Source organism: Canis lupus, unplaced genomic scaffold (assembly GCF_011100685.1).
Source record: "Canis lupus familiaris isolate Mischka breed German Shepherd unplaced genomic scaffold, alternate assembly UU_Cfam_GSD_1.0 chrUn_S1965H2164, whole genome shotgun sequence".
NCBI lineage: Eukaryota > Metazoa > Chordata > Mammalia > Carnivora > Canidae > Canis > Canis lupus.
In genome coordinates, this window is record NW_023330834.1 from 1 (window position 1) to 59799 (window position 59799).

General features: G+C 54.8%; 1 protein-coding gene, 1 long non-coding RNA gene and 2 pseudogenes across 2 annotated transcripts; 1 reads left to right on the top strand and 3 right to left on the bottom strand.

Moving 5' to 3' along the window:
• Positions 1-16847: 16847 nt before the first annotated feature.
• On the bottom strand, positions 16848-19910 carry LOC119878840 (rab11 family-interacting protein 3-like). Its single transcript, XM_038589395.1, has 2 exons — positions 19368-19910; positions 16848-17276 (listed from the first exon to the last, which is right to left on the bottom strand). The coding sequence occupies exons 1-2, from the start codon at positions 19908-19910 to the stop codon at positions 17112-17114; spliced, it is 708 nt and encodes a 235-aa protein (XP_038445323.1). The 3' UTR covers positions 16848-17111.
• A 713-nt stretch (positions 19911-20623) lies between these two features.
• On the top strand, positions 20624-21685 carry LOC119878838. Its single transcript, XR_005387187.1, has 2 exons — positions 20624-20778; positions 21174-21685. It is a non-coding gene; the product is annotated as an uncharacterized LOC119878838 (long non-coding RNA).
• Positions 21686-30355: 8670 nt separating this feature from the next.
• LOC119878837 lies at positions 30356-38013 on the bottom strand (annotated as a pseudogene).
• A 1347-nt stretch (positions 38014-39360) lies between these two features.
• On the bottom strand, positions 39361-42211 carry LOC119878839 (annotated as a pseudogene).
• Positions 42212-59799: the final 17588 nt, after the last annotated feature.

Here is a 59799-nt window from a genome sequence, read left to right on the forward strand (position 1 = left end):
CGGGAATAAGGGATTATTTTTATTACTACTACAGGATATTTCACACATGTAATTTATTCTGTCTCCTGTCTACATACGGGCCTTTAATCAGCAGCGCTTGACTGGGCGGTGGACATGCAGAGAGCTAGATCCGTCCCAAGGGAGAACACATCCTCGCTGCCCACTGAGACTGGGGAAGGCGTCCTGTCCTGCGATAAACATTTCTGAAACATTTGTTTTCTTAATAATGGACAAATAAATATGACGTTAGCTATGAGGAGTACTGACCCAAGATAATCTTTCTCTGTTCTAAAGGAGGTTGGGTGAGGAAGAGGCGACGGGTGTGGATAGAGTGCCTGCCTCGCCTTTCACCCTCCAGCTGTGCCACCAAGGAACCCAGGGAGCCTCCTCTCCATCAACAGACGGCCTCTCCTGATGTGGCTGCTCTCAGGCCCTGACATCCCCAGATTCAGCACTCCATCTTTTTTCAGAAGACAGGCTTTCCTCCCCTAGAAGAAAAAAAAGGTGTGTCTTTTGTGTCTTCTGAAAGTCTTTAAGAGGAAGGCTCACTTCCATCCCGAGAGACAACAGGCAGGATGCTGGAGGCAGAGCAAGATGCTCTCTTTCAGCAGAAAACATTCTCTGGAATAAAGACATGGCTGGGCCTACAGAGAAGAGCCACATTATGTGGTCCTCGGGGAGGAAGGAGGGAGGAGGAGGGAGGAAGGAGGGAGGAGGGAGGGAGGGAGGGGGAAGGAAGGAAGGAAGGAAGAGGAAGGAAGGAAGGAAGGAAGGAAGGAAGGAAGGGGAAGGGAGGGAGAAGGGAGAGGGAAGGAAGGGGCAGAAGGAAGGAGGAGAGATAGAAGGAAGGAAAGAGAGGAGGGAGGGAGGAAAGAGGGAGGAAGAAGGGAAGAAAGGGAGGAGAAGGAAGGGGGAGGTGGCGAAGGGAGGAGAAAGAAGAAGGGAAGAGGAGGAAGGAGGGAAAAGGAAAGGAGGGAGGAAGGAGAAAAACTACAAGCTCACCGTGTCATGTAATACGTACGAGTAACACAACATAATGATACAACACAACACACAACAGAGCAAATGCACCATGTTTTACAGCTTGTCTATTTAGCAATGAGAGGATAACACTGAAAATCCTACTCACACCTACAGAAACAGGTATACGAGATTCCTAGGAGGAAGAATAAATGTTTTTCACACAATAAAAATTAAATAGAATCAACAAAAGGAAAATGGGGTCTGATCATTTCAGAGGGCCCAGCAGACACAGCAAAAACAAACACGCAGACAAGAAACAGAGCCCCCCACACACACACTTTTAAAACTTAGAAGTTGGGCATCTGGTGGCTCAGCAGTTGAGCATCTGCCTTTAACCTCAGGAAATAAATTAATTAATTAAGTCTTTTAAAAATAAAATCTTTAAATCTTTAAAAAAAAAATGTTAGAAGTATTTACTACTCCTATCTCAATTCAAACAGCCTCTAAGCCATTAACTCCTAGGAGGTGAGAAATGCATTTTCCTACTTTCTTTTGGCAACTCCCATAAAAGCCAATGCAGAGCTTAGTACACAGTGGGCCACTGGCAGTACACACGGCTTCAGGTAACCCCACAACACCCTAGGGTCAAGTTCTTGAGTCATGAGCCACAAATATACATGCAGTTGATTCTAAAATTCCCCTCAGATGTCCCAAAGGGAATTAAAGTTCAAAGAACATGGTTTTGCACACTGAGCCGCATTGACTTATCCTTTTTTTTTAAGATTTTACTTTATTCAGGGGGAATCCCTGAATAAACCGCGTGGCTCAGCGGTTGGCACCTTGGCCTTGGCCTGGGGCGTGATCCTGGAGTCCCAGGATAGAGTTTCTGCACCGGGCTCCTTGGGTGGATGCCTGCTTCTTCCTCTGCCTGTGTCTCTGCCTCTCTCTCTCTCTCTCATGAATAAATAGATAAATCTTAAAAAAAAAAAAAAAAAAAAAAGATTTTATTTTATTCACGAGAGACGCAGAGACACAGGCAGAAGAGGGAGAATCAGGCTCTCTGCAGGAGCACGATGCAGGACTCAATCCCAGGACCCCGGGGTCACGCCCTGAGCCCAGGGCAATCAACCACTGAGCCACCCAGGCATTCCCATGCTGACTTATTCTTTGAAAAGCACCCCCTGAAGGGGTGCCTGGCTGGCCCAGGGGGAAGAGTATAGGACTCTTTTTTTTTTTTTTTTTTTTTCATTTAATTTCTTTTTTTAAAGAATTTTATTTATTTATTCATGAGAGACACAGAGAGAGAGAGAGGAGGAAGAGACCACAGGCAGAGGGAGAAGCTGCTCCACGCAGGGAGGCCCGACGTGGGACTTGATCCCGGGATCCAGGATCACGACGACCTGAGCTGAAGCAGCGCCAAACCACTGAGCCACCCGGGCTGCCCGAGTACAGGACTCCTGATCTTGGGGGTTATGAACTTCAAGCCCCATGTTGGGTGTAGAGATATTGTAGATAGTGTATGAATACAGTAAGTAATGCACAGCACTCTCCAGATGTCAGCAAGAGTCTAAAGTGCTTTACCTGCCTGTTCATTGCTCAAAACCTCCTGGGAATTAGGTCTCATTTAGAGAGAGGCCTAGAGCAGCAGACACCTGCCAGGGCCCTCGCCTACCTTAAAATAACTGGTACCCTCTGTCACTCAGCCTCCCCCTCGTTCTCCTCCGCAATATCCCGCACCTCTCACCTGGACCACTGTCACTGGTTTTCCCAAGGTCTCCACTGGTGTCCTGCATGGGCAGCACTGGTCACTGCGGGGCTGGTTCCCCGACACCCACTCTCCACTTTTTCCTTGCCGGCAGACCTCAATCCTTCCTTTAATCGTTTAATTCAGCCGACCTCTAGGAGCGCTGCTCAGGCCCGGCCTGCTGGGCGCCTTCATGGCACATGGTAGGAATGGACACAACAGAGATGACAAATAAGAGATTAAGTACAATATGGGAATCTCCTACATGGTGTTAAGTGCTAAGGAAAACAGTAAATCGGGGAGAAAGGGGAACTGAGAGCGCTGGAATCGAGGGGAGGCTGGCGCAGGGAAGGGCGCCTGTCCTCACCCACAGGCGAATGCTCATCCTAACAGCCCCTGGGCGATGTTGCTGCAGGTCCAAGGCTGAAGCACGCTCACCCCCCGGCCCCCCCACACACACACGGAGGGACCTGCCTGGAGAGCCTCTGTGAACCAAACACGCTACTAATGGGCCTGGAAACTATAGAGGGGTTTCTTCAACAGAGACACAGGGGAAAGGGTCCTCTTTCTGCCTGGGGACACAGCTGGCCACCACCACGAACCACGATGACAACGGGCAGCATGCTTAGTGGATCAGACGGGGCCAGACCTGAACAATGCTATCAGGAGCCAGCCCTGGGGCTCGTCCTGTGTGGGATGATACACGTCCTTCATTCCTGGAGCAGGGACTGTCAGCTTTCTGCTCCCTGTCACTGAACTCAGACGGTACCCCGAGCCCCAGGCCCAGAAGTTACTCTGCCCTTCCCGTGGTCCAGAAACAGGGCTCACACCTGCCCACTGCCTCCTGTCCCCACACACCCCTCCCACACCCACAGACAGCCCAGGAGGAGTCACCCCAGAGCTTGCATCTTCCTCCCATAGCCCCTACTCCAAGCAGAGCCCCTGCCAAAGCCTGCGCTGGCCCCCATGCTGGCCCCCTCCTCTCTCTCCCCTATCCGCTCCTGCCCACTCCAAGCTGAGCCTGCTTTCTAAACAAATGATCCTGTCACCTACCCCTCTCTACTTAACCCCTTTAATACCCTTCCAGAGACTCTGGGATTGCAGGCCTGTGCCCTCCAACTCCGTGCCCTCCTTCTTCACTCCAGACTCTTCCACTGCACCTCCACCTGCCTTCCCTCCTCTCCCAACCTTCTGCTTCACTAATTCTACTCAGCTTCAGAATGTCAGCTTAAAAGTTCCCTTAAAAAAAAAAAAAAAAAAAAGTGACTTCCCCAAGGGAAACTTTCTAACTAGGTCGGATTCTTCCACTACACAACCTCAAATAATCTCTGCTTTTCTTGCACAGCATTTATATCAGCTTGCAGTGCTGGCAATTACCCTCTTTAATATCTTACGAAAGGGCAGGAAATGTGTCACTCTTGCTTATCATTCGTCCCCAGCACCTATGACACCGGCCAGTACGGGGAAGATACTCAATAAAAGCCGCCACACACATTCGCCATGGGAATAGAGGGACAAGTGCTGAGCCAGAAATGAAGGCCAGGCACGTCTGACTCCAAGGCTCCCCCTCGGCTGTTACCTTGGACGTAGGCAGCATCCCGCTGAGGGGTGGCCACAGAGCCCCAACATGACTGACCATGAAGAGCACTGGTGACAGCTAACCCGGCCAGCATGCCCACAGCACCTTGCCCTCAAGAGCAGCACCGCGCGTGGCCCCTGCAGGTCACAGGGGCAGGACATGCAGGGGGCCCTGCAGCCTCTCAAGTTACTGTCTCAGGAGCTCTATTCTACAGGAGGAGCAGGAAGCCTCTGCTCAAACAGGTGAGGGATCTCCAGAAGCACTACCCTTGTCCCTCTATTATCTACTTCGGATGCCAGAGAAAAGCTCCAAAATGCTAAGAAAGTCTGACTAAACCCCTTCCAGATACCTACAATTCCAAAGCCCAAGACAATAATCCCCAATTTTCCCAGCACAAAATGAAGTCTCACTTTAAGTCAGGTATGTGAAAAGTAATCTGTATGACTGGAGATGTAGTGGCACTACTCCGAGAGAAAAACAAAAATAAATGCCTAGTCCATCAACATTATGGAATATTCTAGGGTCACAAAAACCTAATTTCATGTATGTGGACTTTGTGAAAATATGAAAACTTACACAGAATGCAAGATAGGACAAGCTAAACCCAATTGTTTCCCACAGACAACATTCAGGGGAGAAGGGGAGGGGGCACCGGTCTGTGTCCCAGAGCTGTCTCCAGCTGTGTGATGCCAACAAGTCCTGCTGTCCTCATAACACAGGACAATGGAGAGGCCAGTGAGAGAAGCACTAGGTCTGTTCTGAAGGATGCAGGCTGTGGAGGACAGAGAGGGGCTTAGCCAGAGTTCAACGGGCTGAAGACAGAACCTTCTCCCCACGCTCTCCTCCAAGTCCATTGGAAAAACACTGCTCTGCTCCAGGGGAGAGGCCCTGAGCTTCCAGAAGATGCACACAGGTGGTCATCTAAGTTCCCATTTAGAAGAACACAGTAATGGAATGGCCACAGACGGAATGCCAGATGACCAAGCAAAGCACAGGAAGTGAAGAGGGCATCAGGGGTCGTACCTGAAAAGAAAAGCCTGGGTGAGTATCTGACATGGAACCTCATGTAGGAGGCCGAGTCAGGACAGCAGAGCAGAGGTGCTCCAAAAGCAGGACACCAGCCCGGCTGTGGGGAAGTGAGCCTCAGCGTGAGAACAGGGGCCAGGACACTACGGTGGAAGGCCAGGAGCTCATACTCAATGGTGAGATCCTCAGCAGACACCGCAGAAGGCTGAACAAGTGAAAATGTATAGTGATTCTAGGAAAAGCCAGAGGTCGCATTAGAGAGGAAAGGTCATCGCTGCATCCTCCACGGGTTTGCAATCAAGACAAACATAAAATGCCTACTTAACCCACATCAGGGTTAATTATACCGAAGAACAGAAGAAACGAAAGGAAATTATGTGGGTTTACTTTCCATAAGGGAAGGTCCGTAGAAACCATCTAAAACTGGGGAAAAGAACAGGACAAGGAAAGAGCCAGGGTGCCGAGGGGCCTGCAGACCTCCTGTTCTGCAGCGTGAAGTACACTACTTGACTATTTCAACTACACACATGTTAAAAAGTTAAGATTAAGCTGAAATATAAAATTAAAATAAGTACCAAAAAACAGGGTAGCACGCTGAGGCTACAGAGTAGCAGGGATGTGTCAGGAGGAAGAGGCCACTGTACGCAGACCCCTCAGGCTGGGTTCTGGCTTCTGGGCTTCTCTACCAGACAACAGCAGTGAGGGCAGAGGGCAGCCCCGAGGCCACCTGCGGGGCCAGCAGGGGGGCCCCAAGTAAGCCTGTGCAAAGTTAAGGTCAGCATAAATACAGCAGGGGGAGGGAGGGTGATGCTGAGACGTGAGATGCAAACATTTTCAAAACTCTCAAGAATAGCAGCTCCTCACCACGACCCAAGACCAGGAACAGCAGCATCACCAGGAACCAGCTACAAACACACTTCTAAGCAGACCCCACTCAGACAACACACACCCTCTGGGGCGGGTCCCACAGTCAGCCTTAGTTAGCAGGGTCTCAGTGACTCTCACGTGTGCAAGCAGCTGAGAGCAGTCAACAACCCAGTCCCCTCGGCAGGTAAGGTAGCTGTCCTCAACCAGTGGTCAGGGGCGCCGGGGACCCTGACGCCCGAGTGCTCCGCGAGACCACGTGAGGTTCATGACGTTCCCAGGATCCTCTGCTTCCCTTCCTCTCTCATGGATGCACGGTGGACTCTGCACAGGCTGCAGGACACAGTAATAGATGGCTCACAGCACAGATGTAAGAATCCAGTTTTCCTCCCTTAAGTCAGACACCTAAGAGACTTGCCGCTCTTCTCACTATTTCAGAAAGTAGTATTTTTCATTTAAAAATGTCATTAGGGGGATCCCTGGGTGGCACAGCGGTTTGGCGCCTGCCTTTGGCCCAGGACACGATCCTAGAGACCCGGGATCGAATCCCATGTCGGGCTCCCGGTGCATGGAGCCTGCTTCTCCCTCTACCTATGTCTGCCTCTCTCTCTGTGTGTGACTATCATAAATAAATAAAAATTAAAAAAAAAATGTCATTAGGGATCCCTGGGTGGTTGCAGCGGTTTGGCGCCTGCCTTTGGCCCAGGGCGCGATCCTGGGGACCCGGGATCAAATCCCACATCGGGCTCCCGGTGCATGGAGCCTGCTTCTCCCTCTGCCTGTGTCTCTGCCTCTCTCTCTCTCTCTCTCTCTCTCTGTGACTATCATAAAAAAAATAAAAAAAAAAAAATAAACTGTTAAAAATGTCATTAATGTCAACATGTAAGGGATTACTTTTTTTTTTAAGATTTTATTTATTTATTCATAGAGACATAGAGAGGCAGAGGGAGAAGCAGGCTCCATGCAAGGAGCCCAACGTGGGACTCGATCCGGGGTCTCCAGGATCACACCCTGGGCTTCAGGGGGCGCTAAACCGCTGCACCACGGGGGCTGCCCAAAGGGATTACTTTTTAGTCAATAAAAACATGTTTCAGATTTTTTTAACTTCATTTCCTAAAAGAATCAAGATCGACAGACAGAACTCACATTAACACAAGCTCTGTATGTGTCCCAAGAACATTTAAGCATGGGTAGCGTCTAAGGCAGAGTTTACGAATCAGTAGTCTGGGGCTTCAACACGCTCAGCAAGGACTGACCTACCACTGGAGGGTCAAAGTCCATATGTAACCATATGTAAATGCTTCCTACTTCAGTGGCAGTGAAAACAGGCCCAATCACAGATGGGAAATTAATTTTTAGGCACCCTAAGTATTCCTAAGCTTTACATATTTATTCAAATATTTATCCGTTTGAATACACTCAATAGAGAAGGGAAAAGAGAGTTCTTTCCCAATTTCCTTTTGAGGGAATCTGTACACTGAACAAGACACTTACATCCCTTAGGGGAGTACCACCCCCTGATAAATAAGAAGATGGTTTCAGCATACAGCTATTCTTTTTTTTTTTTAAAGATTTTATTTATTTATTCATGAGAGACAGAGAGAGAGGCAGAAACACAGACAGAGGGAGAAGCAGCCTCCACGCAGGGAGTCCGACGTGGGACTCGATCCCGGGTCTCCAGGCTCACACCCTGGGCTGAAAGCGGCACTAAACCGCTGAGCCATCCGGGCTGCCCCCATCTTAGAGCTATTCTTAACTTCACATTTCAACCCCTTTGTCAACAGGAAGGGTAGTTTCATACCCTGTGCAATCTATGAATCAACAAATGCTACCATGGGTGCTGAGATATTAACCAGCACCTGTGTCCATGTGTAACATTCCTTTTATTTAAGAACAAAGGGTTTGGGGTTTTTGTTGGTTATTTTTAAGACCCATAAAAGCCACAAAATGTAACATTTAAGACAAAATATAGATTACCGTCAATAAACTTCCCGTATCATATTATCCCTTTTTATTCTGAAACATGTTAAACGCACTGTAAAGTTTAAATAATACAAAGAACACCTGATAACCCTCCTCTACATCCACCAATTACTAATGTCCTTCAACATTTGCTTCATATTTCTTCCAAATACCAGTACTTTTGTTGTGGAACTATTTAAGCTGCAGAGGGGCGCCTGGCTGGCTCAGTCAGTAGAGCATGCAACTCTCAATCTCTGGGTCATGAGTTCAAGCCCCACGCTGTGTATAGAGATCACTTAAAAATACAATCTTTTGGGATCCCTGGGTGGCGCAGCGGTTTGGCGCCTGCCTTTGGCCCAGGGCGCAATCCTGGAGACCCGGGATCGAATCCCACATCGGGCTCCCTGCATGGAGCCTGCTTCTCCCTCTGCCTGTGTCTATGCCTCTCTCTCTCTGTGTGTGTGTGACTATCATGAATAAATAAATAAAATCTTTAAAAAAAAAAAAATACAATCTTTAAAAAAAAAATCAATAAGCTTTGGACATCATGATGCCTCCCTAAACTTCCAGCATATATTTATTTCCTAGGAACAAGGACCGTCCTACTACACAATACCATTATGACACCACTGATATCAAGTATTCCTCTGTATTCAATTTTTCCCAATCATCCCAATAATGGCCTTCACGGTTGTTTTGTTTCCTTTTAATCCAGTTTCTAACCCAGAACCAGGCCTTACTTGTCACAGTTCTTTCAGCTCTTCAGTCTGGAAGGGTGCCCAACCCTTTCTACAGCACCTATTTTCAAGTGTCCAGGCAACTGTAGAATGCCCTACAGTCTAGGCTGTCTGGTTATTTCTCATTATTTCACTCAGGTTAAACATTTTTGGCAAGAATGTTAACCATCCCACGACATCCCATCAAGGGGCACATCATCTCCATTGGTGGGAAGTCGGAGCTTTATCACCTAGTCAAGGTGGAGTCGGACAGGTTTCTCCAATGTAAAGTTCTCTCCCTCCGGATCAACCATCTGTGGAATGACACTTCAGGACATGGGGCTCCTGCATCCCCTCCCCCTCAGATGTTTACACCATGGTTTGTTTCATTTTTTAAAGATTTTATTTATTTATTCATGAGATACCCAGAGAGAGAGGCAGAGACACAGGCAGAGGGAGAAGCAGGCTCCATGCAGGGAGCCCAACGTGGGACTCGATCCCGGGACCCCAGGAGCACCCCGAGCTGAAGGCGGCGCTAAACCGCTGAGCCACATGGGCTGCCCTACACCATGATTTTTGACAACCACTGATGACCTGACTTGAATCAATTATTACGTTGGTTGTCACAAAACACTGATTCACAAAAAAACGGTAACACAGGGATCTCTCAATCTGTCATTTCTACTTTGAAGGGCATCTGTCTATGAGGAACCCTGCGCCTCCTTTGGGGTGTCACTAGGACTGGCTCTTACTGTGTGCCACAGACTTTTTAAATTTAATATAGCCTTTATCATCATTACTCTTTTTTGACACTCCAAATGTCCCAGATTTGCCCACTGGGAACCCATTCAAGCTGCTCCATTTTTGACTTGTCCTCATCAATTTTTGAACACCTCTTTGCTTTCCGGTCCAAGATAATCCAGGCTCGCAGTGAATTTTGCCCACCTCAAGCCTGAAATAAGGTACTTCTCCGAGGATCCCTGGTTCCTTTACGGGAAATGCGGTTTCCAACCTCGATCTGGGGCCAGGTGTGCTCGCTACTCTTAGACTCTCTCCGAGGACACTGCAAGATATCATTTTTTAAGTCATGTCTTCATACTTCAGTTTGAGTCTCAAGACAACAGGGCTCTCCCTGACCTTCTACCATGGTTTCCTCTCCTTGCTCCCAGAGAATCCTGGTTCCCAGCACCAGAATTCCCATTTGCTCTGCTCGACATACACCCCAAGTGATCTCAGACCTGCCACGTTGATCGACAATGAACCTACTCTGTAGTGAGTTTCTTTGCAGCTCTATTTTTCTTTTGAATATAACCCACTAACGGTACAGAGTACTGTGTTTATGGTACTTGAATCAATCTCTCCTATGTGGTTATATTATTAATTCCATATACTTCTAGGTTCATTCATTTCTATTTGAATTCAATTTGGTTTTCTATCATTGCTATTTTGTTTGTACTTATGTAGAATATCTGGATGGTTCAGAAGTCAAAGATATAAAAGGCAGGCTCAGGGGATCCCTGGGTGGCGCAGCAGTTTAGCGCCTGCCTTTGGCCCAGGGTGCGGTCCTGGAGTCCCGGGATCGAATGCCACATCGGGCTCCCGGCATGGAGCCTGCTTCTCCCTCCTCCTGTGTCTCTGCCTCTCTCTCTCTATCATAAATAAATAAATAAATAAATAAATAAATAAATAAATAAATAAATAAATCTATCTTTAAAAATAAATAAAAGGCAGGCTCAGACCAGTTTCACTCCCACCCCTATACCTTACACCTTGTCCCCACCCACTTCAGTAAATCATTTTAGTTCCTTGTCTATCCTTCTTGTGTTTCTTTTTGCAAAAAGAAACAAATTATATACATATTATTTCCTCTCCTTTCTAGTTTTGCATTCTTTCTTTCCTCTCCGGGTAACTCTCACCTCCTTACAGCAGGATCCTACTGGCCCCGGCCTGTTCTGGAGCCCGTGAATATAAAAACCCCAGATGGGCTGAGGATCCTCAATACCAAACCAGGACAGTAAGGAGAAAAGGCCTGGTTTGGGGGTCATAAGGTGTGGTTTCTTTCTTTTCTTTTTTAAAGTTTATGTATTTTTAGTAATCTTTACATCCAACATGGGACTCAAACACGACCCAGAGATCAAGAGTTGCACACTCTTCTGAACGGAGCCAGCTGGTGTGGTTTCTACTATATTTTTTTTTTTTTAGATTTTATTTATTTATTTATTCATGAGACAGAAGCAGAGACATAAGCAGATGGAGAAGCAGGCTCCCCATGGGGAGCCTGATGTGGGACTTGATCCCAGGACCCCAGGATCACCACCTGAGCCGAAGGTAGACACTCAACCACTGAGCCACCCAGGCGCCCCAAGGTGTGGTTTCTTATTACTACCTGTCAATTCCTCTTCCTTTGTCTATCGTTCACGGCTCTGCACCTCACATCCCTCATCTTTTCTCCTCTTTAAAAAAAATCGTGATAAATTAAGAATACAACTGTAGGAGCACTTGGGTGCTCCATCCTCCCCAACTCAAACTCTCCCCATTAAACACTACTCCCCTCCAGCCTTCCCCTTGCCTCCCTTCTTCTTCCTAACTCTATGGTGTGACTCCAGTAGAAGCCTCCCAGCAGAGGGATCACACAACACCCAGTCTTTCTTAACACAAACTTTGCACACTATTTTGTACTTTCTTTCCACTTACTGCATCTTGGAAATCACTCCCCACCAGAGCATATGAATCTTCCGCCTTTATCTCTGATTATTTTTTTATATCTCTGATTTTAATTTGCATTTATCTTTCTCATCATGAGTGAGGGTGAGAATTTTCACACAGTGGCCATTTGTGATCTTCCTGTGGGATGTCTTCCTTTTATCCATTTTTCTACTTTTGTCTTTTTCCCTTTGATTTTTAAGAGTTTTTACATCAGTCTTTTATCTGTGACTTAAGGGTTTTTTTTTTTTTTTACAGATATTTATTTGAGAAAGAGAGATCGAGAAAGCATGAGCATGTGGAGGCACAGAGGGAGAGGGAGAAGCAGACTCCTCACTAAGCCAGGGAGCCCGACTCAGGGCTCGAACCCAGGACCCTGAGATCATGACCTGAGCCAAAGGCAGATGCATAACCGACTGAGCCACCCGGGCACCCCTTATATGCTTTTTAAAAATCTTACTGAGGAGTGCCTGGGTGGCTCAGTTACGTGTCCAACTCTTGGTTTTGACTGGGGTCATGATCTCAGGGTAGAGAGATTAAGCCCCATGTCAAGCTCTACGCTCAGTGGAGTCTTCTTGAGATTTTCTCTCCCTCTACCTACTTATGCTCTTTTACCCTCAAATAAAATCTTTTAAGTAAATAAACAGATAGTTCATTAGAAAACCTGAGTTTTGGGGATCCCTGGTGGCTCAGCGGTTTGGTACCTGCCTTCGGCCCAGGATGTGATCCTGGAGTCCAGGGATCGAGTCCCGTGTCGGGCTCCCCACATGGAGTCTGCTTTTCCCTCTTCCTGTGTCCCTGCCCGCCAACCGCCCCCCCGCTTCTCAAGAATAAATAAAACCTAAAAAAAAAAAAAAAAAAGATTTTATTTATTTGAGAGAGAGAGAAAGAGAGTGATAGAGAGCACAAGTGGGGAGGAGAGGGAGAAACGGGCTCCCTGCTGAGCAGGGAGCCCAAGGTGGGAGGCCTGATCCCACGACTCGGGGATCATGACCGGAGCTGAAGGCAGGGGCTTCCCTAACTGAGCCATCCAGGTGCTCCAGTATCTTATCTTTAGATAAAGATTAGATAATCTTTAGATAAAGATTTTATTTATTTATTCATAAGAGACACAAAGAGAGAGGCAGAGGCACAGGCAGAGGGAGAAGCAGGCTCCCTGCGCGAAGCCTGATGTGGGACTCAATCCTGGGACTCCGGAATCACACCCTGAGTCAAAGGCAGATGCTAAACCATAGAATTTTTAGTAGAATTTTTTTACTAGATTTCCTTTATATACTGTTCGAAATTTGTGATACATGTACAGGCACTACTTTCCAAAACAAAATCAGTAACATCACAGAAAATTTGACCAGTACTTCAAATGAAACCAACTCCATTGCCATCATACACCACCCTATAAATGTACCTTCTTTTTTTTTTTTTTTAAGATTTATTTATTTATTTATTTGTTCATGATAGACACAGAGAGAGAGAGAGAGACAGAGACACAGGAGGAGGGAAAAGCAGGCTCCATGCTGGGAGCCCGACGTGGGACTTGATCCCGGGACTCCAGGATAGCACCCTGGGCCAAAGGCAGGCGCCAAACCACTGAGCCACCCAGGGATCCCCTATAAATGTGCCTTCTTAATACACACATACATACACAGCTAAAACTAATTTTTAGTATATCCCTCAAGACTCTTCCACATGGATAATTCTTACATAGCTATAATCAAAGTATAGGCACTACTCTATTCACTTGTATCAGAAGCACTAACCTAAAGTACTTCTGACACCTTATAATTATCACCTCTAAGGGCCACATAATACTCTTCAATGGATGCCTTTTTTTTTTTTTTTTTAGATTTTATTTATTTATTCATGAGAGAGAGAGAGAGGCAGAGACACAGGCAGAGGGAGAAGCAGGCTCCATGCAGGGAGCCTGACGTGGGACTCGATCCTGGGTCTCCAGAATCACACCCTGGGCCGAAGGCAGGCACCAAACTGCTGAGCCACCTAGGGATCCCCGGATGCCTAACTCTTGTCTGATATTTCAATCATTACTAATGTTTAGACCCGTTTCCCAATTTTTTTTTTAATTTTTATTTATTTATGATAGTCATACACACAGAGAGAGAGGCAGAGACACAGGCAGAGGGAGAAGCAGGCTCCATGCACCGGGAGCCCGACGCGGGATTCGATCCCGGGTCTCCAGGATCGCACCCTGGGCCAAAGGCAGGCGCCAAACCGCTGCGCCACCCAGGGATCCCCGGTTTCCCAAATTTAAACAAAGTTAAATGTTTGTAAGATAAGCACTTCATCAGCTTGGTGCCTTTCACAACCTCATCTGTGTGGTCTACACAGAATTAAATTCTTCCTGTATGTCAGATCCTATGCTTGAATAATCCCTAATAATTCTGAATTTTCCTGGAAACCAGTAAACCTTAGGCTTCCATTAGATAACGGGTATCAGAGATCTTTAATTTCAAAATACAGATCAAAAAGTGGGTTCAGAACAAGAAACATGGGAATTGTACCATTGCTGTGTAATGGAAGCATTTATTACATATATCTTAATTTACACTTTAAATATTTAGTAGTTATACCTGGGAGGTGATTTTTATTTTTCTCATTTTGCTGACTCATATTATTCAGTTTCATTTTTTTGAACAATGAACTTTTTTTTTTTTTTTTTTTTTAGATTTTATTTATTTATTCATGAGAGACACAGGCAAAGGGAGAAGAAGCAGGCTCCATGCAGGGAGCCCAACGTGGGAGTCAATCCCAGGACCCTGGGATCATGCCCTGGGCTGAAGGCAAGTGCTAAACTGCTGAGCCACCCAGGGATCCCCAAAACAATGAACATCTATAAAAATAATTTAGCTTCTATCCAGTATGATCTCAATTGTATACAAAACTGTGTGTATGTGTACAATAAAGTCTGGAAGAAGATGCACTAAAATGCTAATGGTGTTTTTCTCAGCATAGTGGGATTATTGGTTTTTCTTTTTTTTAAATATTTCTTTTATTCATTCATGAGAGACACAGGCAGAGGGAGAAGCAGGCTCCACACAGGGAGCCTGACGTGGGACTCGATCCTGGGTCTCCAGGATCACGCCCCGGGGCCAAAGGCGGCGCTAAACCACTGAGCTACCTGGGCTGCCCTGGTCAGTTTTTTGTTTTGTTTTATATCACTCTGTATTTTCAAATTTTTTAATAAGCATGTGTTACTTTTATAACATGAAAAAAAGCACTTTTAAGACACTAACAAAGTTGCTTGTGAGCCAAGCCCAGGAAGGAACTTCATTGGCCTTTTAGCGATTCACCCAACACACACACCCAGAGGTGTGTGTGTAGACACCCCACACCAGCTCACACATGCACCTGCTCACACAGCTGAGTTCATTCTCTCTCACACTCAAATGTAAGGTCAGGAAAGAAGACAGGGAGGACCCTGAAACAACTGAAAGGTATAGCCACAGGGCTTCCAACTCCTCAGCAGGAGGGATCCCAGATGAGGAGCAGGGAGACCTGAGCACCAACAGTTCCCTCAGCAGCCTCCTCACACAAGCACTGAAGAGGACAGTGCCTACAAGGTCACTGAAGGGCACTCAGTGTTTCAATGTGCAGGTTTTCTCTAGAAAGGAAACGCTTAAGCGTGTGTATAATCATAAAATGTGGAGATAAGCTTGATAATTATAATGAAAGGCCAAAAAAAACCCCAGTCTTTTCTTACAATACTCTTAGAATTTATTTTTGCAAATTCCATTTTAGGATGAGTTGGTAATGGTTACAAAAGCATCAGCCCTCTCAGTATGAGGAGTCACGTTGATGAAGAATCTTCAGCAGTGGTCAAAGCCTTAAAAAATAACCTATTCCAGGGGCAGCCCTGCTGGCTCAGCGGTTTAGTGCTGCCCTCAGCCCAGGGCCTGATCCTGGAGACCTGGAATCGAGTCCCACGTCGGGCTCCCTGCATAGAGCCTGCTTCTCCCTCTGCCTGTGTCTCTGCCTCTCTCTGTGTGTCTCTCATGAATAAATAAATAAAATCTTCAAAATAAAAAAATTAAAAAATAAAAACCTATTCCAACTTGACAAGTAGCACCTGGATGGACAGGACTATCAATTCCTGTTTCAATAATATACAAGCAGAAAACTCCACCGCAGTCCTTTTTCTCCTTCCCTTTGCTCATTGATTACTGCCAGCACTGTGTTAGCTTACACCACACCTGATCTAGCACCAGATGATGTAAGGAGACCCAAACACACCATGACATTGCTAAAGAAAGAGGGACACAAAAGCCATCTGTATTATAAATAGGAGCTGTTTCCATGAAAGATTCAGATAATCAGCTTAAATAATTTAAAATGCTTCCTTCATAAACAGATTACTCAACATGCTACTTTTCACAACTTGACAATCATTAAGATAATCTAGTTGCTATCATCAAAGACAGCTATGTGACTAGCCTAAGAGTCTCATACACTCAGTATTTTGAAATCTCAAGGTGGAAAGTACACAAACTTGTGGTCATTATCACTGTTATCCACCTTATCTCTTCCTAGGGTTTTTTAAAAATCACAAATGTTTAAAGAAGAATGCTTATCTTTTAGAGATACATACTGATACATATGATGAGAGGTTATGTCTGCATGCGCTTCCTACACAGCATGAAAGGGGGATCTACAGGGCGCCTAGGGGACTCCATGGGTAAAGCGGCTGCCTTTGGCTCAGGTCATCATCATCCCAGGGTCCTGTGCCTGGGGCTCCTGCTAAGTGAGGAGTCAGCTTCTGCCTTCCTGTGCTCCTCCCCCTCCAATCATGCTCTAGCTCTTGCCTTCTCCCTCTCAAATAAATAAAATATTGAAGAAAAAAATAAAAACACAGTGGGGATCTACAGACAAACCAAGACTGCTGAAACTGAGCAGCAGTTTGGGAGGTCTCACTAAGCGATTCTCTCTACTTTTGTGTATGTTCGGACTTTTCATCTTAAAAGTTTAAAAATACTCATCATGGGGTGGAATTCCTTGGTTTTCTTTACTTGCCTATCAGGGTGCCTAGGTGGCTCAGCTGGTTAAGCCTCTAACTTTGGCTCAGGTCATGATCTCAGCAGTCCTGGGACTGAGCCCTGCAGGGAGCCTGTTTCTCTCTCTCCCTCTGCCACTACCCCCCTTGTTATGTTCTCATCTCTCTCTCTCAAATAAATAACTAAAATCTTTGAATATAAACTACTTCACTATCAAAATATTTTTTCTTTGTTCCTCTATAATGCATTCTGACATCAAACTTGGAAAAAACAATCCTGAGTCACAATAAAGTCTAGCAAAGTTTATACGGACACAAGTATCAACCTTTCATTAGTCTGTAAATCATCCGCTCCAACACAAGAGCTCTCCTCCACCATCCCAGGAAACTTGTCCAAGTCCAGGTACTAAGATGACCACACTCAGCACTGCTTCTTTCCAGTGCAGTCTCAGCCAGCAGACAGAAGGAGCAACGTCACAGTAGATCTCACTACACTCATCTATTCCACTAAACTCAAGTCATCTGGGCTTTGCCCCCAAACTTAAAATTCCATCAGAAGAGGGCACCTGGGTGGCTCAGTTGGTTGAGCATCCAACTCTTGGTTTTGTCTCGGGTCATGATCTCAGGGTCTCGGGATGGAGGGACATTGGGTTCTGCGCCCTCCCTCTGCTTCTCCCCCTCATCGTATCCGTGCTTGCTCTTGTGCGTGCTCTCTCTCTACAAAAAATTAATAAATAATATCTTAAAGTTCCATCAGGAGCTATTAAAGAATTTTTTTAATACTTTATGTATTTATTCATAAGAGAGAGAGAGAGAGAGAGGCAGAGACACAGGCAGAAGAAGAAGCAGGCTCCATACAGGGAGCCTGATGTGGGACTAGATTCTGGGACTCCAAGATCACGCCCTAGGCCGAAGGCAGGTGCTCAACTGCTGAGCCACCCAGGGATCCCCAAAGAATTTTTTTAGAAAAAAGATTTTATTCACTTGACAACGCACAAGCGCACAAGCAGGGGGAGCTGCAGGCAGACTGAGAGGGAGAAGCAGACTCCCCGCTGAGCAAGGAACCCTAAGCAGGGTTGGATCACAGAACCCTGAGATCATGACCTGAACTGAGGGCAGACGCTTCACTGACGGAGCCACCCAAGTGCCCCCAAAGCAAAGAATTTTGGCTCATTTCTACTTTTTGACTACAAGAAAGCTCTGCCCCAAATATCCAAAGTTTTTTCCACTATGATCCATAAGGACAGTTACCAAAGGTGTTTCCCAAGTGAAAAACATTTAATGGAAGTCATAAAATCTTACATTTATGGAAATATTTTGAGCGACCAAATCTAGTAAGTTGAGAGCCCAAAGACCTGGTGCTCCCCCCTGCTCAAGCACCAACAACTCTGCGAGGTCTCGGGAAAGTTATTCAGCCTTCCTGGCCTTCCAGTTCCTTACCTGTAAAGTGAGAAGGAAAACACCTGCGCACCACTGCCTCAGAAAAAGATGGTCCAGTGAAAGCGTACAAGAGCCTCCCGGGAGGCAGAGCCAGGGCACGATACAGAACCCCCTCGCAGTGTTCCCCTCACACCTCTGATGGGACCCAGGAAGGGCACGCAGGAGGGGAGACACACGGCACTCGTAGAAAACAAGGCGCTCTCCAGCCCAGCGGCATGAAGGAAAAGCAGGAAAAATCGCATCCACACTGTCCACGTAGGACAGGGTCAGTCACATACGTCTGTGTGCCTGTTAGACTAGAAGGGGAGCCGGGCTGCAGCAGCGCCTTCCTACACTGCTCAGTAAGAGCAGCACGCGGACCCCGACCGTCAGGATGGCCGCAGAGACACCACACCTTCCCAGGCTGAAAGCTCCGCGCAGGGAGCCCTGATTCAGGAGGACCCAGAGCTTTACATGGACGCTCCAGGGACACGGCGGGTCCTGCAGCCCTTACGAGGCTGTGGATAACCCACGTTATAACCCTAACCCACACCCTAAACAGCAAGGCATCGATTTTACCCCTTTTCTTAAAGACCTCTAGGCTTAAACACACTGTGCACTTCAACACCCACCTAACAAATGTCTGCAAATACCAGAAGCCCGTAAAACACAAAAACCAGGAATTCAGCGTGTTTTGGACTTCCTACTATTTGGTAAGAGGTTGGAGAGCGAACAGCAGGAGCCGACTTGCCGCTGGCCCGTGTCTCTGTCCAGATAAACCTGCCCGAGTGCCAGGCGCAGAGTGCCAGGCACAGAGTCGGAAGCCCAGGACAGAGCCCGAAGCGCCTTGCGCCGTCACCTGTCTACGCGGAGCGGGCCCTGACCGAGCCCTCCCTCCCTCTGGGCTGCTGCACCACCAGCTGATGGTCTCCCAAACGGCCACACGACCCAAGGCAGAGTGCCCGCCAACCACACACAGAAAGTGCCCATAACAGGTGTGAGCAGAGCCCTTGCGGGAAGGCCAGGCTGGACCAGCCCGCGGGGAGGTGAGGGCCCACAGTGGGAGCGCACCGTGGAGGGTCCGCTGTACACCCCTCCAGGCCGGGAACACGGGAGGGCAGGGGGAAGGAGTCCGATGGACACCCCTCCAGGCCCGAGGGAGGGGGCAGTCTCTGGGACACCCCTCCAGGCCCGGGAACACGGAGGGGCGGTGCAGTCCCCGGACACCCCTCCAGGCCTAGGGACACGGGGAGGGGTGAGCAGTCCCCGGACATCCCTCCAGGCGGGGACACAGGAGGCGAGCAGTCCCCAGACACCCCTCCAGGCCGGGACACGGGGCGGGGGATGCAGTCCCCAGACACCCCTCCAGGCCCGCGGGCTGGGACTCACCTGGTCCGCGCCGTACACCGTTGCGAACTGGACGAAATCCTCGATGCGGACCAAGCCGTCCCCGTCGCCGTCCAGGGCGTCGAACACGGCGCGGAGGCGGGGGCCGTCCTCCGGACACGCGGCGGGCTCGGTCGCGAGCGGGCAGGGGTGGCCGAAGTCCGGGGGCCGCCCCGGGGCCTCGGGGCCCACGTCCAGGGCCAGCTCGCCCCCCGCGGGCGCCGGGAAGCCGGGGGAACAAGCCACGTCGCCGCCCGCGAGCGGACCGTGGCCGAGAGCCCGTCCGCGGAGAGGAGCGGCGTCGGGGCAAGGCGGGGGGCAGACGCCGTCGGGCTCCGCGGCGCAGGGCGGGCGCGGGCCGGGGCCGGGGGTTGGCGGCCCCGCGGGCGTCCGCGCAGGCTCCGGGCTCCGGGGCGCCGAGTGTCCGGCGCGGGGCGGGCGCGGCTGCCGGCCGGTGGGGCCCGCCGGTTCGGGCTCGGGGTCGGGTTCGGGGTCGGGGCGCGCGCCGCCCGCGGGGGAGGCCGGCCGGCCCGGCTCCATCTTCATGGGCGCGCCCCCGGCCGCGGCGCAGGCCCGCGAGGCCAGTGGTGCGGCGGGCGGCGCGGGCGGCAGACAAAGGCGCTCAGGGCGCGGCGGCGGGCGCGGGCATCCCCGCGGCGGCGCGGGCGGGTGCGCGCGGGGCGCCCGGGCTGGTCGGGGCTGGCGCTCTGGTGCCCTGCTCCGCCCTCTCCCATCTTCCGCTTCTTCCCTCAGCGCCTCTCCCGTCTTCTCTTCGTTCTCGCTCTTCCCATTTCTGTCTCTTTCTTTTCTTATTTCTCTTTTTCTTCTTCTTCTTCTTCTTCTGCTTCTTTTTCCCTCTTTTCTCCCGACGTAGGCGGACGAGGGGGCCGCGGCGCGGGAGGCTGAGGAGCCCGCGGCTGCCGAGCGAGCGAACAACGCCGCCGCCGCCACCGCCGCGCGGGCCCCGCCTTCCGTTCTCCGTCGGGCCTGACGTCAGCGCGTCGTGGCGGCGCCGGCCCCGCCCCCGCCGGCCCCGGCCAGGCCCCGCCCCCGCCGGCCTTCCTTAAAAGGCGGGCGCCGCGGCCGCCGAGTGTGGGGGGTGGTCTGTCCGCGCGCGGGCGGTTCGGGCCCTGGAGTCGCGGCCGCTGCCGGGGCGGGGTGAGCGGCGCCGAGGCGCGTGACATGCCGCCCCGGGGCGCGGGGCGCGGAGGGCCGACCGCCCTCCCGCGGGGACGCCGAGAAGTGCCCGCGCACCGAGGCCCCGGGGACGCGCCCGAGCCTCCCGCACCCGCACGACGGAGGAGAGCCGCTGTCGCCGGGAGGGCCCGGCCTCCCCAGCCGCGTGTGCGACACCGACCGCTGGCCCTGCGGTCACCACCGTCACGGGGACACGTGGAGACAGGCTGGCGGGCAGGTGACGCGGGCCCGGGCCGGGTGCGAGATGCAGCGCACAGGGAAAGGGATGGGGGCCGTGGGCACCAGCAACAGATAGGTTTCATAAGCAGCTTTGGGCAAGAACCAGGGGAACCTGAAGCTCTGTTTCCAAGTGTACAGTGAGGAGCAGTGTGGGAATTAACTGAGTCATCCGTGTGACAAAACCCCAGGGCGTTGGGAAGAGGGAGGCAAGGGATCCTCCTCCCCAAACCTGTCACTTCATTATGGGAGCTGTATGCTTTCACGAGGAAGATCTTCTGTTCAAAGAGAAAAAAAAAACTACAGTTTTGGCAAGAATCTGAAACAGAGCCGATGCATCTGGCCAGACGTGATTTTGAGAGGTACTTAGAGTGATGTGTCAACCCCGCTAAATAGGACTGTTCGTGTGGGCACAGTGAAGACAACAGGAGTCCAGAGGAAGCAGGAAAACTCCGCCTCCCCTAGTCGGCTGATGTAGCCAAATGGAACGCCGGCATGGAAAGCGCACCCCCTTCCTGCTTGGAGCCCTTCCAGACTCTGCTCGGGAGACGTTGAAAGTGACAAGTTCCCCGGGTGCCGGGGTGGCCCCCATCCATAGAGCATCTGAGTCTTGATCTTGAGGACGCAAGTTGGAGCCCTGTGGTGTGTGCAGAGATTACTTAAATGCACACACACACACACGCACACACACACAAAACTGGCGAGTCCGTGGCCAGTCAATCCAGTGTCTTCTAGCATCCCCTCTGTGGCCTGTGGACATTTTTGGTGAGTAGCATTCCAGATGAAATGGGTTAGCTGGTTAGAAGCAGCCCCTGCTGCCACTTCCATGTGCTCCTCCACACCTACCCTATCCGTATTTTTTAAAGATTTATTTGCAATAAATAAATAAATAAATAAATAAATAAAGATTTATTTGCTTATCTGATGCGGGGGATGGGGGAGGAGGGGCAGAGGGAGAGAGAATCTTTAAGCAGACTCAGCACTGATCCTGGAGCCCCACACAGGACCTGATCCCACCACCCTGAGATCACAACCTGAGCCAAAGCCAAGAGCCAGATGCTTAACCAACTGCCACCCAGCTGCCTCACTTTACGCATTTCAACTTGTTAACAGTTACACAAGAGGAAGGGAGGGTGGGGTTCAGCTCACATCTGTCGGATCTGGGGTCTGGGTGAATGTGAACACCTCCCCCTGACTCTCCTTTTCTTTCTTTTTTTAAGATTTTTATTTATTTATTCATGATAGACATAGAGAAAGAGAGAGAGAGAGAGAGAGAGGCAGAGACAGAGGAAGAAGCAGGCTCCATGCCGGGAGCCCGATGCGGGACTCGATCCCAGGACTCCAGGATCACGACCTAGGCCAAAGGCAGGCGCTGAACCACTGAGCCACCCAGGGATCCCCTGACTCTCCTTTTCAAAAGTACTCAAATAACCACGTAACTTTGGAATTCTTCAAGTAGGTGAATTTCATTCACCTGTCTTCCCTGGTGACCTTTGGCTTGTAGGGAGAGATGTGAAGACAAAGACCAGCAAGGTGACTCAGCACAGCCCTGGCATGGCCCTGTTGCACCTGCCAGGGGAGCTGAGGGAAAGAGGTTAAGAAACCTCACGTGGAAGGTAAGCTTGTCTTTCCTGGGGTAAGGCTCCTCCATCATCTGGATGAGATCTGGCCGTTGACATCCAATGTTCAATTTGATCACAAACCTACTTAAAAAAAAAAGATTTTATTAAGTAATCTCTACACCCAAAAGGGGGATCGAACTCATAACAAGAGTCACATACTCCTCTGACTGAATCACCTGGGCGCCCCACAAATCTACTTTTTTCATGCATGTTTTTAAAAAAACCTTGAGGAAATACACCAAAATCATAGTAGACAGTACATATGATTTCCCCTATCCATGCTAGTCCTTCGAATTTAAAATGACATCTTGGATGCCTGGGTGGCTCCGTCAGTTAAGCATCCCACTCTTGATCTTGGCTCAGGTCATGACCTCCACTTAGGTAATGATCTCAGGGTGGTGGGATCAAACCCTACATTGGGCTCCACACTCAGTGGCGAGTCTGTTGAGATTCTCTCTCTCCTCTCCCTCTGCGCCCCTACCTGCTCATGTGCTCACTCGCTCTCTCTTAAATAAATGAATAAAATGGTGTCGTGTCTTGTTTGAATTTAACTGTCATGGCGGTAGAGTGAGGTTTTTTTTAAGATCTGACTTATTTATTTGAGAGAGAGAGCACAAGCACGGGGAGTGAAGGAGGGAGGGGGAGAAGCAGGCTCCCCACTGAGCCGGGAGCCTGATGTGGGACTCGACCCCAGAACCCTGGGATCATGACCTGAGCTGAAGGTAGATGCTCAACAGAGCCCCCACGCGCCCCTGGTTGAGGGTTTCTTGCTCTGTCTACTGACCAGCTGGAATCCCAAATATGTGAACTGTCCAGTCATAGCACTTGCTTATTTTTCCATTGGATTATCTGACTTGTTCTGTAGACAAAATTAGTTTTTGTTTTGTTTTGTTTTGTTTTACAAAATTAGTTTTTAACATTGCAGATATCTTCTCCCCTGCCTGGGGGTGACGGCCTTAAATCATGAATGGGCCGGGGGCACAGTTTACTCCATAGCAACTTGAAAGAAACACAACAGCTGTAACTGATGGGATTCATTTCCAGAAAACTCCCTAAAAAACCAGAACAGGGAAGCCCGGTGGCTCAGTGCCTTAGCGCCACCTTCAGCCCAGAGTCTGATCCTGGAGACCTGGGATCGAGTCCCATGTAGGGCTCCCTGCATGGGGCCTGCTTCTCCCTCTGCCTGTGTCTCTGCCTCTCTCTCTCTCTCTCTCTGTCTCTCATGAATAAATAAATAAAATCTTAAAAAAAAAAAAACCCTGGAACTCAGCTTGTCAGATTTTAAAAAAACAACGGAAGAACAGAAACCTAGGAGGAAAGTGAGCAATGAGAGTAAGCGGTTCCAGAAGAAGAAACTCAAAGTAGCCCTATGCACGTACAAAAGATGCTTGACCCCGTTGGTGATCAAGGGACTGAGTGAAGATACCATTTGACACCACTGGAGTCCACGTCAGGCATGAGGCCAGCAGGACGGGGACTCAGCGGACTGCACAGCTGAGGGCCTGGTACCTTCAGGCGGGCGCTCGCCCAGGTCAGTGCCTGCCGGACAGATGCTGGCCCGGGCCCGCAGAGGCAGGGACGGGGTGTTTGGTGCAGCCCTGCCAGTGCAGTTCCCCGGAGGGACTGCGGAGCGGCGAGGAGCGGTCTCGCTACGTGTGCAGCAGGTGCAGCAGGTGCAGCAGGTGCAGCAGAGGCCTGTGACCCCCCCACTTGCAAAGGCTGGACACGTGGTCAGTGACGTATGTTGCTTCAACCCTGTTCGTGTGTAGTGAAAACAACAAATGAGAGTGGGAATTACATCAAGGGACCAGAAGAGGGAGGGCAGCGGCGAAGCTTAGCTACAGCGCACCACGTGGGTCTCAGCGAGCCCACGCAGAGCAGTGTCAGCGCCTGGCACGTGTAGGGCAGGCATACCTGCGTGTCTCTGGCTACTTTCCAGGCTCGCCCACGTGTTTTCAGAATTTCATGAACACTTTTAAAATTAAGGAAATAAGGAAATAAGTCTTGTACCCAAGGTCTCAAAGATTTCTGCCTCTAGGGGCGGCTGGCCGGCCCAGCTGATAGAGCACGCACCTCTTGATCTCAGGATGACGACTCTGAGCTCTGTGATGGGTGTAGAGATTACTTTAAGGGCAGCCCGGGTGGCTAAAAACAAAACAAAACAAAGACTTTTATTTTTTAAAATCTTTAAAAGATTTTCTTTACTTATTTGAGAGAGAGAGCATGAGCAGAGCAGGGGAAGGGCCGAGGCAGAGGGAGAAGCAGACCCGCCGCGGAGCAGGGAGCCCGCCGTCGTCGTGGGGCTCAATCCCAGGACCCTGAGATCACGATCTGAGCCAAAATCAAGAGTCAGACGCTTGGCCCACTGAGCCACCCAGGCGCCCCAGGCCAAATGTTTTTAATCTACAATTTTGGAAACAAGATGAACATTCTGTATTTAGGAAGCATACTTAGAGGAAGCCAATTTTAAGACAGGTCACACTCTCGCCAGCAGCCCCCAGCAGTCAAGAGCACACAGCCAGCCACACTCGTGTTTACTGATACTTTATTCAGTGGGGAAGGATTTTTTGTCACCTTCAAATTTAGTAAAGTACATTTCTTAAGAGTAAAAATAGAGTATGAGTTTGTAAAGCACAATGTAATTCCTCCTGACTCAGCTGAGGTTTGGATGAATTTATTGAAACATTTCACTCTGAGTTGCTCCTGTGTGGACAGGCCTCTCCAGCCCCCAGTGCCCGGAGCACTTTGTGGCCTACAGTCTGCACCCACCCCGTCTCCCCCGAGGCCGAGATCCTGGCCGGGGAATGGGTGTGAGGAGCCAGCACGGAGAGGTTAGTACGGGATCCGGGATTCGTTGTATTTGTATTTTGGCCTCTGGTCGTGCTTTCCAAAAATGTAAACATCTGATTCCCCTCATGCTGTTCCCATAGCCTAAAAATTGTCCAAGTTATAAATTGTGGTGGAAGAGTTAATTCTGTGTGTTTCTGATGAACGTTTCTCAACCTTCAAAAGACACCTGTCAGGGGGCGTCTGGGTGGCTCAGCTGGTTGAGTGTCCAACTCTTGGTTTTCCGCTTAGGTTGTGATCTCAGGGTTCTGGAATCAAACCCAGTACATTAGGCTCCGCATTCAGTGGGGAGTCCGCTTGTCCCTCTCCCTCTATCCCTCCCCTCACTCATGCATGATCTCTCTCTCTCTCAAATAAATAAATAAATAAAATCTTAAAAACACACACACACAAAAGACACCTGTCAGGTCCTGTCTCCTTGAGATGCTCTGAAATAGGGATATGATGAGGTGCCCCTACAACCCCAAGTCAATAAAGTCATCGTAAAAAAATAAATAAATAAATAAAGTCATCGTCTGAGAGTTTCAGGTAGTGAGGTCCATACCGGTTACATTTGTTACTTGAAGAAATAACACTAGACATAATCAAAATAAGTGAGTGAAGAGTTTATAGAATCCTCTCTCAATGGACAGGGTTACGTGGGCCTCCTCCCAGAGACCTGCACCAGAATTCAGGGACCAACATGAAATCCATCGATTCCCTGTGGGTGTAGGACTGTTTCACCAAAGGGCCAAGTCAGAATGAGCAAGAAAAGGGGAGTCCACAGACAGATTGAGTCTCCACTACAGTCCCCAGGACACAGCCCTGGTCCTGAGATATGAGCGGGGATTGTAGACAGAGTATCAGATTAAGCAGCCTCCGCCATCTTCCAGCTGGCCTTTGGGTTTCACCAAAGAGGGGACCGAAGACTCAGCTGGTCACTGGAAAAGAGTATGTGTACACACACACATTACCAGCCTGGTGGGCTACACATTGGACTTTAGTGAGTTTCTTTGCTGTGAGTTGGGATCCACATGTGATGGTCTCCTAACACCCGCTTACTAGAAGCAGCTCCTCCTCAAGGCCACGGCTGTAACGGGGGTTGTCATGTTCACAGGATGTGATCAACCCCTGGCCACGATTTACCAAATAAGAGCTGGACTCTGGATCCAGATGGAGTGGACGTGCACCTTTCCTCAGGACTTTGGATGTGAGCTCTGTGCACAGGTGCCGGCCACGGCTGTACACGAGTGGCTGGGACCTGGTCATATGGAGAGCTCCGTGCAGCAAGGGGAAGGTGGGCTCCCAGGGACAGGGAGAGGTGAGAGAAGGAAGGGATGCTCGGTCCTGGGCCCTGGGCCCCCAAGCTCCAGTGCGCCCTGCCCCTGGCGCATCCTCTTGCATTCCCCGCCTTCGGATCTGAACGGCAGGTTGGGTTCTGCTGTGTGCGTCCAACACAAACCAGCCTCGGTGTCCCGAGGGAGAAGCCTGAAGGGGCCGTGAGCCCTTCTGGGAGGCCCTGAGCCCGGCCAGCCCGTGTGCCCACATGGACGGATGCCAAGGGGAAGACCGGAAGTTCGGGGGGCCGTTGTGCTCACGCCTTGGGCCTTGGCCAGTGGCTTGCTGTCCACTCGGCGGCGGGACGGCGTCTGAGCGATGAGGTCGCCCTCGGCCTCTCACAACCTTTGTGCCCCAGAACGGAAAAGGGAGAGGAAGATGGGGGGACGAGGCGAACGACCCAGGGCGACCAGAGGTGGACACAGGGAGAGCATGGGCACCCGGGCACCCGGCGAATGGTGCAGCTTGAGCTGGCACGTGGGAAACCAGCGTTACCTGTGCTCGGGCCTGATGCAGGGGACCGAACGGGTGCAGGCCAACCACGGTCCAAGTCTAGAGGTTACTATGGCAACAGAAGGAGTAAGCACAGACAAGCTCCCCCAAACTAGCACCTAAATTAACACTCTTATTCCAGACAACTGGGGACTCCCTTTGCTCTCTGTCTGCGAGGGAAATGCCCAGATGTGCACCGCGTCACAGCGACGGCCCAGGAGTGGCCCCGAGGCCTACTAGTGGGGTTTGCTCCACGTTCACTCCCCGGGACCCCGTGAGGATGGGGAGCCCCAGCCACCCACTCCCCGGGCCCCCGTGGGGATGGGGGTCCCCAGCCACCCACTCCCCGGGCCCCCGTGGGGATGGGGGTCCCCAGCCACCAGCTCCCCGGGCCCCCGTGGGGATGGGGGCCCCCAACCACCAGCTCCCTGGGCCCCCGTGGGGATGGGGAGCCCCAGCCGCCTGCCCGCGGCCTCCTGTGCCCACAGCCCTCTGCTCTGGCGGTCGGACGTCTCCCCATGGCCTGGAAGGGCTGAGAGCAGAGCAGCCTTGGCCGTGGGAGGGGAGCCCGGGGTTGGGCTGCGGGTCAGCCTCCACAGCTGGGGGTTCGTGGAACTGACTGGGGGTCACAGGTCGTCGGCCCTTCCGGGGACCCAGCACTTCCTATGGGAACTCAGAGATGGTTACGGTGAAGGCACCTGCTGCACCAGCCCGACCCGGGGCCCGTGAGTCCGTCCGGCGTCGGGGGCCCCCCACGTGCTGTCGCAGATGAGCCCTCGACAGCGGCCCGGCCCTGAGTCACAGCCTGGGCACCTCACAGCCCCAGCTGATCAACGTCATGTGCAGCTGATCAATGACAGACGCCGTGTGTCTGGGAGGGACTGGCATGTGACCTGCTAGACCGCGCGAAGGCCACCTGCCATTCCCAACGCGGGCAGCGGCATGGCGCCATCCACCCGGGGCCGCAGGGCAATGCAGGCGGAGGGGACTCTGCTCAGGCCACAGCGTCCTCCTCTTGCCAGAGCACCCGTCCTCACACGGCCACCGGCTTTCCCAGGTCCCCACTTGCCGACGGAGGTCATGGGACTTCTTAGCCTCCATGGTCCCGAGAGCCAGCCCCTATAACCTCCGGGTGTCACTGTCTGTACCCCGTTGCGGCCAGTTCTCGGGAGAACCGCAGTTGAAGTGACAGGTGACCGTTCCAGAGGCGTCCCGCCAGGTGGGACTCGAGCCCGCTCACCACCCTACCGCTGGCCACCTCCAGGGCCTTCCTCAGGGAAAGACGGTGGCCCAGCCTGGTGGTGGCAGAGGGGCCCCAATGACCGCCTCGGCCCAGCTTGGCCAGCCTCCCCCGGAACCCTTCCCCCCTGCTTGTTCTCCCACCCAGGAGCATGAGGAGCACCCACATGTCTGCCTTGCTGCTGGACTCAAGGCCACCAAATCCTGGTCTCTGTGACAACAAGCACCTCTATCTTAATTTTTATTAATTTCAGTAAGCTCCAAGCCTAGCACAGAGTCCATGCGGAACTTGAACTCATGACCCTGAGATCAAGACCTGAGCTGAGATCAAGAGTGGGACCCGTCAGTGGCTAAGCCGCCCAGGCGCCCCAAGGAGCACCCTGATATTCCATGTGGAGGGGCTCCCCCTGCCCAGTGGCCTCTCAGCTGGCGTGGCTCCTCCCCCGAACTCTTTTCACACGATGAAGGGACTGGGACACGGTCCCATCAGGTGGCATCCGCGGCACAGGCTCAAGCTCCGTCCTGTAGCGGTGACCAGAACTGCCCAGGAGCAGGCCCGGGCCTCGCAGGGTAAGGAAGCTCCCTGGGCGCTTGGCTGCGGTGAGCCCCCCACCCAGGAAGCGCGCCGCCTCCCCCTGCCTCGGGGTGGGCTCCACCTGCCCGAGGACAGCACTGAAGTATGAGGTGCGACGCGGTTCTCGACTCACAGAAAAGAGACAGGAAGGAAACGTCCCCATCTCAGAATGACTGGGTCACTGGTGATTCTTTTCCAGTGTCTTCCTTACCTTCTACAAACACTTGCAAGCTCTATTTTATAGTAAAAACTGTTTTTTAGGAAAATGCATTTGTTGGCAAAATGCTAGGATCCCTGCTTATGCCAACAGGCGGTTACAGACAGGAGAGAGCCCGACAGCAGCTCAGGGGCCTCACCTGTAAGGGCAGCTCAGAGTTTCCAACAAACCACACAGAAAACAAGTCCGAGGATCTGAGTGGTCCTGGCATGAATGTCAAGGGAACAGATGAGAGGCCTGTGGGATCATGCCGGTGGCAGTGATGGCCAGAGGAGGGCCTAGAACGTCCAGCTGTGAGTGGCACAGGACCAAGTCCCCTGGGATGTCCCAGCAAAGGACGACTCCAGGGCAGGTGGGGACAACCCAGCCCATGTCACCAAAGGCTGAGAGGGGATCCGTCTGTGGCCCAAGACCCTGGTGAGGTGACCCAGGACCCCGCCACAGGGGCCTGGATCAAACACACTTCTCTCGCCTCCCTGGCCTGGCTTCCCTTTGTGGAGGAAGATTCCCATGTAGGAGAGCAAGGACGGAAGACGGGGCCTGAGATGCCCTGCGGCTGCACTCAGGGACCCCGGGACCCAGCCGAGAAGGGAACCAAGGCCCCCTGGCTGGGCAGGCAGGGCAGGGGGGGCGACAGCCGTACAGCCCAGGTCACCCTCCCAGGGAGCTCCAGAATGCCAAAGTGCCCCCAGCGGACATCCGTGCAGGGCGGGCAGCTGAGCAGGTGGAGATGGATCCGTGGGGAGCACATGTGGGACGCGGCACCGCTGCCGGACCAGGCCCGCCTCTGGTTTCGATGCTGTGGACGAGGGTGCAGCGTGGTGGCGGGTCCTGGAGGAGCACCGCAGGAGGTGTCCAGGCCCTGCGAGCGCCGCCGCTGCGTCAGCCATCCAGCACCCGTCAGCGACGGCCAGATGCCGAGGACATGGGGAAGGGAAGACCGCAGCAGCACCCCAGCTTTGCCGCCCGCGGCCCGGGCAGCACCCAAGAGTGGCTGGCCCAGGGTAGAAGCTGCAGGTGCACACCAGCGCCCTAGAGGGTGGCAGGCGGGGCAGGGCGGGTGGGGCAAGCGGGGGGGCCGCCTCAGGGCTCCTCATCCCGGGCACTGGGGGCCAGCCTGGGGCGCACGGGCCATGGGTGCTGGGAACGTGTCACCCGAACCAAAGCCCAGAGCGCTTCTCGGCCGCATGGCATCCACCACAAGCCCAGCTCAGGGAGCAGGGGGTGCGGTTGCAAGCCTGCCCCCCTCCCGAGTTTCCACAGGCCCACCCCCCCACCACCCAGGGCAGGACGAAGTCAGCAGCGGCCCTACAGTGAGGAGGCACTCTGAGAGGAATCTGCTCAAGGAGGGTGAGCAGGCCTCCCAGGCCGGGGGCATCGGGCACTAGGGGGACAAGGGGAAGGCAGAGAGCAGTGGGGCTGTCCGTGACCCACACGGCCCCACGGGCCCTCAGGCCTCCGGGGTGGGGGGGGCACCCGGCGGAGCTCCCAGAGAGATGGCTTCCCACCTGCTGCAGGCCCGACGTCTGTCCTGATCTGCAGGGAGGCACTGAGGCTTGGCGGGGCCCCCTCCCAGCACCCCCCACCCGTTCAGAACACCCCTCTCAGCCTTGCCTGACGTGGCCTTTTGGGGTAGCCCAACCCCAAACGAACCCAAGAACATGTCTAGAAATACACCCAAGGGACTCGGGAAACCCATCAGGACCATATGTGGTGACGTCAGCCCACGGGGCAGGGGTTTCAGGAAGAGGGCCACGGCCAGAGGTGACCCGCGGGAGGCAGGAGCGGCATCACCTAGAGCTTAGCAGAGGCAGTGAAATCTGCCAGCAGCTTGAGGTCATTAGGGAAGGTCAGCCATGCCCCGCCGTCAACCACCAGCACAGCGCCTGTCATATAGGATGTCAAGGGGCTGGCCAGGTACAGCGCGCCGTGGGCCACCTCGGTCTTGTTGCCCAGCCTCTGCAGGGGGATGTCCAGAACCTTGGTGCTGACACTGGCCTGGTGGCCACCTGCAAAAACATAAGGCTCAGCCCCATGATAGGGGACCCAGGGCCCCCCGCCCCCCACCCTGGGCTTGGAGACGGCCTCTTCCTGGGAGCCCAAGGAACCGGTCCTTCTCCTGGGTGTGTCCCAGCCAGCTGGGAGGGGAACCCGCGGAGGCACTGTGGGGCGTGGGGTCCCAAGGGCTTACCCAGCCGCCGGAACCCCTCCGTGCCACTGATGGGGCCAGGGGCGAGGCTGTTGATGCGGATGTTCTGGGGACCCCACTCCACAGGCCAAGTGCCGTGTCATCGCATCTGCACAGAGGAAGGCAGGCATGAGGGGAGGCAGGGCCCGTGCCAGGCCTCTCCACTGCTGGTTCCAGGGACAGGTGGGAGAAGGACCCAACAGGAGCCCAGGCCAGCCGACCCGGGGGGTGCCCGTACCCACAGCTGCCTTGGCAGAGCCCGCATGCACTTGAAGCACCTGCCCCGGGTACCCAGAGTCGCAGTGATGTTCACGATCAGCCCCTCCGTGGTCCTGTAACACACGGGGGAGGGCAGTGAGTGGGTGGCCGGAAGAGGCGACTCCCAGGAAGAAAGCACAGCACCCTGAAAAACTTTTCGTAGAGCACGCGAGACATGTTGAAGGTGCCCAAGCTGTCGATGTCCATCACGGTCTTAAAGGCGTTGAAGGACAGTGCACTGGCAGGGCACAGGAAGTTTCCCGCTGCACCTGCAAGAAAAACCACAGCGTGCTGGAGCCCCGGCAAACCAGGACACCGGCCCTCGGGTGGTCCAGGCGCCACAGGGCAGAGCCCGAGCACTTGGGGGCCCCTTTCTTCTTGGGAGACTAAGCAGGACAGATCTCATGGGCTGAATTACGTCCCTCAAAGAGATATGCTGAAGGGGAATCTGTGGCGCTCAGAGATCTTGATTTCAGCTCAGGTCATCATCTCAGGGTGGGGAGAGCGACCCCACGTCCTCTGCGCTCACTGTGGAGCCTGCTTAAGACTTTCTCTCCTGCTCCTCCCCCACATCTAAAAAAATAATTAATAGGGGTCCCGGAATGGCTCAGCTGGTAAGCATCTGCCTTCAGCTCGGGTCATGCTCCTGGGGCCCTGGGATCAAGTCCCGTGGGGACTCTACTCAGCTGGGTCCTGCAGCTCCCTCTCCCTCAGCTCCTCCCCCTGCTGTGCACGCGCTGTCTCTCTCTAATAAATAAAATCTTTAAATAATAATAAAAAGTTAAAATGTCCACCAAGGTTCTGGACATCCCCCTGCAGAGGCTGGGCAACAAGACAGAGGTCGCCCACGGCGCGCTATACCTGGTCAGCCCCTTGGCATATGCTAAAGTCCTAATCCCTGGTATCAGTGAACGTGACCTTATTTGGAAACATAACCTTTGTGGATGCAATCAAGTTAAGCTGAGGTCACCTGGGGCTAGGCAGGCCCAGACCCAGGGACTGCTGTCCTCCGAAGAAGAGGAGAGACAGACACATGTGGGGGAGGCCGCGGCCAGCAGGCGGAGACGCGCTGGGGAGCAGCCGGGATCGCCGGCCACCCCAGGGCGGGCAGAAAGGCCTGGAACAGAGCTTCCCTGGGCCTGAGGAGGGCGGCCTACCCACACCTTGGTTTTGGATTTGTGACCTCTACAAGTATGAGAGAACACATTTCTGCTGTTTTGGGCTATTCAGCCCGCGATACCTTGTTAGCTGCAGGAGATTGGGACATGCCATGTATTTTTTTTTTTTTTAAATATTTTATTTATTTATGATAGTCACAGAGAGAGAGAGGCAGAGACACAGGCAGAGGGAGAAGCAGGCTCCATGCACCGGGAGCCCGACGTGGGATTCGATCCCGGGTCTCCAGGATCGCGCCCTGGGCCAAAGGCAGGCGCCAAACCGCTGCGCCACCCAGGGATCCCCATGCCATGTTTTTAAAAGGGAATTTCAGCAGAGTGAGTCTTGACGTACCGTGCAGACTCTGGTGAGCAGAACGGGTCATACGGGCTCACCAACTGTAGGAAACACAGGATGTGAACACGGGGGCTGCGGTGGGTACGCGGGATTCTATCTACGAGCTGCTCAGTTAGTCTGTAAATCTAAACCTCTACAGGTTTAGATTAATTTTTTAGAAAAAATTATGGGTTTTTTTTTTTTTTTTTTTAAAGGGAGAGTTTTGGGACATGAGAGTGCCCTGACTCTGTGTGTAGGCCGAATTCTCAGGATGTCCACTTGAGCCTTGGCCAGGACAGGACCCCTGAGGCCCCTGAACCCACCAGAAGGCCCTGGCCTCACCCATCAGCCACTCACAGTTAACCAGAATGTCGATCTTCCCAAACTCCTTCAGTGCCTGGTCCACGGCAGCTGTGATGGCTGGAAAAGCTCGAACGTCCAGAGATAAGGGGAGGCACCGCTGGCCAGTGGCAGCAGCCAGCTTCCTGGCAGCCTAGGAGCCAGAAGGAAAGAGGTGGGCAGCAGCCCAGTGGCCTTGTGGGGGAGTCTGACAAGGGGGATGTGTCCAGGGGATGCTGGGAGGCTGCCGCTTGCTGCTGGACCCCACTCCCGGAGGCACAGCGGCCAGGCAGCCACTCCATGCAGCCACAACCCCCGGTGGACAGTTCTAAGATATCCCTCTCTCCCCGTCTCCCTAGGACCCTCCTTCGACATTGCCCTTCAGGCCACTGGCCATGGGTCAACGGCAGCCCCAGCTGACTTCTAGTCCCTGCCACAGAGACCAGCTGTGGCAGTGGTGACAGTCTCCTCCCAGGTGGATGCAACATGCGAACCACCCTCAAGATCCGAATGAGCTGAGATCTCTCTTGGGGCCACAGTACCACCCAACACGAGAGTCTCCTCAGAAGAGATGTTGTAAAAAACCAGGGGGTACCCTTGGGAGGCCACTCGTACTGAAGGTCCATGTTTGGGAGAGAAGCAGGATTTGGTGTTGCCATCTTCTGGGCCTCAGGACCCTCCAGGCACAGGCTCTGGGCCCCACAGCCACCCATGGTGGGATGGACCAGGAAAGACCCCCCTCACCTTAGACACTCTTGGAAAGCTTCTGCTGGCGATGACTGTGTGGCAGCCGTGCCTGCGAAGCCAGAGGGCAGGTGTGAGGGCAGCAAGGCACAGGGGACACACCAGGTCCCTGGTGCCTGCCTGGTGCTCTAGGCACAGCTCCTCTTCCCCAAGGCTCTCTTGGGCTGAAGCACCAGCCCAGGGCCGAAAGGCACAGCTTGCAGAAAACACAGGGGCCTGAGCAAAGCCGAGTGGCACCAAAGGTACCACCCTGGGGGCCCCAGTCTGGGTCTCTCTGGCATGCGGTACCCAGCCACACAGAGATATGGTTCCCCCCAAACACCATGTACTCAGCAGTGACACAGCCGGGAGCCTCAAATGCACAGCCCGGCAGCTGCATGGGCCTGCTGGGTGCCCGGGCTTCTCCCTCCGAGGCTGGGGTGAAGGACAGGTAGGGCCCATGCTGAGGCCAGGGTGTCTGCCTTGCCTCACTGCTGACACACTCAGCCTCACAGTAACAGTAGTAGCTACACTGCTAAGCAGCCCCACCTAATCCTCAAAATGACCCTCAGCACAGCTGGCCACGCTCTACTCAGAGAAGCAACACGCACAAGCCGCCAGCTTGGAAAATGGGATTCACCTGCAATGGATGAATCCCCAAATCTCATCCAGTGAGACCCATTCTCTATGAAAAGTGGAGGCTGGAGAAAACCGGGGAGGGGTCCATATCAACAGGCTTCCTCTTCCCCCCAACCCCAGCCTAACTTTGGCTCTTTCCTCTGGGACTCACAAGTGGTCAGCCTGGGCCTAAGGTCACAGATCTTGTGTTCCAAGAGACACTGTGCTCCGCACACTGCTGGAGTCAACTCGGCTCACCTACTCTGGGTTGGCAAGGCCCCAGGGAGCTTGGCAGCAGAGTTAGCTCAACCTATTGCACCCTTCCTCTGGTACAAATGGGGGTGCTGGGGCCAGAGTCTTAGTCTCAATGAACCTCTAGGAGACGATAGAGTCCTGCCTCCTCCAGGAAAGCACCTGACCCCTTTCAGATGCCCTCTGATGGCTTGTTGCCTAGAGGGGTTCCTACCACCCACCAGCATCTTGCCCAGGGATACAGCAGGGGTCCATGCAAGGTGGAGTGAGTTTCGGGGGTGGGAGGGAGTGCAAGAGTGCATAGAGCAGTGCTCACCGCATAAAAATCTCAGCAATCCGGAACCCGATGCCAGAACCACACCGGTGATGAATGCCACTTTGTCCCTAAGAAAACAGGAGGCATTTTAAGAGATAGATCCCTAGTTTTTTTTTTTTTTTTTTGAAGATTTATTTATTCATGAGAGACACACAGAGATAGGCAGAGACACAGGCAGAGGGAGAAGCAGGCTCCACGCAGGGAGCCCGACGCTGGACTCAACCCTGGGTCTCCTGGATCACACTGTGGGCTGAAGGCAGGCGCTAAACGCTGAGCCACCCAGGGATCCCCCAATCCCTAGTTTCTAACAGACCAAAATACAGCATCCAGTGTATTGCTCTGTTCTGCTCACCTGATTATATTCTCTTTCTTAAAAAAAAGTTGGTTTTTTGGTTTATGGTCTCTTCTGATTTGTTTAGTGTATAGTTCCCCGGGATCGTTGTTGCCATTTTATTGTGTTCTCTCATTCATCTATTCTCTGGACAGAATGGCAAGATGGAAAAACTCACCTCAGAAAAGAGAACAAGAGGCAGTACTGACCAGGGACCTAATCAGTATGGACATAAGTAAGATATTGGAACTGGAGTTCAGAGAGTAACAATTATAAAGATGCAGGTTGAATTGGGGGAAAAAAAAAAAAAAACACATAGAAGAACCAGAAAATCCCTTTCTGGAGAAATAAAAGAAAACTAAAATCTAAAGTTGAAACCAAAAAGGCTATTAATGAGATGCAATAAAAAATGGAGGCTATAACAGCTAGGATAAATGAGCAGAAGAGAGAATTAGTGATCTAGAAGACACAATGATGGAGACTAGAGAAACTGAGAAAAAGCAAGATAAACAGCTACTCACTGAATCACCAGGGGAGGATTTGAGAGAGAAGTGATGCCGTACAGCGAAACAATATTAGAATAATTGGGATCCCAGAAGAAGAGGAAAGAGGGGAGGGACAGAAGGTATATTGTAGCAAACTATAGCTGAGAACTTCCCTAAATCTGGAGAAGGAAACAAGCATCCAAGTCCAGGAGGCATAGAGAAACCCCCTCAAAATCAATAAAAATAGGCCAACACCCCGACATATAATAGTGAAACTTGCAAATCTCAGAGACAAAGAGAAAATCCTGAAAGCAGCTGGAATAGGAGGTCCGTAACCTTCAAGGGTAGAAACATTCTCTAGCAGCAGACCTGTCCACAGAGGCCCGGCAGGCCAGAAAGGGCCGGCATGGTACGTTCAGGTGCTAAATGAGGAAAAAGAGAGAGGTAGGAATTTAGCAAGGCTTGGGAAGAGATCAGAGACATGTTACAGATGAGCATCAAATCTCAAACGTTCAAGACACATGAGTGGGGCACTGGGGGGCTCAGTTGGTTAAGCATCTGCCTTTGGCTCATGTCACAATCTCAGGGTCTTGGGATCGACCCCACATCAGGCTCCCTTGCTCCATGGGGAACCCGCTTCTCCCTCTCCCTATGCTGCTGCTCCCCCTGCTTGTGGTCTCTTTCTGTCAAACACATGAGTTTTTTTCCTAAAGCAAGCCCCATCAATATGCTGCCTGCAAGAGACTCTTTATTTTTTTTTAACATTTTATTTATTCAGAGAGAGAGAGAGAGAGAGAGAGAGGCACAGAGACACAGGCAGAGGGAGAGGGAGAAGCAGGCTCCATGCAGGGAGCCTGACATGGGACTCGATCCCGGGTCTCCAGGATCACGCCCTGGACTGAAGGCAGCGCCAAACAAAGAAACACCTCAAAAGGTGAGCCACCCGGGCCGCCAAGAGGACTCATTTTAGATCCAAAGATACCTCCAACTCATGAAAAGAAAGCTGGGGTAAGGCAGCCCGGGTGGCTCAGCATTTCATTATTTTTTATTTATTTATTTTTATTTTTTATTTTTTGGCTCAGCGGTTTAGCACCTCCTTCAGCCCAGAGTGTGATCCTGGAGACTCGGATGGGGCCCACGTCGGGCTCCCTGCATGGAGCCTGCTTCTCCCTCTGCCTGTGTCTCTCTCTCTCTGTCTCTTATGAAGAAATAAAATCTTTAAAAAAGAAAGAAAGAAGAAAGGAAGGAAGGAAGGAAGGAAGGAAGGAAGGAAGGAAGGAAGGAAGCGAGCTGGGTAGTACTCCTTCATTAAACAAATTAATTTTTTTTTATTTATTATGATAGTCACAGAGAGAGAGAGAGAGAGGCAGAGACACAGGCAGAGGGAGAAGCAGGCTCCATGCACCGGGAGCCCGACGTGGGATTCGATCCTGGGTCTTCAGGATCGCGCCAAACCGCTGCGCCACCCAGGGATCCCTCATTAAACAAATTAAATCAAATTAAATTTTAAATCGGATCCCTGGGTGGCGAAGCGGTTTGGCGCCTGCCTTTGGCCCAGGGCGCGATCCTGGAGACCCGGGATCGAATCCCACGTCAGGCTCCCGGCATGGAGCCTGCTTCTCCCTCTGCCTGTGTCTCTGCCTCTCTCTCTCTGTATGACTATCATAAATAAATTAATTTATTAAAAAAAAAAGACCCACCACCCGGACCAGGGTTAGAACACCACCCCGGACATCTGGATCGCCGGCCGCCAGCACCCGGTCCTCTGCCGTCGCAGTAAAACCACCCGCCCCGAGCCACCTCCGCAGCGCTGCGCCCCGGGGGAGCCCCTGACTCCGTCCTCACCTGAGCAGGTCGGGGCAGAAGAGATGGCGGTACTCGGGGAGACACTCGTCCCTCACTGACGTCGGGCGGTGGCTGGGACCATGGCGCGCGGGGCGGCGGGGTCGCGAGGACAGCAGGGACCCGCGGGGCGGGCAGCAGCGGGGCCCTCAACGGGGCTCAGCGTCCTGGCCCGGGGGTGCGGGAGCAGACGCAGCGGTGGCCTGACCCGGCGCCGACCCCGCGCCAGCCCGCCCACAGAGGCTCCAGTTCCGCCCCGGACGCCCGCCGAGGAGGAGGAAGTGCTAGACAGCCCCGAAGGAGCCCAGCCCGCGTGCTAGCCCGCCACACAGCGGCCAGCCCACGGAAGCAAGCCACGGCCGACGGCCGTGCTAGAACGCCCGCCCGGACGCCACGCCCGCCCGCCCGCCGTGCTAGCCCCGCCCACAGCGGCTCCCAGCCCCGCCGGACGCCCCGCCCGCGGCGCGACGGCCGTGCTAGCCCCGCCCCGCCCCGGACGTCCCGACCGCCGTGCTAGCCCCGCCCACAGCTGGGCCTGGGGGGGCAGGCGCAGTGGTGCGGGCATCGAAGGAGCTGGCTTCGTAACCGCCTCGGCCTTGATGACGGGAGCGGGCATCAGCGCCCTGGCCCGAGCCAGGGGTCACCGCGGACACTAGGTTCCGGGTCAAGAGTCGCTGCTCCTCCGAGCCTTAACAACCTGTTTGGGGGCACTTAGCCCCCCGAGCCCCTCCCTTCACTGCTGCGGTGGACGCCGCAAGAGCCCAGGACCGCCTCCCCCTCGCATGGGCACATGGGCAGCCCGAGCTGCCCTCGTCCTCACAATGGCCTGCCCGGGAGAGGTTAGGGCACTGCATGCGAGCCCGGGGGCGGGGGGGGGGGGGCACGGCAGCCACCGGGGCTATGGGCCGGGGATCAGGCGTCCTTTCTAAAGATGTCACAGGGCAAGCGAGGCCAAGGCGGCCACAGCAGATGCGAGGACGTGCGAAGTCCGGTACCGTGACAAGTGACCAGGGTCACAGCTGAGGACCAGAGCTGGTGTTGATGTGTGCAGCGCCGACACGGAGAACGGGGAGCCCTGGCCAGGCTCCGCCGCAGAGGCCCGGGAACGGAGCTCTGCCCTGGGGGCTTCAGGGGCCCTACACACCTTCTCCGCCGCCATCCGGCCCCTGCCCGAGGCAGGCAGGCCCCGCTGAGCATGACAGGTGGGGGTGCTGGGCCTCGGCGTGGATCCCCGTACATTTCAGGCTGCGGGCCATTTGCACCTCTGCCTGTCTGATCCAGTTTAAAAACAACGGATCCCGACCGGTGCGTGAGCTTAAGGTAAGCTTTATTTCTACTCTCAAACTCGTTACGGCTTTGCATGAAGTCCTCACCCCTAATCTGAAAGATGGCAGGAACTGTAACAAACAACTCCCGCCCGCCACAACACAGTGATGTTTCACCCCCCTTGGGGAAGGGCGCTTACACTACGTAATTTTGGAGACCCCCCCAAAGGTTGTCTGGCACTTTGGCATAGAAAGGATTTGGTCCAATTTCTTACTGGCTCAGGATAGTAAAAGGCACATAGAGTTGGTTGCTCAGCTCCTCAGGGTAGCATGGAGCGGAAGGTAGACGGGGTCTGGGACAGAAGGGCAGACCGCCGGGGTGGGCTCGGGGTCTGCACACAGAGGTAGTTGATCCTGGGTGGCCGCAGGGTGGCTGAGGGCAGCCCGAGTGCTCAGGCTGCGTAGATGCTGCTGTGGTGGTTTTCGTCTGCCCAGTCCACCAGCTCACTGCTCTGAAACCATAGCTGGATCTCCCTCCGGGCCCCCTCCACAGAGTCGCTGGCATGAATGATGGTTCCTGCGCCAACGAGAAGCAGCAAAGGTAAGGCAGGGGACTTCATTGGGAACCTTGGAGGTCCCGGGAGGCATCTGCTAACCCCCTGCTATTGAGAGGGGCAAGCCCGGTGCTGGGCGATGTTTCTCCGTTGCAAGAACAGAGCCGGAAAGACTGGTTCCAGACTGACCTTGGCCTCTCCCCACAACCTCACGCCCAGCCCCGACCCTATCTGGGAGCCTCGTGTTTCCCACCAAGCCATCCCATGCCAGACAACACACAGTGAGTGCTTTATCATCTCCTGTGTGCAAAGGGCTTCAAAAAACCTGTTCTGGCAAACATTAGGTGTGTGTGACATCCCAGCATCGAAAATCTCTGGCTTTCCTTTGGCCCCAGCAAGATGCCCAGTTCCCGTGGACCTGCCTTAGGAGCAGACTGCCACCCCACACTCAGGCCCTCCTCAACCCCTAACGAGCTGGCCTGTCACCTCCAGTCGCTTTGAGTGTATCAGGGCCCCCAGACCTGCTGATGTGGACACTGAAGTCACCCCTGATGTGTGCCGGGGGCGGCCTCAGCCTGAGTCGGTGTGTCCTATCATGGTCCTCGAGGAGCAGACCACATTGGGGCCTTCCCCAGACCTGCAGCACAGAGATAAAGGCCGGTGGGATGGGTGGGGATCGCCAAGGACTCAGCAGCTCTGGGCTCCGCCCAGGGCCCTCTACCCCGCCCACCACCCCTGCCTGCCCTACCATGGCCACCACAGGGCCGGAGGTCATGTAGCTGATGAGCGATGGGTAGAAGGCTTCCTCTGCAGGTCATGGTAGTGCTCAGCAAGGACTCTCTCTGGTGCCTATGGGCAGCATTGGGGCAAGGGTGAGGGGAGCCCCTGGGCACTGGGCCAGGGACCGTGGTATCCTGACACTCAGGCGCTTTATAGATAACACCTACATGGGTTGGCACAGCAGCACGTACCTCCCCACCCCTCCCCTGCTACTGCCAACCCCAGGATACTCCTCATGACCCGGGGCTGAGGTAGCCCCCCCACCCGTCCCCTCAAGGACCACCATGGGCCGAGGGCCCTGGTACCTGCAGCATCTTCATCCCCACCAGCTTGAAGCCCCTCCTCTCAAAGCGCTGGATCACGTCCCCCACAAGCCGCCGCTGCCACCCCATCCGGCTTCACTGCAACCAGGGTCCGCTCTCGAGTCCAGGAGGACCCTCCTTTAGAAAAAGGGGAATCAGGTGCCTCACCCTTCACATCTGCCTGAACCTGGGTTCTGCCGCCACAGCCCAAGTGTCACCTGGCCGTCAGAGGGCCTGCCTCTACTAGAGCAGCTCTGGACCGGAGAAGGGCAGGGCTCACAGCAACGGATGCCCAGCAGGACTCTGCCTTTCAGAGAGCAACAGGGGGTCCCTGGTGCTTGCAGCCCGTCAGGAGGGGCCGTGGCTCTGCCCATGCAGTGGCAGGGGCACCCATGATGGGATCCGGGCTCCCTGAGGAGGCATCTTCGAGAGGTGGGGGGGCAAATCCCAGCTCGGAGGCCACCCAGAGGCTCAGAGATGCCACATGGGAAAGAGGGGGCATGTTGTTGGCCTTGCTTTTGACTGCGGGGCTCCAGAGTGATGGCACGGTCACTGTCCGAACTCCACAGCTGCCGCGTGAGGAAGGACCCAAAGCGCATCCTCTGGGTCTGAGGGGAAGGAGTGGCAGGGAACCAGGCAGTAGTGAAGTGTCCCTTTCCCACCAGGCGGGCCACGCACAGGGGACAAAGGGAGCTCGGGCCTGAGGAGGAGGGCAGGGGGAGACTCCGGAGGGCTGTGCACCGCTGCCCCAGGCCCCCAGCTGCGCGGCTGGAGGCTCTGAAGGCCGCCGCTGGGGGACCCAAGCACAGGACCGAGCCAGCCCCAGGGGTCTCTAGGGATACACTGCAGCACAGAGGGGGCATCGTCGTCCCGTACAAGCCCGGGCCCCTGAGTCTCACTGACCGCAGCCCCGGGTCCAGGCCCAAATGTGCTCTCGAGAGGAGCCTACCACCCCCGGCCGGGGGCGTCCGGGGAAGTCCTGCAGCCGGTGCCCCTAAGACCCCCGCGTGGAGGGACCCTCTGCGGAGCTGGCCTGCCGCAGCCGGCCCGGCAACCCCGGGGGGCAGCTCGCTCCGGCGGCGTCGGAGAGCCCGCGGGCCGCAGTAACCGGGAGAGGCCCAGCAGGCCCCGGGCTCCCGGAGCCCTCGGGTCCCTGCGCCGGGCGCGGGGAGGGGGTGCGGGGGGCGGGGAGACGCGCGGGCGCCCCGAGGGCTCGCGCGCCAACAAAGGCCCGGCGCGCCCCCTCCCCCCCTCCCCCCCCTTCCCCTCCGCGGGTCGCCGGCCACTCACCCGAGTTGGAGCGCGCGAGCAGGCAAGGACCGGGGGCCCGCGGGGCCACGCAGCAGCCCCGGCAGCGCGGCGCGCCCCAAGACGCCGCCCATGACCCCGGCCCGCGGGCCGCTGGCTAGCACGGGGAGAGCGCAGGCGACGGAGCCCCGAAGGCGAGGGGAGGAGGGGCGGAGGGAGAGGGAGGGGCGGGGCCACCGTGGAGGGGAGGGGAGGGGTGGGCGAGGCCGGGGAGAGGGAAGGGGCGGGGCCACCACGAAGGGGATTGAGGCGGGGCGGGGGCGGGGCCACCGCGGAGGGGATGGAGGGGGCGGGGCGGGGTCACCGCGGAGGGGAGAGGGAGGGGCCACCGGGGCGGGGCGGATGGAAGGGAGGGGAGGGGAGGGAGGGGGAGAAGAGGTGACGGAGGAGGGGAGAAGAGGTGACGGAGGAGGGGAGGAGGGAAGGAAAGGGCGGGGCCACCGTGACGGGACAAGCAGGGAGGAGGGGCGGAGGGAGGGGAGGGCCCACCGGGGAGGGGAGGGGAGGGGAGGGGAGAGGGGGCGACCGAGAAGGGGAGGCCGGGGTCAGGAGGAGGGCGGGGCGGAGGGAAGAGGAGGGGCCAGAGAGAAGGGGAGGGGAGGAGTGGGGAGGGCAGTGAGGAGGGAGGAAGGGGGAGCTGAGGGGAGGGCAGGGTGAAGAACCCCGCATTCTGTTGCGGTCCTGCTGAGGTGGGTAGGTCGGTGGCCAGCTACTGTTGGCAGGAGATCTAGCGGATCTTAACGGGTTTTTGAAAATCAAATATGCTTTTTTGATGCTGCTGCGAGTGGAATTGTTTTCTTTAATTTTTTATTGTTCATTGAAAGTGTACAAATACAATTGACTTTTGTGTGTTGATCTTGCCTATGCTGCAGCTTTGCTGAACTCATTTATTAGTTCCAGTAGTTTTTTTAGTGGATTCCTTAGCATTCTCCAGGTATGAAATTATGTCATGTGAACACAGAGATCGATGTTTCTTCCTTTCCAGTGCGGATGTCTTTTATTTCATTTTCTTATTGAATTGTTCTGGCTACAATCTCCAGTAAAATATTGAATACAAGTGGCCTTCTTTTTCCACTGGCTTAATTAAGGTGAGGGGTTAGCTATTGCTGTGAGATTGCTTACCTTAAAAATGAAGTAGTCCTGTGGGGCCTGGGGGGCTCAGTGAGTTAGTGGGACTCTTGGTTTCAGCTCAGGTCATGATCTCAGGGTGGCGGGATCCAGCCCCGTGCTCAGTGTGCAGTCTGCTAGAGTTTCTGTCACTCTGCCCCTCCTCCTGCATGCTCACGTGTGTTCTCTCTCTCTCTCTCAAATAAATAAATCTTTTTTTAAAAATGAAGTAGTCCCAAAAAAATGGAATAGTCCATTAATTTATCAGAAAACAGTGGCTTTGTTCAAGAATAACACAGAATTGGGCCACCTGGCTGGCTTAGTTGGTGGAGCGGATGACTCCTGATCTCAGGTCATGAGTTTGAGCCCCACAGTAGGTGTAGAGATTCCTGGAAAAATAAATCAAAAATCTGAAAAAGAAAAGAATAACAGAGAATTGGAGTTTGGGGTCTGCAAGGTAAGGCAAAGCCTTGGGCAAATCCAATGAACAGAGAACTTGATTTCATGGGGACAGAAGTGGACATTAGGAGCTGCTGTTTTTGGTTTTGTTTTTAAGATTTTTATTTATTTATTCATGAGACACATAGAGAGAGGCAGAGACACAGGCAGAGGGAGAAGCAGGCTCCACGCAGGGAGCCCAACGTGGGACTCGATCCCGGGACCCTGGGGTCACCCCTGGGCTGAAGGCAGGCGATCAACCCCTGAGCCCCGGGGTGTCCCCGGTGATGGATTTCTTCTAGGAGATTCCGCGTACATCTCTCCCTGTTGGGGCTTGTGATTCATGACTGTTTGTTGTTGATTCTTCTGTTGAGGTCTGTAAATGACAGTCCTGTTGGCGTCTGTAACTGACAACTCCTCCTGTACTTGATGATGAGTCATGGGCTCCCCCTCATTTAACTACCTGGCCCCACTTTAGTGAGGTTTCCCTTTATTAATTTTTTAAAGATTTGAGGGCAGCCCGGGTGGCTCAGCGGTTCAGTGTCTGCCTTCAGCCCAGGGTGTCATCCTGGGATCCTGGGATCAAGTCCAGAGTGCCGCATCGGGCTCCCTGCATGGAGCCTGCTTCTCCCTTTGCCTGTGTCTCTGCCTCTGTGTGTGTGTGTGTGTGTGTGTGTGTGTGTGTGTCGTGAATAAATAAAATCTTTAAAAAAATTTTTTTCTTAAAGATTTGAGAAAGAGAGGGAGGGGCAGAGAGAGAGAGAGAGAAGCAGATTCCCCGCTGCACGCAGAGCCCCGGGAGAGCCCTGATATCAGGATCGGGGCTGAAACCAAGAATCAGACACTTAGACAATGAGACTTCTTTTCATTCCTAGTATAAACATTTACAGTTATAAATTTCCCTGGGGACAGCTGAGTGGCTCAGTGGTTGAGCGTCTGCCTTCAGCCCGGGGTGTCATCCTGGGATCCTGGGATCAAGTCCAGAGTCCTGCATCGGGCTCCCCGCATGGAGCCTGTTTCTCCCTCTGCCTGTGTCTCTGCCTCTCTGTGTGTCTCTCAGGAATAAATAAATAAAATCTTAAAATAAGAAAGAAAAAAAAAAGAAAGAAAAGAAAAACCAAACATATGATCCAGCAATCATGCTCCTTGGTGCTTACTCAGATGAGTTGAAAATATATATATACACACAAATTTGCACATAGATATTTATAGCTGCTTTATTCATAATTGCCAAACTTGGAAGCAACCAAGACGTCCTTCAGCAGATGCATGGATAAATAATCTGTGGTGCATCCTTACAGGGAATATTATTCAGTAATTAAAAATATAAGCTATGAAACCACAAAAAAAAACATGGAGGAAAATTAAATGCATATTACTCATTGAAAAGAGCCTATCTGAAAAGGCTAAATGACATTCTGGAAAAGGCAAGGGTAAGGAGACAGTAAAAAAAAAAAAAATTCAGTGATTGTTAGGGGGTGGGGGGAGTAGGAGGGGTGTGAGCAGATTTTTAAGGTAGCAAAACTATTCTGTATGATACTACAATGGCAAATAGACATTGTTACACATTTGTCAAATCCAGAATGTGCAACACCAAGAGTGAACTCTAATGAAAACTGTGGACTTTGGCAAATAATACTGTCAGTGTAGCTTCACTGATTGTAACAAATGTAGCACATGATGCAGCAGCAGTGGGATGCGCATAGGGAATGAAGGCACGTTTGGGGGCAGAGGGTATGTGGGGACAACACACTCCTGCTCAGTTTCCCTGTGAACCTGAAACTCCTCTAAAAACTAAAATCTGTTCAAAAACACACACAAACCATGAAGAAAGAAAAAAGAAGTCACAGAATGGGAAAGAATGTTTCCAGTGCCCTAAACCCATCCATGGCGAGGGTCTTATTATCAGAAATCAATGAGTAGAAGACCGTAAGCCAGTGGCCCAGCAAATGCTTGCAGATTCTCTCCTCCAGAGCAAGTCCAAACAGCCAAGAAGCATACACAGAAGTGCGCAGCTTCGGGAGCGATCGGGGGAATGCAAGTAAAGCCAGAGGAAAAATCTGAAACTCTGGGGCGCCTGGGTGGCTCAGTCCATGGAGCTTCTGACTCCTGATTTCCATCAGAGATGGAGCCCGCATCCGGCCCTGTGCTCAGCGGGGTCTGCTTGAGGTGCTCCCTCTCCCTCTGCCCCTTCCCCCACTCACGTGCCCTCTCTCTCTCTCTCTCTCTCAATAAATAAAACCGTTTTAAAAATCTCAGAGTCGGGGATCCCTGGGTGGCTCAGTAGTTTGGCGCCTGCCTTTGGCCCAGGGCATGATCCTGGAGTCCTGGGATGGAGTCCCACGTCAGGCTCCTGGCATGGAGTCTGCTTCTCCCTCTGCCTGTATCTCTGCCTCTCTCTCTCTATGTCTATCGTGAATAAATAAATAAAATCTTTAAAAAATAAAAATAAAATAAAAAATAAAAAAATCTCAGTCTGGGCAGCCCGGGTGGCTCAGCGGTTTAGTGCTGCCTTCAGCCCAAGGGTGTGATCCTGGAGACCCGGGATCACGTCCCATGTCGGGCTCCCTGCATGGAGCCTGCTTCTCCCTCTGCCTGTGTCTCTGCCTCTCTCTGTGTCTCTCATGAATAAATAAATAAAATCTTAAGAAAAAAATAAAAAACTCAAAGTCTGAAAATTCCAAGTATTAGGAAGATCGTGGCCCGTTGGAATTCACGTACCGCTAGTTAGAACCTCAACTGACAAAATCCACTTTGGTCAGCGGTTTGGAATTATCAAGAGAGTGAAAAGTCAACCTACAAAATGCAAGGAAATATTGGCCAATCATATACCTCAGAAGGGTCTTCTTTTTTTTTTTTTTAAGATTTTATTTATTTAGGGCAGCACTTGTGGGGCAGCGGTTTAGCACTGCCTGCAGCCCAGGGTGTGATCCTAAGTCCTGGGATCGGGTCCCACATCGGGCTCCCTGCATGGGGCCTGCTTCTCCCTCTGTCTGTGTCTCTGCCTCCCTCTCTCTCTCTGTGTGTGTCTCTATGAATAAATAAATAAAATATTTTTAAAAAATATTTTATTTATTCATGAGAGAGAGAGAGAGAGAGAGAGAGAGTGCACCTGAGCCAGGGTGGGGGTGGGGGTGGGGCCGCTGAGGGAGAGGCCGGCTCCCCACTGAGCAGGGAGCCCCACGTGGGGTGCGACCCCAGGACCCGGGATCATGACCTGGGCTGAAATCAAGAGTCGGATCCTCAACTGACTGAGCCCCCTGACACCCGGGGGTGTCACTTCCAAGGCCACTTGCAGAAAGCCCTGAATGAGGGCTTCTCCTGCCTCTCTTTGACCCACACTTTCCAGGTGGGCTCTTCTTTCCAGCTCGTCTCTTGGCTGAATGAGAGCCTGAGGACAAAGTACCCCTGGTGGCCCCAAAGCCACCTGCCCCATCGTAAGGACGGCCTGGAGCCCGCAAGCCCGTGGCCACCCGGTGACTGACCTCAAGACAATGACTAGCCTGACCTCGCTGCCCCTGCTCGTGCACCCATCGTTGCCGCCGTGTGTCCGGATAACCTGGAAGTGGTTTCCACAGCCTGGACACGGTCTTGGACACGCCAGTCTGGTCTTCACCATGTCTGTGTCGTGGAAATAACTCTTCCTTGCTTCACCGCCTGTGGATCTTGTCAGCGGCCAGCGGCTGGGCCTGGGGTGTCTGGGATCCCCGAGTCGGGGGCTCTCGTGGCCCGCACCCCGGCCGAGGCCCAGCCATCCCGCCTCTCTTCTGTCCGCCAGCCGGGAGCGCCGCGCAGTCCTGCATCCACGGCCCACGCCCCGGCCCACGGCCGCGCAATGAGGAGAGCAGCACATCCCCCCGAGTCAAGGCTGGAGGCGACTGCAGCGGGGCCGATGCCGGCGGCCTCCGAGCCGGACTCTCCAGCCGAGCCCCAGCCGGGCTCCCGACCCGCAGAAACTGCGAGGTCCCAGGTGCATGTTGCAGTGATAAACCAGTAGATCAAAGACCGAGGAGGGGGCGGTGTGGGTGGTCTCACCGCCCGGGACTGGGACCCGGTGTCTAGGACCCACGCTGCTATCCCGTCCCTCGGGGGCCAGGGCTGTGACCGCCTGGGACCACTCCCAGCCCTCTGCCCAGCACCTGCCGCCTCTCAAGGCCGGGCCCACGGGGGTTCCAGTGTTGGGGTGTCAGTGTGGGTGAGGCCTGGGCCCAGGGTTGCAGTCGGGGCCAGCACAGCCTTGGATTTCTGGCACATTCCTGTGAATGTGCTGGTGGTCTTCACCCAATGTACTTGGGGAGACCCGGCCCAGCCCCCACGCCAGCCCTGCCAGCTGCTTCCATCAGCCCCGTTTCCCGGCACTACAACGGGCACTGCCCACACTGGGATCTCCCCACCATTCTTGGGGGTTTTGTTTGTTTGTTTTTATTTTTATTTTTATTTTTTATTTTATTTTTTTATTTATTTTTTTTATTTTTTTATTTTTTATTTATTTACGATAGTCACACAGAGAGAGAGAGAGAGAGAGGCAGAGACACAGGCAGAGGGAGGAGCAGGCTCCATGCACCAAGAGCCCGATGTGGGATTCGATCCCAGGTCTCCAGGATCGCGCCCTGGGCCAAAGACAGGCGCTAAACCGCTGCGCCACCCAGGGATCCCTGTTTGTTTTTTAGATTTTATTTATTTAAAAATAAATAAACTTGCGGGTTTTAAACTTGCGCCTCCTTTGGATAAATGGGGATGTCCCTGCGCGTGTCCCTGCGGCGGGCCAGCCCGGAGCTCTGTCCCCGCAGTCCCCCGGCCAGCAGCCACAGTTCACTCTCCTCTAGACGTCACTGCCGCAGCTCCTGCTTCGGTCTGGGGCCGGGAGCCTCGCTCTGCACCACGTCCTCTTCTGCGTTGGTCACACCGTGGGCCGGCGCCCGGCTCCCCGCGGAACCCGCCAGAAGTTCCGGGTCCGCAGTCGGTGGATGCGGTCCGCAGTCGGTGGACACGGCCCGCAGCACATCGGCGGCTCACGGCTGCTGGCGGTCGCTTTAGGATCCCTGTCCCCATTCCTCCATCTAGCAGGTTCCACCAACCGCTGGCCGGCCTCGGGTCTGTGCTGCGGGCATGCCACCGCCAGCGCTCCCAGTGCGGCCCCGTGGGGCCCCTCCCGGGGTGTGCACGCACATTTCTCCCCATGAATCACCCTGCTGTTACTGTAAAATATTTGTGTTCATTGTGGTCAAACTCTTTCTCCTGAAGTCTACCGACCTGATAAACGTAGGCACGCCGGTTCCTTGTGCTCCCCGTAGTGTGTCCGTCCATCCATCCACCTGTCACCCGTCTGCGTCTTGTGGACAGTCGGGCTGAGCCACTTCTAGGGATAGTCCAGGCTTGCTTTATCTGTTTCTTTTTAAAATTCAGTTGAGGGATCCCTGGGTGGCGCAGCGGTTTGGCGCCTGCCTTTGGCCCAGGGCGCGATCCTGGAGACTCAGGATCGAATCCCACGTCGGGCTCCTGGTGCATGGAGCCTGCTTCTCCCTCTGCCTGTGTCTCTGCCTCTCTCTCTCTCTCTCTCTGTGACTATCATAAATGATTAATAAAAAAAAATTAAAAAAAAAAATTCAGTTGGAGGGCAGCCCTGGTGGCTCAGCAGGTTTAGCACCTCCTCCAGCCCAGGGCCTGATCCCAGGGACTTGGGATCGAGTCCCACGTCGGGCTCCCTGTATGGAGCCTGCTTCTTCCTCTACCTGTGTCTCTGCCTCTCTCTCTGTCTGTGTCTCTATGAATAAATAAATAAAAAGTTTTTTAAAATTCTGTAAAAAAATAAAAAATAAATTCAGTTGGACAGACTCTGACTTTTTTTTTTTTAAGATGTACTTATTTATGAGAGTGAGCAAGCAGGCGGGTGGGGGAGAGGCAGGGGCCGGGAGAACCTCGAGGCCGGCTCCCCTTTGAGTGCGGAGCCCGATGCGGGGCTCGACCCTAGGACCCCCGAGGTCGCCATCTGAGCTAACACAAGGGTCAGCCGGTCACCAACTGAGCCACCCGGGTGCCCCCTGCCTTTTTTTCTTATGTGAAGTTATAACGAACACACCTGATATTCGTTTCAGGTGGACACATTGATGTGACAACTGGGTACAGGACACGGCGCTCACCATGACGGTGACGAGTGTGGGCGCCGTCTGTCCCCATCACTGTGGATGGCGTTACAACTACATCCCGGTGCTGCACTTCTCATTTCCATGACCTATTTATTGTATGACTTGAAGCGTGTACCTCCTCATGGCCTTGATCTACCTCACCTGTCGCTCTACTAAGCTGCCCTCTGGCCACCGCTGCTCGGTTCGGTAGTTAAGAGGTGTGTTATTTTGTTTCTTTTTTCTTTGTTCATTTGTTTGTTTCCTTTTTTTAAATTTTTTTTAAATTTATTTATGATAGTCACACACAGAGAGAGAGAGAGAGAGGCAGAGACACAGGCAGAGAGAGAAGCAGGCTCCATGCAGGGAGCCCGACGTGGGATTTGATCCTGGGTCTCCAGGATCGCGCCCTGGGCCAAAGGCAGGCACTAAACCACTGCGCCACCCAGGGATCCCTGTTTTGTTTCCTAATTTCATGGGAGTGGAATCCTATTGCAGGTGTCTTTTTCTGGCTATTTTCACTTAGCGTTTCATCCTCTTGGTCCATCCATATCATCATAAGCCCCAAGACTTCATTCTTTCTTATGGCTGAGAATATTCTGTTCTTTTTAAAAAGATGTTACTTATTGGGATCTCTGGGGTAGCGCAGCAGTTTGGCGCCTGCCTTTGGCCCAGGGCACGATCCTGGAGACCCGGGATCGAATCCCACATCAGGCCTCCCGGTGCATGGAGCCTGCTTCTCCCTCTGCCTGTGTCTCTGCCTCTCTCTCTCTCTGTGTGTGACTATCATAAATAAATAATAAAAAATTAAAAAAAAAAAAGATGTTACTTATTTATCCACGAGAGACACAGAGAGAGGCAGAGACAGGCAGAGGGAGCAGCAGGCTCCTGCGGGGCGACCTCGATCCCAGGACCCCCGGGGTCACCCCCCGAGCTGGAGGCAGATGCTCAACCGTTGAGCCACGTGGGCGTCCCAGATTTTGTCTATTCTTTTTTTTTTTTTTTTTCGATTTTGTCTATTCTTAGAGGATGTTTTTGGCAGACATAGAATTGTGAGTTGACAGAGAGTATTTTTTTCTAGCATTTTGAAGACAACATTCTGCTGTCTTCTGGCCTCCATTGTTTCTCACTTCTGAGAAGTTATAAATCATTCAGACTGTTGTTCCCTTAAACGTCATTTTTTCTCCAGCTGCTTTCAATATTTTCCACTCAAGTTTCGTTTCCAATAGTTGAGCCTGGTGTGGTTTTCTTTGTATTGATTCTTCTTATGGTCACCAAGCTGTTTGAATCTGTAAATGTGTTTCACTAAATCTGAGAATTTTTGGCTATTAATTTCTCACCCATTCTTTTCTGCCTCCTTCTCTCTTTCCAGTCCTCTTGGGACTCCAACTGTATTCTATTGTGTGGGTCCTTATGTATGTATGTATTTATTTATTTATTTGAGAGGTAGGACGGGCAAAGGGAAAGGGAAAGGGAAACTCAGACTCTGCATTGAGCGTAGAGTCTGACACGGGGCTTAATCTCAGAACCCTGAGGTCACAACCTGAGCCGAAACCAAGAGTCAGATGTTTAGCCGACTGAGCCCCCCAGGCGCCCGGATATCCACCTTGAGACCTGTCAGACCTCTGTTTGTCCCTGCTCAGGCTGCTGCTGGTAGGAGCCAGGAAAAAATGGGCTCCTTCTCCTAGGACGGCCCCCGAATAGCCTCACCAGCATGTGCTGGCCCAGGCACAGGGCGAGGGGTGCCAATGGGAGCCTCCAAACCAGAGAACAGCTCTCGGTCCTCCTGCCCTGCATGCAGCTCTCACCCCACCACCCTCTTCACTTGCCCCTTAGAAGGGGACCAGGAATCTGGTCTGGTCACCATGCTCCCAATGCATTTGGACCTCATCCCAGGCTCAACTGCAGGCTGAGGGCCTGCGGGCACTGCTTGTACCCTTCACCCTCTCCTTCCCAAGTGGCCCAGGGACCTGGCACGGGAAGCATTCATTCACCCACATAAAGTGGGGTATAGATAAGAAACCTCACGCTGAACTTCATGGAAAAAAAAAAAAAAGGTTAACTTTTATTTATGCATAATTCTTTTTTTTAAAAAGATTTTATTTATTTATGACAGACAAGAGAGAGAGGCAGTCACAGGCAGAGGGAGAAGCAGGCTCCATGCAGGGAGCCCGATACAGGACTCGATCCCCGTGACTTTAGGATCACACCCTGAGCCAAAGGCAAGCACTAAACAGCTGAGCCACCCAGGGATCCCTGGGTGAAGTATTCCTATGAAACCCAGATGTCTGGGGACCCCCAGTCCGGTTTATGGTGACAAGGTGGGGCCTAGGACAAGAGTAAGAAGGGGGTCTGCATTGCAGAACCCAGACCACAGAGGTCATGACCCTGCTCCTTCCTACAGGAGCCTGCAGTGGGGGTGTGACAGAGGCCCTGAGCACACAGGGCAGCCAGCTCCTTCCCACCTGGGGTCTTCCTAGGGCCTCACACACAAGAAACGCTGGGAGGAGGAGCCCGCGTGGATTAAGAAGACAGGGAGGGTGACCAGGAGCAGCCAAGGTGTCCGAAGGCCTGGAGCCCTCTCAGTGGGTGCAGGCCTCTAACTGGAATGGAAGCTGTGGGGGCTGAGGCCAGATGTCAGCTGGGCCCAGGGTGGCAAGCACCACCAGCCTGCAATAGCCAGGGAGGAGGGTAGGAAGGAGGGGTGGAGGGGGTAGGGAAGGGAGGAGGGGAGGAAGGGAAGGGAAGGAGGAGGGGAAGGGAGGAGGAGGGGAAGGGAGGGAGGAGGAAAGGAAGAGGGGAGGGGAGGGGAGGGAGGAGGGGGGACTGGAGTTGCCGAGGGGCAGGTGGGACAGGGGAGGGTGGGGGTGCCGCCGCACCCCCTCCTGCACAGGGTGGGCTGGGAGGCCCTGGAGGTGCCTTGGATCCAGGCGCTGCAGAGACAGCGTCCTCGCAGTCCCCCAGGTGTGAGCGTTGCCATGGGGACCTTGAGATGCTGGAGGCCCGAGGGCACCGGGCTGCTCTGTGCGCCTCACAGGGCTCCCCTCGTTACTTGGCTCGAAACTGCTGCTCCCGGTGCCCCAGCCTCGGGCGGACCCGCACCTTCCCGCACCTTCTCTGGCGACGGACTGTTTTTTCTTCCAGTTTGTCCTGGTCTGGGGGGCGGGGGGAGCATCCTTCCTCGGTCCCCTTCCTCTCTGGACTGGATGACCTTTGCCTTACCCTGTACTTTCATAGTTTTCCTACTTACACAACAGTTTTTTTTAAAGGAATCTCCACCCCCAGCGTGGGGCTTGAACTCGCCCACCCGGAGACCAGGAGTGGCCCGCCCGTTCTGCGGACGGCCCCCCAGGAGCCCCCTACTTACATAGCACTTTTGAGGACACGGTCAAGTGACCGCCCGTTGCCTCCGTGACTCCCTGGGTTCCTGGCCCTCTCGCTTATCCCTGTACCTGCTTACCCCTGTACCTGCGGGGTGTGTTCTAAGTCGCCCTCTAACATTTTAGTCATTTTGTTCTCAACAGTGGCCCAACTCCTCTCATTGGAACTCGCCCTTGTGGCACGTGATGGGGACAAGGGACGCTGCCATCCCTGGCCGGGGGGTGGGGGGGGGTGGGGCAGCCTCGGGGCTCCACGGGAGGCCCCCCAGGGGGGTCCTGGGCTTCTTCCAGGGCCGTGAGCAGTCAGTACTTAGTGCGGCCCCCCACCCAGCAGCCCAGGCCACCCGCCCTGGACACAGCCCGGGAGGAGGGGCCCAGGAGCCGCAAACTGAGGCGACCCTCTGGAGCAGCAGAGGAGGAAGTCTGGTGGGGACCTGAGCCCAAGCCCGGGGTGGGGACAGGCTTCCAGCGCTCAGCACTGACCACAGCTGCTGTCCCAGCACCGCCCTGGCTCAGCCTCCTGCCCTAAAATTGCAGCTCAGCAAAATCACAGACGTGACCTCTGTCCCTTTAAGTTGAGAATAGCCAGCTGGCCAGGGGTGAGGGGGGCCCAGCCGGGGAACAAAGGGTCTCTTTGCTGGCATCACACCTGGGCCCCGTGCTCCACCCTTCGGCAACTTTCTGGCCCCTGGGCTGGCTGGGTCAGTGTCCCCCTCCCCCCTCCCTTCCTTCCCCTGCCTTCCCCTCCCTGAGCTCTCAGCCAACCACCCCCTACACAGTGCCCAAGACACACCCACAGGTAAAGCCAGCCTTCCATCCTGGCCGCCTGCCGGGTTCCCTCCCAGAGTCCATCAGCATAACCTGCCCCCAGGTGCTTCCAGCAGGTCTGGGCCTTCCGTGCACCCAAGTTAAAAAAGAAAAAAAATCCTACAGGGCTTTCTGGGGACTCAATTGGTGAAGCATCCATCTCTTGATTTTGGCTCAGGTCCTGATCTCAGGGTCGTGAGCCTGAGAGCCCCTTCCTGCTTACGATTTCCGTCTCCCTCTGCATCCCCGTAAAAAAAAAAAAAAAAAAAAAAAAAAACTTCCTGCAAAATTTTGTAGGTAGCTTTCTGTATACACTGTTCCGCTGTTTCCTTTTCTGAGCCAAAGTGGCATCTGGCGCCGGTTCCCACTTCAGTACGTGCAGCTTGCGGGCTTCTCTTTGACAGCTGCCTCTCTGTGGCTGCGTGAATCCCCGTGAACGCCCGTGGCCTAACGACCTCGATGGGGAGTGGGCCCGCCGCAGCACACAGTGGCCTCTCCCCTCCTGAGCCTCCCTGGAGAGCGACTGGAGCAGAGCGGATCCCACAGCTTCCGGGATCCCCAACCTCTGCTCCCCTAACATCCTTCCGGCGGGATTGAACTTTTTGACCTTGGCAGGTTTTGTCAGGCAGAAGACAAGACATCTGTGCTTTTCAGCTTGCATCCCTCCAAGGAGGGGAAGTTGGGGGTCTGTTCCCCTGCATTGGCGGTCCATCCCAGAGCCTCCTCGCCTTTGGGGAGAGTGGGCATTGTGCTCTTGATTTGCAGGGCTTCTCCGTCCCAGGCTCTTCATTCTCAACTCACTCAGATCGGCCCTTCACTGTAGGAGCCGCGAGCCTGGCCCAAGTGCAGCAGGTTCTCACCCGCCCGAGGCAGCGCGCTCCGCAGAGCCTGCATCTCCCCTGGCTCAGTTTCAGTCTTGCCTCTAGGCTTCTGAGTTTGGGGTCATCTTTAGAAATGCCTTCGTTTCCCCAAGACTCTGAAAAAGTTCCCCCAAGTTTTTTTTTTTTTTTAAGATTTTATTTATTTATTCATGAGAGACAGAGAGAGCTCCGGAGAAGCAGGCTCCCCACAGCAGCTGATGTGGGACTCGATCCGGGACCAGGACCTGAACCAAGGGCAGACGCTCAACCATCCAGGCGGCCCAGTTTTTTTTTCTTTAACCCCTAAATCCTTAACCTGTTGGAATTCAACCCCACGTGAAAGGTGAGGGCAAATTCCACTCACTCAGGCGAATCGGCACCTTATAGAGGACAAAATTCCCACAAGTACATGGAGCTTTTTCATTTTCCCGTGGAAGTGTGTTCTTTACGCTCCTGGTGGTTTCGTGGTGTGGAGGACTCGGAGGCCCTGCCTGGGGGGCCGCTGCCGGCAGAGCACTCGGTGGGGGCTCAGCGGATGCTGGGGCGCGGCTCCAGTCCCCCGCTCCAGGGCTCGGTACAAGGCGTCCCGCCCACGGCTCTGGGACCCCGACACTCACGACCCACGGACACCTGCGACTGCACCTGCACGAGACACTCGGGACGTTCCGCGCATCGCCTCCGCCTCAAACGCGGTGGATTCCGCATTCGTGCCCCGCCACCTTCCCCTCTGAACCCCTGGTTCCCGCGCCCTCTCGGTCCCACGTCCCTCGCGCCAGCCCCCGACCCCCGGGGACCCTCTCCGTCCCACGTGCCTCGTGTGCCCCGCTGGGTCTACTGTTCTCAGTGACAACTGCTGTTCTCTCTTGCTCCAGCCCGGGCCCCGGGCCCCAGGTCTCACTACCCACCCCTTGGGTCTCCCTCCGGCTCCCACGCCCCCTGCTGGGTCTCGCCCGCCCCCTCCCACGCCCCCTGCTGAGTCTCGGCCCCCCGCCCCCTCCCCCGCCTCCGTTGGGTCTCGCTCCGCCCCCCACCCCGTGCCACGCCCCCCCGCTGGGTCTCGCCCGCCCCTCCCACGCCCCCTGCTGAGTCTCGCACGCCCCCTCCCACGCCCCCCGTTGGGTCTCGCCCCGCCCCTGCCCCACGTGCCCCGCGCGCACCGCGTGACCTCCATCCTGTCCCGCCCCGCGTCCCCCCGTTTGCGCGCGGCGTCGGGTCGGCACCCCTAGTCCACGACCTCCCCGAGACGCGTGCACCTCCCGGTGCCCCAGGTCCGCTTGGCGCCGCCCCCGCGCCCCCTCCCGCCCCCGCCCGTGGGTCCCGCTCTGGCCCTGCTCGCGGCGGGGCGGGGAGGAAGGAGGAAGGGAAGGGGGCGGGGAGGGGAAGGAAGGAGGACGGGGAGAAAGGGGAGAGGAGGAGGAGGGGAGGGAGGAGGCGGGGGGAGGGCGGCGGCGGCTGGGAGGGGGGGGGGGGGGGGAGGAAGGGGGGGTAGCGAAGGGCGGAGCGAGGAGCATGGGCCGGGCCAGGCCGGGGGCCGGGGGCGGGGGGGCGGCGGGGGCGGCGGCGGTGGCGGCGGTGGCGGGGCCGCTGCTGCTGCTGCTCGCTCGGGCCCCCCCGCGGCCGCCGGCGACGGCAGGAGGAGGAGCGAGCGGGGCCAGGGGTGCAGCGGGGGGGGGGGGATTGTGACTCGGCTGGGGCGCCTGTGCGCTCACCTGCGGCGGCGGCGGGGCAGGTGGGCTGGGAGGACGCCGGCGCCCCTACCTGCCGCCGCGGCCCCTCGCGGGTCCCTCTGGGCGCCCAGGTAGCGGCCGAACCGGCGCGCGGGGGGTGGAGGGGCGTGGGGGGGAGTGGAGGGGCAGGGGGTGGAGGGGCGTGGGGGGCGTGGAGGGGCGCAGGGCTGGGCGGAGGGGCATGGGGGTGTGGCGGGGCGTGGAGGGGCGCAGGGCGCAGCTGGGGCGCTGGGCGGTGGGATTCCGGGCCCCTCTGGCCTCAGAGGTGGGGCAGAGGCGGGAGAAAGTTGTTGGGTCTGGGAGTGGGCCCCGCGGGCGTCCGTCCTCACCCTCCACAGAGTCACAGCCAAGCCCTGGGCGGTGACCCCCACAGCTGGCCTTGCTTCTTGGCCGCTGGCCTCCAGGTGGACCTGAGGAGAGGGGTAGGCCTGGGCGGTTCTGCCCCGAGAGAGTCCCCTCCCTGTACTGAACCCCCGGGAAGTGGCTCCTCAGGGTCCTGCCTGGGGGAGAGACACTTGGGGGTGTCAAGCCCCCTGAGCGTTGCCTTGGTCTCCCGGGGCCCAGATGCCCGGCGGCTGGCATAGCCTGGGGTGCTCCCCTCCACTCCTGGCTCCCTGCCCCCCCTTCTCTGAAACTCTCCGAGCTCCTGTGTCTTTGAGGGCTGGGCCTCCACTTGGCACAGCTCTACTTGAAAGGTGGTTTCCCGGGAGATTGGTTTCTGGTTCAGCTGCTCCGCTGGACGTTGCCACTTTTGTGTCCACCCTCCTCTCCATCCTGAGGTCAGGGCTGGGTGAGGGCTCCCGGGTGGGGGGCGCAGGCCTGCGGACAGGGTAGGCCACTGGTCCTGACATCTGTGCCCGGGCAGGGTGTCCTTACCGGGTACCTGCCCTGCTCCGGAGGGTGCGGGAAGCGTGCCCTCACATGGGTTCCCAGTACAGGTTCACAGACTTTCTTCCGACTGATCCTGTGTTCTTGGAGGGGCCCACAGGGCGGGGTGGGGTGCAGGAGGCTGGTGCCCCCTGATACAGGTAATGGGCTCCTGTTCAGCAACGTAACTGCATGGTAGGAGGTCGGGCCGTAGGGCTGGGATGCTGGAGGGGACATGTCGCCCTGGTAAGGGGTTCCCTGGGTCTCAGGGCGACCTTGAGCAGGTCTCTTATCTCCTGTGCACCTGGGGAAATGTCACAGCTACCACCTGTGTTCCAGGTGTCCGCAGGCTGGCGCTCCCGCGCTGGCGGCTGCCGGATGTCTTTGCCCCGTTCAGGCCAGGGTGCTGGGTGCCCCGCTGGTGGACAGCTCTAGGACTCAGCCCACAAAGGGGGAATGGGACCCGGTGGCCAACGGCCACCTGGGAAGTCTGGACTCCGTCCTGCATAGAGCGTCCCCTGAGCTCTCTGCTATGTGGGCTCCTCTGGACCTCAGACCGGCTGTTGCAAGTGGGTCCCTATCGTTTCTGCCATTGCTCCTCGGGAGGGCCAGCTCCTTCCCTGCTCATCTGGCTTAACCTGGAGGGGCCCCGGCCTGCTATGGGGGGGGTGATGGCAGGCAGCCTGTCTCCCAGTGGGGAGGAAGAGGCCCATCCTCCTGCGTCCACAGCGGGGTTTCTCCCGGAAGCACTTTAACATCCATTAACTTCAGAGGACAGGGTGCCTGAGGGGAGGTGCTGTCTGCCTCAGCCACCTCACGAGGAAGCTGGGACCCAGAGGAAGGGAGGAACAGCCAAGGTCACAGGAGGCACGGGGCCTGAGCTGGTGCTGGGGCCAAACTGCCTGCCATCGAGCCCAGGCACCTCACGGCCCGCACCCCTGGCTAGCTGCTCCTGAGAACACAGAGAACATTTAGGGTGTTTCTGTTCTGTGGGAGCCCCGAGAGGGAGGGCTGTGGGTGGGCAGTGCTCGTGGGGCCAGACGCCTGCTCTGGTGCAGGCTGTGCTGGGCACACACTCCCAGGAGGGCCCTAATCGGGGGTGAGGCCTCAGGCCTCTGCTGAGCCCTTGACGACTCAGAGCTGGTCCTAGAAACGTTGGCAAGACAGGGTGAGCATCCGGTGCAAACTCTTAGAGCGGGGAGGGCGAGGGCAGGGGAGCCGAGCCGGGGAGCTTTGCACACAGGTGGGGACCTGAGAGCTCTATGCCGCGGGTGGAGGGGCGCTCCAGGCTGGGGCTGTGGGCACTTTGCTGCCAGGGGCCCCTGCCGTGCCTCTGTGCGGTCTGCACGAGCCCACCAGAGTCCAGGAACCAGCTGGTCCTCTGTCATCACCGCGGGCCAGGCTTTCGGCTGGGGCTCCATCCCCCGAGGTCTCTGCTTGCCTCCCCCCCAGACTCTAGTCTGGCTGTGCCTCAGGTCATCGTGGGTCTGAGCAGGTGGCCGGTCTCCAGGCCTGAATCCCCTCACCCAAGTGGAACCCCAGCAGGGGACAGGGGAGGCTCAGAGGAGGGGGTGCAAGGGTTCAGGGGTCCCGTGCCCAGGGCCAAGGGGAGATGGGCTGGAGCTCCCACGCGGCGCACTTCCTGCGTCCCTCAGCCTCCGTCTCCTGGCCTCGGAGCTGCCCGGGCTACATGACCGCGTGTGGGAGGGTGTGCGGGGACGTGCTTCAAAGGTCTCAGGCATTTGGGGTGCCCGATGTGGAGGCTCATCGTGGAAGCTGCCCGATTGGCGCGTTGTTGCTGGTCGGGGGAGAGCTGGCTTCAGGGTCCAAGGCTGTGCCGCCCGGGGATCAAAAAAGGGGGGGGTGGGAAGGTTGGAAGGGGGTGGGGGGGACAGCAGGCGGAGAAGCTGCCAGGGCAGGAGAGGGCGGCGCCGCGTCGGGGTTGGCGAGTCAGGCACCCGCCGGGGCTCTGCTCATCTCTGTGGAGCGTGGGGAGGCGGGCGCTGTGGGCGCTGCAGCCTGGCTCACAGCCCCTTCTACCTGCAGATGTCAGATGGTGTCCGAGCAGTTCTCGCAGTCCCCACAGAAGCTATCTTTCTACAGCTGGTACGGCAAGCGCCAGACTCTTCCACTTCCGTGTGCCCCTGACGCCGTGCTGGTCCGCTGGCTGCTGCAGGTGTCCCAGGGTGGCGGCCCCGCCTGCAGCCACGCCGAGGTCACCGTGTAGGTACCGCTGCCCGCTGCCGCCTGCCCCGGCCCTGGCCTGCGCCCGACTGCCGCTCTCCGCCTGCAGGTACTTCCGCTACGGCGCCTCCTGTCATCAACCCCCTGGGCACCGGCTTCCCCGCCAACAC

Bases quoted from the DNA above. Each gene is read 5' to 3' on its own strand.
- LOC119878840 (XM_038589395.1), bottom strand. From the start codon at position 19,910: ATGAAGATGGAGCCGGGCCGGCCGGCCTCCCCCGCGGGCGGCGCGCGC. The intron at 17,277-19,367 runs GTGAGTCCCAGC...AATTTTTTGTAG, and splicing joins CGGTGTACGGCGCGGACCAG to AGAGAGAGCACGCACAAGAG.